General features: G+C 42.4%; 1 protein-coding gene and 1 non-coding gene across 3 annotated transcripts; both read left to right on the top strand.

Annotated features, from left to right (window-relative positions):
* The first annotated feature begins 12,774 nt into the window (after positions 1-12,774).
* Positions 12,775-12,846, top strand: trnae-uuc (transfer RNA glutamic acid (anticodon UUC)). The gene has a single exon. It is a non-coding gene; the product is annotated as a tRNA-Glu (tRNA).
* Positions 12,847-30,660: 17,814 nt separating this feature from the next.
* Positions 30,661-71,114, top strand: wnt7bb (wingless-type MMTV integration site family, member 7Bb). Of its 2 annotated transcripts, none has more exons than XM_050073956.1 (4): positions 30,661-31,175; positions 38,568-38,794; positions 61,841-62,112; positions 69,782-71,114. In XM_050073956.1, the coding sequence occupies exons 1-4, from the start codon at positions 31,105-31,107 to the stop codon at positions 70,259-70,261; spliced, it is 1,050 nt and encodes a 349-aa protein (XP_049929913.1). In that variant the 5' UTR covers positions 30,661-31,104; the 3' UTR covers positions 70,262-71,114. The 2 variants fall into 2 exon arrangements, with proteins under 2 accessions (XP_049929913.1, XP_049929912.1); XM_050073955.1 differs by lacking the exon at positions 30,661-31,175 and adding an exon at positions 33,197-33,612.
* Positions 71,115-72,089: the final 975 nt, after the last annotated feature.

The raw sequence follows: 72,089 nt of genomic DNA, 5'->3' as shown, positions 1-72,089 counted from the left end.
TAAGTATAACAGCATTTTATATTGTGTTATCTGTGTATAGTTAATACTAACGCTTAGCAAGCTAACAAATCATCAACACTACTGTGTGGATGTAATGACAGTTTAAGCCAATACGACTAAAAGTTATTTAGTTATGCTAAAAGTTAACAATAGAAGCAGTCAACCCAACTCTTTGTCTCTCTCCCACTGCGATTCCCTACATCAGAGACAAAAATATCAGTTACATAAAATTATCTCAAGAGTAATTCCTAAGCATGACACCAAATGTTGTGCTTTGACGGTGCTAACAAACACTCTGTCACCATGCAAGCTAAGCAACACTGCTACCTTCCCTCAGGCACTTAAATTAAAACAGGTGCAATCAATGTTTGATGTTACTGTGGCTAGCTAGCAACATTAGCTAACCGCTATGGAACAATTTAGACCCAGTTTAGAAAGGAGCCCTGTGGCAGAGTGTAAGAAGAAATTTTGGGCATTTTGGGTGTTGGGGTAGTAGTACCCCTAATACTTTCTCAAAATGTGTTTTATTGGAAATACTGACCCCCAAAATGTTAGAAAAAACATCACATATGTTGGATAAGTGTTCGTAAACCCTCCAGTAATAATCCCATTTTACCCAGACTGTGTCGCACTGAAACGTTAAAACTTTGCTTTTGACTTGGCTGAAAAAAATATGTTCCACTAAATCCATGATACATGATACATATATACTTTTAATATGTCATACAGGAGGGACCAATAAGAACTATAAAACATTACTATTGCAATTTCTCCTAGGCTGAGCCCTTTTGTGAGCTAGATTGACTGGACTAATAGAACAACTTTGTTGCATCCTGAAGAAGGCCACAAGCCAAAACGCCTTGATCTTGCAATGAAGTTGCTTTGTATACAACAAGTGTCGCTTGAGTTTTGATCTCTTAAGTTTTTTAAGCTTTGCCTCTTATACTGTATAATTGATTTCACCATGTGAATGGTAGCAATAGAAAATAGCAGGTTATGAAAGAAGCACTTCTTTAATTTAGCAAGAACTAATGTCAAGTGTTGTTTTCAATAGTCAAAAACTCAGGTATTCAACTTTAGTATTTTACAAAGCATTCAAGGATGTGTGTTTGAAATCAGTGGCACGCGCACGGGGGGGGACCATGCCCTCCCAATACAATTACTGGGAGTTATAGTGAAATAATCAGAGGGTGATATATCACTGTCTCTTAAAGGGCTGTGGAGCCTCATTATTGAAGCTAAGGTAGCAAAGATAGTGGTATCTTGTGAAACTACACAAGTCAGTAGTTCCCAACTGGTCCGGCCACAGGGTCCGCATTTCTTCTTAGTCATGAGTTCAAAGTCCACACAGTTTAATCTATTCAGCATCCTACTTGTGTTTGGCTATGTTGTCGAGCTGTTTTGCTGTCTCTGTTAAGAAGCTGTCCATGAGTCACTCACTCTACAGAAGGAAACTGCACTTTAACATAAAAACTCTGTACCACACATTCACTGTACTTCAAAATAAAGCGTTTTTTTTTTTTAACAAACTTGACATGTTCGCGAGTCATTTGCAGTTCATTCAGAATGGACTCGCAACCCACTTTTGGACCGTGACCCACCACCTGGGAACCGCTGACCTAAGGCATCCATTAGTACCATCCATGTTGGCATAGCTTGCCAGTGAGGGGACTAAATAACGCTTCAAATTTAGGCTAAATTTTAGCAAGGGAAGAACTGGCATGGCCATTTTCAAAGGGGTCCCTCAAACTCTCACCTCAAGATATCTCAATGAAAATGGGTTCTATGGGTACCTACGAGTCTCCCCTAATCTTGAGAAGGCTTTTTTTCCTGTAAATGTTTGGTTCCTTACAATCAATGTGCTCCTTCAAATTAAAGCTGTATATCTGTGTTTATAAGGAAAAGCACAGCCGGTCTATTTGAAGAACGATGAATCGTCTAAGACAGATATATAACACATCAAGTGTAAAATATGAAACCAAAGTATTTCAGTATGCAGTTCCTTAGCTCTTTATATTGATATAGTTTTCAACCAGCCTACTGTATGTACTACAATAGCATGAGCAAATCCCTGAAATTCAGTCATGGCATTCCCTTCTGGTGTGCCACCCCAAGATTTTCAGTGTCCCCATCTGCCCCCCCCCTTTGAAAAAATTCTGGTGGCGCCACTGCTCAGAGCATGCGTTGGCTAAGATACAAGCACGGACAACAGACACTGGCTCCACACGGAAAACTCTCTGGAAGCACCACAAGGTTTCGCCCTCAACACCCACCCGTCTGGCTCCTCCAGACACAGACGCGAGGACAAGGACACAACTATGATTCTGCTTGTCAAATCAAATCACTTCTGTTGTCTTGACGTTAAACTGTTCAGAAGAAACTTCTGCTCAGCCTCAACGCTTTGATTAATTACACGTTGACAACTGGATCAGAGCAGTTGTATCTAGCTTTGTTTCATCAGTGGGCATGATTGTTCGGGCCTTTCATACTGCATCATATGGGCATTTCCTGAGGGGGTATAGGGAGAGATGACATTGTGTTTGCACAAGACAGACCTCATGCCCGTTATGATCCATTTGAGTGCTCAAGAAATGCACACTCTTTGGTTTTGGTTATGTCATGTTCTAGTTTTCAGCAGTTGCACAAATAAGTTACTGAAACAAGCTACATTGTAATGTTGGCGATGTTGGGGAAGCTGCTCTGAAATCAGCTTTTTAAGCTACCAAACACTTCTCAGTGGAAGAAGTTAAACAACAAAGCTACAACAAAGCTATCCTGGAAAGAAATCTAGTTTGGTCAACTAAAGTTACTCAGAAAAAGTTGTTCAGAGTAAAACTGTCAAATTGACAATGTGATATGAAATTACAAGTGCTGGTCAATTGAGTTTATTGAAAAAAAGTGCCCACTTCAAGGACCCCCAAACCCCCCATTTTATGTATGCCCCCCTCCAATATGGAATAAAACCTATGCCCTTGCAGGTGGGGGGTATTGCACCAAGCAGGATTACTCAGTTAGCCAGATAACTTTTCTTAAACAGCATGCAAAAACTTCTCTGAATATTTATCAGAAAATAGCCATAATCAATACTTCTGACTAAATGACACCTAACAAGTTTAGTTTGACAAATTCTGCCTGACTAATGCACTTCCTGGGCACGACTTTACAGTGGTCAGAAGGAAAGAAAAGTGGGTGGGGCTGATCCAAGGGAGTTCAATTAGGCTAAAAAAACAATTGTAATTGCTCCTGGATCAACGTCCAACATGGCGTTCCTGGACCAACCTTGCAATCAACCAATCAGAATTCTCTGGCATCATCAGTGTGCTACTCCAGGGTTGGTACGTTTGCTAACTAGGAAGGCTATGCAAACGAGTGAACTTGCCAATTGACGACAATATTAGTGAGTTAGCTTGCACAATAGGTGGGCTATGCTAATGAGTAAGCTCACAAATAGTCTAGAATATTGTTCACTAACATTAAAAGTAAGAATAATGTCATTTTGCAGTTGCAAAGACTTGCAATGGACACATTTACTGGATAACTTTTTTATGCTGATCTTGGGCCATCATTGCCATATTGATCCTGAATAGAATTGCTAATGTTGCTTAAATTTCTAATGGACTATAAAAACGAGTGAAATGTGTTAATCGCAGGAATTTACAACTGAAAAATGATATTATCCTTAATCCTTGTCAGTGAACAATATTCTAGCCTGTTGGCAAGCAGGCTAACTCACTTATATTGTGGCCTATTGACAAGCTTACAGTACGTAGTTGCATAGCCTACTTAGATAGCAAGCTAACGTGCCTATATTCTAGCCTACTGGCAAGCTTACTTGTTAGCATAGCCTACCCACTTAGCAAGCTAACTCAATAGTAGCTCATAAGGATTTTTTTCAGTGTTATTGAGGATTTTATACAACTTCACCAACATCAGTTTGAAGAACTAGCTTAGCAGAAGAAGCACCAACCAATTTTGAAAGAAGTGCAGGAGCAGTACGCTGATGATTTCAGAGGGCTGTGATTGGTTGACTGCAATGTTGGTCCAAAAACGCAATGTGAGATGTTGATCCAGGAGCATTGCCTACTTGAGCTCCCCTTGATGTCCCCCCTACCCATCCCCTCAAAAATGTATTTATATGCATATATTATTATTAAATGTATATATTATTATTATTAATTATAGTATTGATTTATACAACAAGAGGTATTTTAATATTTAATATTATTTATTTAATTTATTTTACATATTTCCACGTATATATTGTGCACACAATATTGTGCCACATGCACTAATCAATACTGACTTTGAATGGCACATTTGTTTTTCTCCCCAGCACAGCTGCTCTGGGTCTCCACCCACTCCAGCACCACACGAGTTAAAAAGCTAAATTCTGATTTTTGATTCAAAGTCACTCCAACAATTGTGCGGCGGACCCTGAATACACACATATGCACCCTGTTTCTATACTTTGCTTCAGACAATGAATCTCTTATGCTGCTTGATCAAGAGTCCAGACACAACATGCTTGCAAATGCAAAAACCACTTGATATTTAGATTAAGGATTACGACTTACTTGTCTCATTGCTTCTTCTAGAATTCAATAGAGTTCGCCGTCATCCATAAGCATGCGAATTCCAGCTTTGGGGTAAAGCGATGAGGTCGCCTGTGACTGTGCTGAGATGTTTTGCTTGAATGCTCCTTGACCTCGGACTGTCTGGAGACTCTTTGCACACTAAGCCATGCTTATTTGTAAACAGAATGCTTTGCTGAAGTTCTCCACGCTCACCCTTCAGCCTCTGAATAAGGCCACTTTGCACAAAGAGACCATTCTCACTGGTGTTTGGACGCCATTTCTGCTTTCTATACTTTATATTTGTAGTAGAGGACCTCATTTGCTTTGGATTGAGAAAATAGGACTATTTTTTGCATTAATTAGTAAATTAAGCACTAAACATTGTGACTGAATGACTTGAAGTTAATGCTTAGTAGTTTTTCAGACCACCAACCTCACTGACAATACACCCCCTAAAATGCTGCATGAAATCAAACAAGATTGTAAACCAAAACTGGCACCGGACCTCAAACTCTTGGCTGTCACTAACTTTCTCACATTCTCCCTTGTGCTAGTCTGTTAACTTTCAGAGCTACTTCCTTAGGAAAACATGTTCATTAAATTCCCAGCAGGAGTCCCCTACGTGGGCTTCACCCTGTCATTGACAGATGCATGAATGACTCAATATGCGTCTGGATTTGTAACCTGCGAGGGCTTAAGAAAAAGCCTGGGAGACAATGGCAACTGAGGCAAAGCTGGAGAGCCTTCAGTCTAAACAAAATCTCATTGTTCCTGTTTTCCACAGTTAGGGGGTTAGGCATACCCCTGCCCACCCCCCACCCCACAACACTCCCAGAACCTCAGTCCGCTGTCCCACCCCAGTCTCTGTATTGCACCAGCTCTGAGTGTTGTTAGCGGGGCCAGTAATTAAACAGGGCTGCCTCTCAGTTTCTGCAGCTCCATGGGGGGAGTCCCTCCATGAAATGCACTCCTCATTCTGAGTCCAGACGGCAGCTGATGAGGGATTATCTGCTGGCAGAGGCATGGCATACTCCCCACCATAATCTTCAATTAGTTCAGTTCACGGTGATGTGTTGGGTGGACCTGCCACTACCTTTCCCACGGCTTCTTCATAAACACTGATCCAATGTATTGAAAAATATACAATATAATGCTTTTGGGATTTTCTACAAAGGATGTCAGATCGGAAGGACAACCTATACTCTGTTACACGGGCCAGAATTTGGAGGCAAATCTTGAGCTGGTGTTGGGGTGGAAAGAGTGTTTTACACCAGTTGCCTTTGGCAGAGACTAAAGAACCCCTAACTAGATATCTAATCAAGAACAAAAAGAAAAAGCACATGGAAAAGACATCACCGGCCTCCCAATCTCAGCTAATATGGCTCAAGTTACGTTGCAGCAGCTACCTTAGACTCTCTGAGGTAAAGCCTTATAACAGGCATGCCTCTCTGTTCCTTTAAGTCTTGGTCCATTTACAGTTTGAACAACTGAGAATACAGAAGACGTGTCTCATATTACAAAAAAAAAAGAAAACCCGTTAATTACTTTGACTGAAAGATTTTTCCAAAAGCTCAGGTTGGAGTTTTAGAACGCACTCCAGCGACTTGATGAAATACAATACTTAACGCACACACACAGTTCAAGAGCACCACCTTTAGATGCTTAAATACACTGTTAATACATTAGATTATAAGGGAATACAACTAGGATCACATCTAATGTATACATTTGAAACTCATTTGTAGCAATTTAGGATATGTATTTATATTTAAATTATATTCAAGATGAAAATATGAAATTATGGTGCTACTTTCCCACTTAATCAGCAGTCATCATGGCAAAATTTGGCCCTGGAGACACCTACTGCAGTGGGAACTACCACTGAAGAGGTTTTAAGTACTTTGCCAGGTGTCTGTCTGTCTGGGGACAGGTTTTGTTTATGTGACAGCATCACAACCGTGCAAGATACATTCACGAAACTTTACAAGTATGTAGTTGGGATCACATCGAAGGCTAAGTTTGAAGTTGGGTGTGGTCTGAGCAAGGGTGCAGGGGTGGACACACACAAAACCTGTACGCCCCTGGCCCGCATTTGTTTTAAAGAATCAGTGTGCAGGATTTAGGGGGATTTAGTGGCATCTAGTGGTAAGGATTGCAAATTGCAACCGGCTGAAACTTCTCCCAGTTAGAATTCCTTCAGTGTTTATTGTTCAGTTCTCCTCTTTTCCAAAACAAACGGACCAAGCGATAAAAAACGGTAAAAACAATGTGGCTCAGAGGTAGAGCGGGTCGTCCACCATTTAAAAGATCAGCGGTTCGATGCCCGGTTCGAAGTATCCTTGAGCAAGATACTGAACCCCAAATTGCTCCCGATGGCTGTTCCATCAGTGTGCAAGTGTGTTAAAAAAAAAATTGAGTAGCAGGTGGCACCTTGTATGGTTGCCTCGGCCACCAGTGTATGAATGTGTGTGAACGGGTGAATATAACTCGTAGTGTAAAAAGCGCTTTGAGTGGTCAGATGACTAGAAAGGTGCTATACAAATGCAGGTCCATCTTATGCTGTTCAGCATGTCACAGACAGGCCGCTAGCCCAGCACCTACTGATGGGTGCTCACTTTAATGTCTGATAACTTAAGAGCCATAAACGGCTTATTCTAAAGTAACAAAAACCCAATGATTCTTATATTCATTTGATTATACACCAAAGAAAACATACTTATGATATTATATTCCATTTCTGCCATTTTATCCCTCTAAAATCTGCACACTGGACCTTTAAATCGCAGATCGGCGTCACAGCTGCTGTGATCCCATTGCAAGATGGTCTCTCTAGTTGTTAATATCTTTGTACTACAAGTATTTTGCAAGACTCAGAGCTCCAAAAACATTTCCATTTTAATAATTTATCTTTCATCAGGCATCTCAGGTTCCGGGTGCGTGCATGTTAAAGTGAAACTGGGTCTGTATTAAATGAACAGCAGTGTTTGGAGAGAAACACAATATTTTGTTAAACTGGTTCTCACTGCTTTAACATTGCTTGAGAATATGTTGGAAAGCACTGGCTCATATACTTAATGTCACTCATAACGCTCTATTGCCAAGAGGGTGTTAAACTGTGAGGCAATATAGTGCCTTTTGGTACATAAAAATAATATGATAGGGATCAATAGCTCCATCATGTCAGTGCGAAGGTTATCGGATCCACTCATCAGACGGCTGAGTGACAGCCAAAGAGGTTGGACACGGAGATTGTGAAATAAACCCCTCAGCCACTTCTCCCTCTCCTGGTGATCAGCTTGTTTTCCATGGGAAGTCACCAAAAAAACCAAAAAACGTATAAAAAGGGCAAATCCCAAGTCCTTTGAAAATAGAGGCTCCGAGGAAACCAGCATTGTCTCAAAAACAAATCAAAGCACCGACTTGTTGTTTACTCCAGCCTTGTATAAACTTTATATTATTCTTATATTATTCTAACTTATCACATACTGTGTCATACTTGCAAAAATTTTTACACAAACTACAACTTAAATGACATTTATTTTTCATAATATTTAATAGTTCCTCCATGCTACAGTGGTATGTTTCTGGAGTGGATCAATAAGCTTCAATACAGACATTAATGGAGCCAGTCGGTAAAGTCTTAACTATCTGTTGGTTTTATTATTACGCTATGACTATGCTAACAAAACCACTGCATCACATTTCTACCTGACGGACCTCAGGCTGCATATTTATATTTATATTGAGTCACATCAAAAGTTGGCTTTAATATTAGCTGGTCAGCAGGGGCGTAGCACCAAATTCTGGGCCCTGTGCATAAGTAGTCCTGTGGGCCCCTACCCCTTCCCCTCTCAATCTATTCTCGCATTTATTTTTCTCTTTCTTCCTTTTGTTTCTGGAACACCTATTTCCCTTTCTTGGATAACAATATGAGTAGCAAGCAGTCACCTACTCGGCTCTAGCTGAGGTTAGAGATGAATCCAAGTGCAGGTGTGGACTAAATCATTTTGTGCCTTTAAGGGGCACAAAATTCTTATTCTTATACAAAGTTCAGTCTTTCAACTGACCTCTCTGACCTTCTTCAGGAGTACACCCCCCCTACTCTCTGCGCTCTTCCTTTGCTGGTCTCCTGACCATCATCGCCTCACGCCTCACCACCATGGGTGCCAGGGCTTTCAGCTGCACTGCCTTCAGGCTCTGGAGCTCTCTACCTCCACACATCCGACAGTTTGACAGCATAACATCCTTCAGAATTGCATCTCAAAAGCATCCTGTTCAAGCTGGCTTATGCACTTTAACACTGACTGTACCCTCTGCCCCCACAGCATCATCTCTGTTGATCTACAGCAGCCCTGATGGTTGACAATATATGTTTGCTGTAGTTCATAGTATCAGGACAAAATAAGGCACTCTAATATTTCTATTACTACCATAAAAAAGTGTGGCCTAGTGTTCCTAGTAGTCAACAGTATAATACATTGTGTCCTCAGGGTATGCCTGTTCATGTCTGCTGATTATAGATGATGACTCAGAATCTTTCATATGTTTTTATCTTTAATCACGGGGTGCAATTTAATTAATACCAACTTTGGGATCATTCCAGTGGATATATGGTGCTTATGCAAACTAATTTAGTCTCTATCTTGTTCATCTTCACTTGCAGAGGCAAATAATTTCAAAATATTTACTAGATATCACCGTCATGCACGAAGAAGCAAAAGACATTACAAACCCTAGTTGCTATGTTCCCACTTTACCAATGTAGATTGCAGCTTGTGAAGTGTATCCACATATAGGAGTATTTTTAAATTAAATTTGCACTTTTCTTTTTTTTTTTTTTTGGACAGAAATGACTCAGATATCTGCAGCAAAGATCCCATACACAGGGCCAGATTCTGTCACGACAACTTAAAAAAAAAACAGAGCACACCTAATAACCATCTTTACAAGCTCCACTGCAGACCATTCAACTGGTGGTTTAGTCTAAGGTGCATGGCAGGTCATGTTACATTATAATAGGAGGCGTAAAAACCGCAGCAACACCCGTAGGGTGAATCACAATCACGTAGAGAAGGGTCATCTCAGGTGAAGTTGATCACGTGTTTTCCCCTGGCACTTCAGGTCTGGCACTTCATCCTATTATTGTTAAGAAAAGCTAGCCCATATGCTGCAAGAAAGTCAGCTTGACGCTGACACAAGGCCAGCAATGCTGTTGCACAAACAAGCCATGGTACTCCCCTCAATTTACCTGTGACCTGCTTTTTAAGGACAAGTCTGAAAGGATGAGCGCACACGCTGCCAAGTGTTTTTGTAGATGTCGTATGTGGCTCTTGTTTGTTTTCCCTGGGAGCGCAGTGATAGGCTCAGATAGGCTGGCAGACATGCCTTAACAAGATGTGGGGCAGGCCTTGATAACACTCAGATGAGCTGCCTATCTTCAGTCATGGGACTCCATGAACCCGTTCACCCCAGCCAGTGCAAATGAAAAACAGTTGGCTGCAGATTCTAGTATCAAAATATAGCAGGGATCCTGTTTTGTTTCTACAAATACATGCAGCATGAATAAAACTGTGGGTCATGTACATGTACATTTGTGTTTTGAATTCACCGTTGCATTCATTATGTGCATATATTTCTTGGTGTGTCTGCATGTGTCAGCGCACAAGTGATCTTTGCATGTGGCATCTAATGTTTACCTCATGTGGCCTGGCCCTGTCGTTTGTCTGGGCATTACCGCATCTGATCCCTGTCAGTGCTCTTGGATCATCTCCATTCGAGGGTTTTATCCCTCCAGCTGACCCAGAGGATCTCTGCCGTTTCAGACTGTCTGTCGGGCCATCCCCACAGCCCTGCTGCGGTTCTCTTACTCAACGCGGCATGTGTTATTCATCACATGTTGTCATGAGCTGTCAAAAGCAGCCATGACAAATGCTGCTTTTCTGTTTATGAAACGATCATGTTGGCCTCACACTTCAAACCGCCATTATCATCCACGGCTGACTGCTCTGCACTTGCAAAATCTCTTTTGTGGGCATGCGGTGCCATAACTCAAAGGCAGGAGGACGTTTCATTTGCAAAGTCAATGAAATACAACATTCTTCACTACATGCCAGCGCTGTAGGAAAAAAAGCTGAGAAAACAACAGTAAAGACATTAATATAATTAATGGTCGGACTAGTGGATTTATCATGGACCTACATACTCTTTTCCCTTACAGTAAGTGACCTCAATGAACTTACAGCATGAAGCAATCAACGCTGGTGACTGCACAATACGATTACTGTATATCTCTTACACCCCCCCACTGCTCCCAGAGATGACAAACATGCATTGTCCTTGTCCAGAACAATCACTTCCCTTGTGGTGGAACGCTCAAGGGCCAGGCAAGGTCAAGGATCTTTAAGGACCGAAGTACTGTTAAAAATGCACATATGCGTGGAAAGAGAAAAATGGGTCTCAATCCCAAGAAGGCTATTTATAGAAGCATTTGCAGTGTATTTTACAGTAAACCCAGTTAAAATCAAGTCTCCTACTTGTGTACCTCTATTTTGTTTTTGCGTCTCCCAAATCTTTGCAAACCTGTTCAGACAAAGCCCTCCCTCTGTCACAGAGCTGTGCTGAAGATATTTCGGCTGCTGCATGGAGACAGTTTTGTCCCTCCCTGCGTCACTCCTTCTTCCCCTTCACCCCTCCTTCTCCACACAGGCTGAATCAGCACACTACCCCCCCTCCCCCCCCGCCCGGTGTCGCTTCGCAATGGCATCACCACAAATTTGCTTTGGTGAGCCGGCCCATGCATCACTGAGACAGAGGGCCGTCTCCCCCAATGACAGAGCCAGAAGGGCCCGGGTGGGCGGGAGGTGAATTTGAAACAGCCGAGATGGCTCAAGTGAAAGAATCACCAACAAGAAAAAAAAAAAAAGTTTTGCTCAACTGAGATTTAAGGGGAAACAGGCATTATAAATCAAAAAGAGCTCACGGAGCTTCTCTGTAATGTTGTTTTGGATCTTGTTCTCATTTTAACATTTAAAAGACATCTGTATTCACTTTTGCTGCGTAAAGACCACAGAGTATTTGTCATGATGAAGTACATGGCCAAGAAATAAGTTCTAATCCTGCGTGATAACTAAACATGAAGCAAAGGAAGGAGATCAGTGTAAATTGGCACACATGCGAATATTACTCGCTAAACTTGTATCTGACCCGTGTGATTAGAAGGGAGCTCGAGCAGCAGAGTTTACATGTGCAGTGAGTGGCAGAGTCGAGCAGTTTATGGCTCTGGGGTCTGCTCTGTTCAAATGTGCGAATTGGTCTGGACACAGCAAAGATTGATTGTATACGGGTAGGAAATCTGGTGCGCACTCAGTCTGTATAATTTACTGGGTCACTGGAACCTGATTTCCATCTTTCTCAAAATCTTTGAAGCATTTGGGGAAATGATAATCTCATTAGTAGCAGTATATTTTCTGGTAGTCTGCATGGGGATGCCTGCTGACACATGCAGAAATACCAGATGGAGAAATCTTGAGTAACTTTTTACAACACGAGAGAAGCAAATACAACCAGTGAAAGCAAATATCGTCTCGTTTTCTACCATATTGAAGGATAATTCCAGTTGACGGCAACATGGGTTGTATTTTTTTTTATAGATTTGGCAATCATTTCAATCAGCTTTGATAACTTGGTACTTATCAACATATTTGCTGAGATCTTGGAAAGTGGCGACATTGCTACTGTAAAGTGTCCACTGAGGCAAAAAAAGAGTGGTGCAAACATGCCACCAGCATAATAATTAAACGTACTTGAAATGTTTACCACTACTTGCTATGTAAAGATATAGTGGAGTAAAGGAGTTCCGAGCAAAGAATGAAGTCACACTACCTTTGTGTTCGTTGTAATCCAAGCTTCTCTGTGCTTTGTTGTGGTGAGCCAGTGCAGCTGTGTGCATGTTAGGGCATGGGTGTATCGAACTGGCTAGCTCATAGCCACAGTTCTGCACTGTGCTCATACAGCAGTTACAGCTGATATTGGGACGGCGGCTTCCTGGCTGAGTAGTACCTTCCCTCCAGTTCCTCCCTGGTTAACATCATTAGCTTTGTCAGCACTGTTGTCATTGTTTAGCACTGTTTACGGAGGTAGCATTGTTAGCCGCGAGCTGCCAGCTCAGCCACCTCAATGTTGAAAGTCCAGGAAGCCAGTGTCCCATATGGTCTAGCGGTTAGGATTCCTGGTTTTCACCCAGGCGGCCCGGGTTCAACTCCCGGTATGGGAACATCTGCTTATGGGGCTTCAGTAGCCAGTTGAGGACTGGAGAGTCACTGGTTTAAGTCCCCATCTGGACCAAAGATGGAGTGTAGACTGTAGACTGGTAGTTGCAGCCATGTGACCTCCTGGACACTGCCAATGTATCCTTGAGCAAGGCATCAAACCCCCAACTAACTAACCACACCAACACGCCCCTACAACCTGCACAAGACAATCCCACCTACGTGACGGATATTTGAACCCTGCTACAATGTGACACAGAAGTGAATAAATATGTAGCAACTGATCAGAATCTGAATACCTTTATTGTCGTTGTATCATTAAAAGACACAACGAAATTAGGAGTGCTATTCCTGTAAGGTGCTGCCAGCTAAAAACCACATCCTCCATACATTTAACCATCCAATCAACACAATAATACATACACACAAAAAGGCACCAAACTGGAGAGCGGAGAGCTGCTGCGCAAACACGCGCCACCATCACACAAACGGCCACCGCACAAATGAACATAGCTAGCTGAATGCTAACTTAGCATTTCCTTCAGGGCTTATGTTTCCGGACCAAGAGGCAAAGGGGGCTGATCATGGACTGGACAGAGCTCATACACTCTGAATTTCACACAGAGCCCCTTTAAACAGCAAGAAGGTTACTGGGTTTAACCCTTCATGAGTAAGGCTGGTGATATATTCTATATTTGTCAACAAATCTGATGAAAAGACCAAAACCAGCAATGTGGTTCGTCAAACAGGATAGTAGGAGATATAAAGTGTATTTGTTGAGGACTCTTTTATTCTGCAGATTCAGTGCACCAGTGAGTGTTTAGGGCAGCAGGATGGTGTATGTGGGATATACTCAAAATAAACTACAATGCCCATGTTTATCATAATGAAGCCATGATGTCATGCAGTGCAACAGTGAGGCTCATTGATGTGCTCTGAATCGTGTAACAAAGGATGTCCGTAGCACAGAGGGATAAAATATATCAGACTACACAGGTAATACTTAGTGGGATCAATTCATTGTGAGTGTTGGTCTTTTCATGGGAATCGTTAACAATAAGAAAGATACTGAATATAGTATAGAGTCACCACACTTATCCATTAACAGTGGTCGGAGAAATCTGACCGGGGAAAGAAAACACTCTTTGTCTCCAAAGACTGAAGTGCTCTTAAGGCAAAAGTCCTGACAGCTAATGTTCCTAAGGAGTGTGGTGACCAGCAGACTGTGGTTGTGCTAAAGGTCCCTGAAGTAATGCAGGGTACTAACAAAAAACTACGCTGCTCTGCAAGGTTTAAAAAGTTTCCTCCACGCAATCATGGACTTGAATGACATTTCCTCACAGGGGAATAATCAGATCGCTCAGTGCATTTGTGATTATTATTCAGTTTGTCTAAGTAGCGCACACCACTATATATTCCAGATTTTAAACGTCAAGCTGTGCACTATGAGAGGAGACAGCTTTGACGATTCATTCCAGCCGCGATCGGCCTGCGATTGTACAATTAAACAGAGTATTTACATATGTTTGATGTTTAAGTGCTTTGTGTAACATGCTAAAACACAGCCCGGCGCTATAATGCACTTTGACTCGAGGCAGTGGGCACAATGTCTATCTTTGATCAAGCTCTTTTTGAATCTTAATAGGGGTACTGTTACTGTACAGTGATACGCCTGGTGGGACCGGGAGCGTGGGGTGTCCGAGCCAGACACTGTTTCAATCACACGGCAGGGCTGGAATTGGAGGAGATGTGTTCCTCTGAATCTAAAAAGTGGTGTGCAATCAAGAGTCAAGAGCCCCCCCCCACCTTTTGTGCTCCTTACACACTCACTTGCACACACACACACACACACACACACACACACACACACACACACACACACATACACACAATCCAGTTGGCAATCCAATCCACTGTAGTGTTGGCTGTAGTCAGGAAGTGCTAATGAAGTTATTAATGATATTCATGTGTGCGGTGGCGTGCGAGCAGGGACTGGGCCTCCATTGGCCAGCTGGTAGATCTGTCTCAACTTTGGTTGATGGTGATAAATAAAGTGGGGGAGAAAAGAGAGAAAGAGACTTTCACTCTTGTCAAGTAAAAACCAGCAGAAAGATGCTGCAGGCAAAGAGAGTGAAATAAAATTTTAACAATAAGGAAAATGCTCATGAGATTAGGGGTCCTGCCCCACACTTGGACTACACTCGATGGCTGTTTGGACCGTTACCACTTTTAACTGTTTCCTTTTGTTTAAATGAGTGAAGCCATGATCCGTGTGAACAAAAACTATCAGACACACTCTGCTGTAATACAGGATGACTAACAGATACACAAATAAACTGTTTCACCACCTTTCACATCATAACAGACTGGTTTTTGTCCACAGTGCTAAAACGTTCCGTTATCACAGCGGTAATTTTCAGCCGCGAGTCACTCCTGCAAAGATGGCAGCAATTAAGATGGCGGAGGGACTGGGGGGGACAGTCAGACCCCGGCTCCATGCGGGCCGGATCCACTGGCTCCACTACTGTAGAAAGTAAGTACCTCCTTGCTGTGCTGCCTCAATGCTTGTCCAACGACTCCCTCTGCTGGGTGTCCACACTACTCAGAATCGAGGACCAGCTCGGTTTAATCAGACTTCTACAAGGTTTCATGCATAGAAAGAGTGCAAGTCTAAGATCGGCGCCGCTTTGTTGCATACTTTTCCAGTCTTTTTCTGTTTTAGTCTTGAATCGTTTGTCTTGTAAAGATTAAGAATCACTTAAAAATCAATAGAAAATCAACTTCATGCTTTTTCCCCTCGCATGTTTTATTGTGATAGTCGACTGAGGGAGACAGAAAATAGACAAAATGGCACAAGCTCATTGTGGAGCATTTTGTGCTGCATACTTTGTCTCCATCTACTGGGAAGACTCAGCTGTCACTTTGCATTGCAAGTTAATTCCAGTGTCTTTCAGTGGCAGCTCATACTTCAACTCACTGTGGCGTCATAATGTGAATATTTTACTGCAACGAGACACCAGAAAATGAAAATTTGGGTCACTTTAGGTTTTGCTGATGATGTTGGCAATATTTGGGAAGATTACACTTGGCAGTATATTCTTGTGTCAAAACAGGGAAGTGATACTGTGCAGATCCCCTCACAAGAAACACTTTCTTGAACAGTGTTTCAGACACATCACAAATATTATACATCTAGAGTGGGGGACACATTAGATTATAATGTACTGAGCTGATTCTTTGACATATTGCTCAGATTTATTACACCACACACAGATGGGCAGTGATTCCCAAAGACATCATCATTCGGATGGCTTCCTGATGACAGCGGTCAAGTCTGAATTTCATACAGGAGTGCCAGGATCCAACCACCCATTAACCACCAATATATCCCTCAATATATTTAATCGCTTGGTTATGACTGATTTATCTGTCCGACAGCATGCGGCGCCAGCACTGTGCACGTTTGGGAGCCATTATTCTGTTCAAGCTAAATGAAGATAAAGGAAAGACAAATTTATTGCCCTAGTGCACCATCGGTCGAGAAAAAGAGGAACTGCATCGTCCACGTTTGCTATCTGCCACTTTCTGTGAGCTCTCTGTGCGTCTGCGTCTCTGCCAAGCGAGCGTTCGCTACAAATTCCACTAGATTCCAGTAAGTGGTGTCAGACAGCTTTCCTGGGCTTAACGGGAAATCTGTCTTTGGGGTGCAAGATTATAACCTCTGCAAACCGCTGGTCAATGGAAAAGTCCTAATCCACTCATAGGCCAACCACTCCCGAGTGTAATATTGGCTCCAGGAGATATGGAGGTGGCCGATTTGACCAAAGACAAATAAATTCTGTGAAGAATAAAATAAATACTCAGAAGAACAGCATGTGGGGAACGGAAGAACATTTCAGTCTCTGTTTTCTTACAGTCACTTTTGGTTATGTTACGACTGAATTCGTAGACCAGAGAATGCTGCTGTGAAGATGTGATGTGGGCCCACTCTGTCCCCTCTGATTAGCCTGAAATCACTCCAAACTCCTAAACACTGAAGCATTTACTTCTGCTCATTATCTAATTACAAATTACAGTGTGATCTGGTAATTCTTTAGAGTCACTGTAACATCTTCCACGTAAATAGCTTTTACAGGAGCATGACACTGCCATTCCACTCTGACAACAGCCTCTCATCAGAAGCTGATAATGACTTTTACTCTCGCGCTTGGCCTAATTGTTATAGTCAAAACAAAGGAGACGTTCTTTGAATTCTCAAGGGAACGCATGTAGTAAAAAAAGTGTTGCACCGCAGCAAAATAAAACCAAATGGGAAGCCTTTCATGTCTCTGCAGCCTTAGTTTACAACGGGGTTTACGCTGTGACTGAAAATATCATTGTCATGCTGGTGGCGGCTGAGGTAATGGCTCCGGCCTCAGTGTGGAGGATGGCTCCCCTTCTGTGTCCGCCAGCCGTTGTTGTCATCTTCGCCCAAAACTCTGTCACCAGACAAAAGGAACCGAAGACGATGCGAAGGAGACGTGCAGAGGCAGAAAGTAGGATCCCTTCAGAGCGACCACAGTCCAAGCCCAATGGAACATTAAAGTGCCCTTTGACCTCTGCTGTCAAACAACCCAGAATGCTCTCTGTTTGCAGTTTCAGTGGAGTCGAGCCTGCCAGCAGGGAGCTCACAGTTTGGCAACACTGCCTGTCACTCTTCTGTCTCCACGGAAATGTCTTCTTCCTCTACGCGCCGAGGGGAAGCTTGAGGGCAGACACCCAGACCGACAGACAGACAAACCGCAGGCAGCCCAGCGCTGTGGAGTTGAAATAGCAGTCACTTCTCACAGGAAGTCATTGCTCACTGGGATGCTTCGCTGCTCAGACACAACAAAGTGGGCTTTTACAGACCAAAACACACAGGAAGAAAAGTGTGGGGTTAACCGGAGGCCAGGAGCAGGATGAGAGTTGAAATAGAGTTTGTGTTGACTGTGCATGCAAATTGTGTGGGATTCATGTCCTTAGAGCAGCTTGGAAAGAGATGAAGCTGAAGTAAACAATCTTAATAGACAAATAGCCTCAGATAGTGTAGTCATACGGAGTTCATTTCTATTTTGGAAAGAAAATAGCTCATACAAGTCTTTGTGCGGTTTGGTTGCCCTTTGCAACATATGAGCTTGCAAACTGATAGCCGGTACGCTGTCAGTATCTTTACACCGATGTCACCAAGATGACGTCAAGTACGTTTATTGTTCTTGACAATTTAAGCGATTCTGACTGCGACCCTCCTGACCCAGGACAATTTAACTGTCTTTCTAGCATTTCCTCTCCTCTGGCTGCCTCCTTATCCACTGTCCGGCCTCTAAGCACTACAAGAACCTCCCTGACCCAATTTAGATGTCAGATTACTGTTGTGGAGTCAAACAGGCAAACAAGCAGTGTGTGTGGCTGTGTAACGGATCCATCCAAACATTCCACTGTGTAAGTGAGGCCCAGCGAGGCTAAGTGCGTAGCTGACACAACAAAGGGAACCTGTGTTTGTCAAGCAGCCTGAAGCCAGGCCCAACCCGAGGCTGCCGGGGAAGCCAGGGACACTCTGAACCCACCTGAGGCAGGACGTCCAGCTCTGAGACATGACGCTGACATACACACAGATAACAAATCCAGAACGTATTCACATGTTAGGGAGGGATTACTGGCTTTGACTTGCTTTTATGTCTTTTATGTTGTAACTCCTTGTCACTAAGGGAAATCCAGTTGGGATTAATAAATGATGTGCTCAGTGACGTATTCTCGAATAATGAAAAGAGGCTAAGAAAAGTATCTTTTGCTGAGAGTAGAGAGAAGGGGGCTAATGACATCTGAGGTAAAACAAAACTGCATTGCGGATAATAAAATATGAGTATAACGAGAATTACGTTCTGTATAATGTATCTAAAAAGCTTTAATCTTCATGTGCCCAGTTGAGATCTGGCGTTTAACCATTTGATGCTGAAACTGGACAATATGTCAGCCTGGAAGCAGAACACTGGACTTGTCCAATGTGTCATCATATAGAATATAAGCTCCTTTTTTGCTATTGATCTTTTAGCTTGGATACACTGCATCACTGTATTTTGCTTGGTGACACCACAACAGAAGAAGACTGAGATGGCCATTAACATTTAAAGGAATACTTCACCCCCCAACTGACCATTTGCACATGTTGAATTTGTAAGGAAAACTGTTTTTCTCACACGCCTCCAGTGAACAGAGAATAAAAAAGCCAAGATAATTCTTGATCACTTTAAGTAGAAGGGGGTTGCGTTTAACAACAGCAAAACCATATTAAAATATCTTCCCAAACAGACAGCCCTTTCCTTCAGGGAACTGGAGTAAAAATGAAACTTATGTATGCTCTGTTCAAAGCCAGACTCCATTGACAAAAACAGTCATTTTACTTACTGAACATGGGAGCTGTTGGTCTACTGCTGCCTCAATTAGTAGTCCATTTGTGTTACTATGTGACTTTAGTGAGTCTGAAGCAGCCCTTTAAAATACCAGTAGTCACACACAGTGTTGGGTAAGGGTTACTTTAAAAGTAATCAAAGTACGTTACTGCGTTACATTTTTAAAAAAAGTAACCAGTTACTTTACTGCGTTACTCCCTGAGTAAAGTAACTCAATTACTTTAAAAGTACTTCCAACATTACTCCCTGAGAAAAGTAACTCAAGCACTTTTAAAGTACTTTTGAGTATTCTACATTTCCTATTGGGCAATGGACCACAAGGCGCTAAGCCTACATTATTTTGTCTCCAAAATTGAAGTTATGGACCACTTGCCCTTCACGATCTGCTGCCGTAGACAACTGTATGACAACAACACCCCAGTGTTTTTAATATTTCCTCTAGGGATGTTACCACACAGAGTAAAAGGGGGAAATGATGGTGTGAAACAGCAGAGGCACTTTGTCAACCCACTGAGTTAACGTTACTGTCATTAGCATCAAGCTAGCAAACAATGGTACATCCTCACGGTCGGACATAAAGTAATAACATTAACAAATAGCGGCGGGGCTTTTACTCACCACAACTGCAGAGGCTCCCAGCTTCATTTGAAACAAACTACATTATAGACGGTCCGTTATTTATTAATCCCTCTGTGTGTTTATATATTTACTTTTTATCCGTTGTCTTTGTAAAGTTAACATATCGCACCGTCATTTCAAACTCAACACTTGAAATTAAAAGCCCCTTATAACCTCGGCTGAGAGAATCCCTCCATTTTCTAAATAGGCTTTTATTCTGAAACATTTGTCAGAACTTCCTGTGGAAGATACAGTAGCTTGATAGTTTACGTATGGCGCTTCAAATGTAGCTCCTGCCATCTGCTGACGCTTTTAATGGCAGCATTTCTCCGACCACGTAGCGAGCCACAAGCTCCATGGCTTCTTTCAGACTGATAGGTTTAACGTTATCTCCGTTATTAGAACCAAACGACAGCCGTTGCTGTTTCGGAGCTGAAGGACCAGCGTTCTAAAAGTAACGGAAGTAACTGATGTCTTGTTTGAAAATGTACTTAAGTATTTGATTACTCAAACAGCGAACTAACACGTTAGGTTACTCATTACTGCAAAAAGTAATCAAAGTACTCTGACACGTTACTTTGTAACGCGTTATACCCAACTCTGGTCACACAATAACACAATCTAACAAACTGATCGAGGCAGCAGTAGACCAGCAGCTCCCATGTTCAGCAAAGTAAAATTACTGTTTTTGTCAATAATAATAATGCATGAGTTATACGACTTTGTAAATGGATGCTTTGATATAGTTTTATAGACTACTTTTACTTAAGTTTTTGGATTCTTCGTTCACCATGAAGGCATACGAGAAAAAAAAACTGTTCACAAATTCGGAGTACCAGGTTGTGAGTAAGTGATACAAATAGTCATTTGGTTGGCTGATAGCAAAGGCGGTTTCTCTCTTTCGTCTTTTGCTACTAGGTCATTTGCAAGGTTGGCTGTTGGAATACCATATTAACTGAAATGTAGATGTGAATATAATTTCGAAACTGATCAGTAGGACAATTCCTTTCTAGGGCATCAAATACCGCTGCTTTATCACGGACCCTTTAGCGTCTTTATGAGACACACCTCACCGTCAAGTAACTCCAATGTAAACCCAAATAACGTAGTATAAAAAGCAAGAAAGTATGCATAAGGTGGGAGGAGGGGGTGGTGACTAGGTCAAAGAAAACCATGCATTCATCAAGGAGACTGCAATTCATGTCCCGTGTGAAATTACATAATTTACGTACAGTCGGGCACTGACATCATATTTGTCACGTTAGGTTACGTAACAACATTCTTGTTTGAAGTCCAAAACATTATCTTTGTTCTAAACTTAACCAGGTAATTTAGTTGCCTTAATCTCACCATGATTATTTCACAACATTAACCGCCTGTTACAATGTGTTTCAGCTGTGCGTCACATCGAGACGCTAAAGGGTGCCTCGTGTGTTGCTACCAGACGCAAAGGGGTGTGACAAAGCATTTGACAACTTGGGAATAAAAGTGCTTGGTTCTTTCTTGACCAAAAAAAAATCTTACCCAAGGTTCACTTACTGTTATGTTTCATAACTCTACATACTACCACTTCTAACACAACAGCAACCTAGTTAATAGCAGACAGTTGCAAACACTGTGCTCACCACAGCAGCTATGGCCACGACTAACATCAAACACAACACTTACCAGCTTACTCTAGTGCTTTTAACTGCATCTCATGGTCTTCCTTAGTGGGCAGAAAGTAGGTCAGGGGTTTCAGGGATTCAATCTCAGTCACATATCACCTGTAAACAGATGATTGCTTGTCAATAACTGGTGGTATTGGCCGATGCATTATTGCAATAATAGAATACGATGTAAAGAAGAGACAAAAATCTTCAGCTATTTTGTGTAACTGGTGAAAGGTACAACAACATAACAAAATGTACCAGCTATTTCATGTGCTTCAAACCTGCAGGGAGAAATATAACCATTGCATAACAGGAAATCTTGGCATGCGCCACGATGCGATTTGAAGGATGATTGGTCGAGCTAATTGCTCCCTTATATCAACAGCAAATCTAGCTTGAATATCATTTCACATCAGCCTTCCTGAAAAAGGCAGTACTGTAAGGAAACATTTTTGTGCCATTTCTTTATACCGCAGTCTATCAGGCCGGTATTATTAGGCCTCACTATTCAGCTGCCAAGCCATCAGTGAGCAGGAGTGAACGCCACAGATGGCCTTTACATATTACATACCCAGTGTTTGATGTCAGGATGGTATATGAAAAGACACACTGACAGTGCCAAAACAGGAAAACCGCGTTCTTATATCCAAACATATCAGGCCATTGGTATAGAAACCTCAATCTGCCAAACGCAATGCTGAAGATAAACAGCATGGATGGATTGAGGGGAATGGCATATGCAGAGACGGATCGGATTGAAAATAGCCAAATACTTAAAAAAAAAAAAAAGTTTGACATTTAGCTGATGCACTTATCCAGCGTGATTTATGTTGGGTTCATCAGCAGAATAATGAAATTCTGAGAGAATTAAAAGCAAGCAGCAGCAGAGGCTGCTCTTTCTGAACCTGATCTGACTTTAAAAAAATAAATAATTGCACATGTAATGTGTGATGTGATTTAAGACAATAAAAGATATTGCTCTTTTGAAAATGCCTTTTGTTCATTTCATAAAGACAGTCTGGAGCTCATTGTTTATCCGCGTTTTTTTATTAACCTCTCTGTGACTGAGCAACTGAGAGAAAGTGAGGACAACAATCTTCCACTGGCTTCGTGAACTTGGCGCACCAGCTTCTTCCCCGACAGCAGGTTTGTCTTTGTGACTGCCATTGTTAAGGAAATGAAATATTGCACGCCTAGTATCTCTGTGACCCTGACAGGAATGCCAAAACATTATCACATGCCGGAGGAGAAAACACGAGGCGAAATCTATCAGGTGCATTTCTGAAATTCTAGTTGATTTCTCAATGAACTTGGCCCCTGTTTTCCGAGTGCGACCTGAGGCCAAGCCTTCCCTGGTTTGTGTGCGTCTTCACAAAAGCGAGCAGAGTGTGCTTGAATGGCAAGGGGACGGAAACGAATGCTGTTTGAGCTAGGTGCAGTGCAAACACAGACAGTGCATGGGTCATTGTGTGAGACAGAGCGGAGAACCAACGACCCGCTCGCACTGCAAACACTCCCAGCTGTTCAGAGTGAGGCTTGCATGCGTGTGTGTGCGCGTGTGCACGTTTCCATGCACTTGTGCCCGTCCATAGCTGCGGTCAGATACAAATATGGAGCCACACCTTATGTCAATGCTCTCTGTTTGACTTTCACAGGTATGTAAACTCCAACGCCAAAGCATGCATTTGATGTATCCGCAAAGTTTACCCAAAAGGGGAGGAAAGTTAATACCTAATTCAGTTTTGCAATGTTATCTCATCCATATTCCTGCCTATTGAGGCAAAACATGCTCAGAACATTCACTAATAGCTCTCAGCCAATGAGACCAATATGCGCTGGAATCAATGATGCAAGATGGTTATTTAAAGAACTATAGGCCATGCTGGAGTGCTAAGAGCCCTCTAAATGTCGTAAAACGAACCTCAAACTTACTGTTTTATGTCGTTTATGCTTTATTAATGCCTTTTTTTTCATAGCCGAGCTGCCATTTTGAAAACAAAACAGCAATTATCCAGTTGAATTGTTGCTTCTGGACTTAGGGAACATGTCATGATATCAATATTTCAGATGAAACCCCCGTCCAAAGTGCCAAATTGACGAGGACTCTGCCTGTTCTCAGACCTTTTCTCATATCCTCGGGCTTATTAGAGGCCAACAGAGAGTATTGCTTGTGTTCGCTCCACTGCACACAAGGTCTGGGGCCTTTGCTACAGACACAAGCCATATGTCTGTCAGATTTTATTGTGAATGTAAATGCCTGGGTTCCATTCTCTGACCAAGGAGACCGAATGTGGTCTATGCTTTTTTTATTGTAACATCAGTCTTTTTTTTTTTTTTTTTTGGTTGTTGTTGTTTTGTAGTGATAAAATACATTGTTCCTATATTTAGTGATCGCTGCCCTCAGCTTTGCTTCCCATCTTCTAATAATATGGGCTGTAACAGCAACGTACACTATATGTACTCCACTCTTTACTACATGTCCCTTAAACACAATATGCAGGCCCCTTGGTGGACGCCCATTTCTACAGTAGCCCGGATCAGACAAACAAAACACTACCTGCTTTATTTGGTGTTTTTACTGATTAAAATCACCAGGTCCATTTGTTTCGGGGAGGAAGAGATCTCTGTGGATAATTTGGCTCCTGCTAAAAACCTCCAGAACAATGCACACTGAAGGAATCCTAACTGGGAGAAGTTTCAGCTGGTTGCAATCTGCAGTCCTCACCACTAGATGCCACTAAATCCCCCTAAATAGTACACACTGGTAATTTAACTTTCAAAGACAAAAAAAAAAAAAAAAAATCTTCCTATTATAGAAGCAATTTCTTAACTCATGACTCATGACAAGGCAAAGGCCGGAAGGTGAAGCTTTCGATTTATCAGTCCATCTACGTCCCAACCCTCACCTATGGTCATGAGCTCTGGGTAGTGACCGAAAGAATGAGACTGTGGATATAAGCAGTCGAAATGAGTTTCCTCTGTGGGGTGGCTGGGCTCAGCCTCAGAGATAGGGTAAAGGCCCATTTATGCTCCCTTTACGTACGAAAATGTATACATCTGTTTCAAACGATGTTACCGTCACTGCCCACATACTTCCACGCGCCCTTTACGTTGGCATGGATGTTAACCAATATATCCACCAGGGGGCAGCCCAGAGTCAAAAGTTTATGACAACAAACTCAAAAACAAACATGGCGGCTGTGGAGGAGATATTGATAATGTACCTCTTGCATAAAAGACAAAAACAGAGGCAGCGTTGTAGGAGGCGGTGGTCGATGAGGCCGTTAAATACATTGCAACTGGAGGACGGAGAATTCTTTTCTCTAGTACTGCCGATGAGAAATATTGAATTGTTATTTCTTCTTTGTGTCTCACTAGAGCTACGTATCGGGTAGTGACAGCAACACTGCCCCCACGGTTCCCGGTGGTACTGCTCCATTTGGCTCGTATCCGTAAGCTTTATGGAAACGTGCAGAAATACAGACGAAATGAACGCGGAGCACGGACAGAAGGCTCCGTCCGTATCCGGGTCCGTATTTAACGTTGAGCATAAATGGGCCTTAAGGAGTTCGGAGTAGAGCCACTGTTCTTTCATGTCGAAAGGGGTCAGTTGAGGTGGCCTGCTGCCCCCGTGATCCCTGCCGGATAAGCAGATGAAAATGGATGGATGTCTGTGTCCTATCTTATCTCAGACCTCATATCTTATCTTGTCTTAAGAAATCCTCAGTATAACTGTAAAATCAATTCTGCAATCCTCACTCGTCCTGCCATGCCTATATCTTTGACGAGATTGTACCGGTAGGCTACACGAGATGGACAAGCCATGATATCAGCGACAGAAAAAGACAGAAAAAGACGGCTGCTCAAGAGTTAAAAGCACTATGAAAATTTACAACAAATACATTTTTGCCATAAACTCATAATTAATCATCTTGGCAGTCAATATTTACCCATTGATAGATGGTCCCGGTAATCTAAAGTGCCATCAAAGCCTTTTAATCATTATATTTCGGTGTTCAATTTCCCCCATCTTTGTTTTCATTGCCATACAGCCCAAACAATAGTGCTGCTGCCATTTTTTTTGCAGTTATTTGTCTGCTGTTTGAATTTATGCCATCCTAATTTAGGAGTCCTAACTTGTGAAATCAGGACGGTTCTGTAATACTTAAACTCCCATCCTAAGATAAGATAGGATATTGCCCTTAAATGCAGTTTGGAAACATGTTTCTGTGATATCAAAAATCCTAAACGTAATCTTACACTGACATAAAATAGGATTTCAGAGTTAGGAAGTTTCTGCAATGAGACACCTTGAGAATAAGATGGCAGCACTGATGCTATATGATGCTATATTCTCACAGGGATTTAGAGGATGTGCGGTATGTGGCTGTTTATATTATGGTGTGTATCAAACTATAAGTAATCTTGTGTTTTACATATCAAAGTCCGGACGTGGGTATAGCCACTGATGATACTGGGATCTCTGGAAATAATATAACTTCAGCTCAGTCCCCCCAGACAGCGACGACTCTCTATTCTGGTTTTTCAGTCTATTGTTTCAGACATTTGGGAAGGAAAGGCTAAAAAGATTAATCAAACATCTTACATATATATTACGTACAAAATCATAAATTCAACAATGGATTACAGATGATGGATGAACTGGCATGAGTTGAAGTACGTGGACATGTTTTTCTGATTGTACTTTATTTTGCTTCCGGCTCATTAACAAATACTAGCTTGTAAATCTAACGCGTTTGAGCAGAAGATGTAAAGTCAGAAAAACAAACCATAAATTATTTTGTCTCTTGAACTGTCAAATCCAGTAAATATTATGTATATTATATTAGGTCTGTGAAAAATACATACCCAACTACAGTCACATTCATATTCTCAGGAGCCAGGTCTAGACACATGGCACAGTAGCAACAAATCCTAATCTCAGTCCTTCTCAGGCCTCTCCAACTTGAAACTGGACTCTTTTCTTTCCTCTAAGCCATTTCATTCATTTTACTGAGTGTGCTCTTGAATAGAGGCTACAGCTTTGGCGTGGTGTCCCAGACTGTCAGATTTGGGTAAATTGATCCTGCCTCCCTGTTCTGTCTCGCAGCCCTGGTCCGATCAGGAAAACACCCATGACAGTTTGGCTAGCGGCCTCGCTATGAAGTGAGCCCTATTTAAAATAGCAACATTGCAAATTAGCGTTTGAAGGTTTTAACATGAGAAAAAACACTGCTCTCCCTTTGAGCTTTGCTTCAAACTTTATACAAGCTCCCCAAGTGGTATCGGACACTAGCGAGGCCAACCCTCAGAGAAACCTGCTTTCCATCGGGAGGGCATGGCGCAGCATTTCAGTCCGGGCTAATCAGCCAGTAAGAAGCAGGCTGGGACACATGCAGCCTGGCAGATCTGCTCGAATGCGTGTGCACACACACATGCACACAAATGAGCCACCAAAGCCCTGATATATCAGCAAGCATGGCGAGGAATTAATCAGACCACACCCTGTTTCCCTATCCACAGCTGTGACTGAGCAGGGGAGAGGAAAAGGTCAAACCCATTGGTCAGGACGGGAGCACTGGTGGAGTTGGTTTAACCTCTGACCTCGCAGATCTACAATGACACATCTGACATCCAGGTCGAAAAGGTCACTTTCTCTCAGTGCACCTCTGTGAATCGTCTTCCTCTGTGGCTGCTTCATTAAGTGTTGCATGTCCTCTGATGAAATCTGAGCTCGGTTAATTGACGGAAACGTTACGATCAAGAAGAATTGAGAGTTAGAGGGAGATGGCCAATGGAGGTGGAGAGGGGGACTTTGCGAGTGCATAGCCGTTTCCCCCCTCTTGCCTGGGGCCCAGTGTAGATGTGGTGGACCCAGCCCCAGACGCCACTCCATGGTTTGGCACGCTCTGCATTTCAGCCCTCTCACTGTTTCCAGCTGAACCAGCTCCCATGCAAACACATGGGCAACCGGTGGGTTTTCTTATTTAGTTGTCGGTCAAGAGTACTTAATAATATTCAAAAAGACAGTGCGACATATCATCCCACGCTTGCCAAAATATGATCCCCTTCTTTTTTCTCTCCCCCTCTTTCTTCCCAACATTTTCCCCTCTACAGTTTGGGAAGAGTGCATTCAGATGAAAAGGAACAGATACACAATGGTGCAATCTTGAAAAAAAAAAAGTTTGGCTGACGGTTATTAAAGTAATAGAGCAGACTGGGAAGAGGGTAAGTACGGAGCAAGGAGGACAGCGACCGCTTTTCAGGAGACTGTACGAGGAAATATTTCAAATACAATGGCCTGTAATGCAGCATAAAGCACGAGCGGTGATGTGGCGTATGACTTACTCAGATTGATATGTCCTCGCTGACCCAAATGCTCTCATCCCTGCCTCAGCTTTTTGAAGTTAAATAAACAGTGTGTCACAAGATCTTCCACATACCACCCAAGTGCTACAGTGTGTGTGAGAGCCTCTGTGTGTGTCCGCAGCGCTTGTGTCTACGGGCGTGATTTGTGAGTCTGAATGCAGCACACTTACTGTATGTGTGGACACAGAGAGAGACAGATAATGTGTGTTAGCGTGCACAGGAATGTGTGCGCCGTCAACGAGCGAGCGTGGATGTGTGGGACACGTCTGTAATGACAATGGCGGGTGACAAATAACGCTGACGCACACTGTCCCCGGTCTCGATCCTGCTTTAATAAAACAGCGTTGGCTCTTTGAACATTTTAATTAAACTAAACGGGACCATCCCCACCCAGGCCTCAACGATGAGCTATGTACATTTGAAGACAAACAAGACCATCTGTTACGGGGTAGACATCAAATACATGTCTTTTTTATGTCACCCTGGGCCCGCATGTTGACTTTCATTATTTCTAAAATCCATCTGGAATTTTGATGGGCATGTTTTGAAGGAAAAGGCCTTGAAACCACAATGCAGGGATGTCTTGAAACAAAGGTCTCTGCGGTTTTGTCTGTTTCTCGTGGTCAACAACAGCCCGGCAGTCTCTGTGCTCAGATAGCTCATGTCTGTAATTTTAGTTTATGCCATCATTATTACAACACGTTAGCCGTTTTTCATGCAGTTTCTTGGAAATATACTGAATTGATGGTTTATGTGCTCTTTTAAGAAATTGAACTAAGACTATAAAATTTAGAGAGAAGAGAGCTGGGTTCCTTAGATTTTTGATGAGCGGGGCAGAGGAGAAAAGCATCCTGATGAGTGCTGTTTGCTGCAGGAAAAAAATGTCATTTTTCTAGATTACCTGGTGTTGATGAAGAGGAGGTAAAGTGAAAATCTAAGACCAGAGTGGCCGTGTCAAAATGACATTACTTTAATTATATTCTTCACATATCTTTATAGATTTTCACCCTGTTTACTACAAATTTAGTGGAATTTTAATTAAAAAACAGTAGTAGATAATGGTAGTATTATAGTAAACTTTCTGCAGGAGTCCCACAACTAAATTCAAGGGAGCAGCACTAAGTTCTTGGCCCTAAGCATAAGCAGTCTCCGCCCCTCCCCAAACATTTTTTTTCTTCAGTCTCTCAACTGATCCACTTGATTAAGTCAATCTTTATTTGGTTATGGCAGTAATTACTTGGAAATAAAAAACTGCAAACAAAACCAAACCTTCCCCCCACTACAACACCCCTGCTTATATCTTAAGCCCTTGCATAGTGCTAGACTGAGACATTTAGCACCCCACTGCCCCCCCCCCCCCCAAAATATGATTTAAACAATAAAATAAAAAAATATATATTATTATTATTATTGATATGATTAAAATTAAATTAAGTTATTTTATAATTATGATTATTCTTTATTTAGATTTACTGTATTTATTTGGCTACAGACAAGAACAACAGCTCAAGAGCAGTCAACACAAATAAACACCTCAGCTAACAAACAATAAAAAATAAACAACAATCAATAAAAGAATATTGTATGGGCAAATTTGCAAACTTCGTCTTCTTCTTGTTTTGTACTGTGCCTTGGATGGCTTTTGCCTTTTTATTTTCTCTTACTCTCTCCACACGCATTGTTGTGTACATAATGTGTGTTTTTTTAGTGTAAAACAACAACAGCAAATTGTTTCTTTTTGGGGTGGGGCAGGGGGGGTGGGCTATGGGAAGCTTGCCTAGGGCACCAAATTAGGGAGGTCCGGCACTGTGCAAGGGCCTAATTTTAAGTGAAGTTGTGGGACCTGCAGAAATTCATTTTTGGCCCCCCATCTGGGTGTCAAAGTCACCTATAGGAAGATCCGCCACTGCCCTTGCAGGAAGTAAGTGATTTCAATTCAAAGTGTCAGGATGAAAATAAATAGGAAATAGTTCGAAAGCTGCCTTTTAGTTTAATTTCTCTGTAACGCACATATAAATACATTTTTTAAATCTTCATTCAGATTAAAAGTCAGAGCTGCTCTGCAGGGCGCCCACTGTATTTCATTCTTGATTTACAAAGCTCTGTCATGCAGGCGTCCCTTTGCAGAGGAATTTTTCACTGTGTTTAACCAGATCCGTTCAGCAGTGTCTTGTTGCCACCAGAGGGAGTCTTCTTAGTCAAATCATAGCTCCCAGAGGAGTTGACTGTATTCTGAACATCTGCTCAAAATTCTCATCAGTCTGACTCAAGCCCAACTAATGGGAATATTGCTGTTTTGTTTATGTTGTTTTGTTCATGCATTGCACTGTTAATCAAAGTGACTGACAGAACCTCACTGCAACATATTTATCATGACGCCAGTTCATTATTATTAGTCATTATTAGTCATGCAATAGGACTTTTTATTCATGCAGCTGGAAAGCCATTTCTCGTCTGTTTGACTTTATGGGGCTTACTGTTGTGGTGGAGCCCATCCGGGGAGCCCGCGCTGGTGGGGCATTGCCCAGTGTTGCAAGCGACAAGCACCAGCCTTGCCTGGGCCACAGGCCTATAAAAGGCCATTTCACTTCGTCCCTTTTAGTTTTCTGTACAACAACTACACGTGTTGAGCTCGGACTGGAAGCCCGTCCCATTCCCTGCATATCCATGCTGGAGGAGGAGGAGGCGTGGAGCCCTTTTGTTACCTGTATTAGAATACCTGGCTGTTGCAAGTTAGGAACGTGGGCTGAGTTTAAGATGTCTGCAGAGAATAGAAACAGCGAGCGATGTGCAAACAAAACACAATCCACAGGGTTGGCAGGGCAGTAAGTGCACCTATTTTTTTTTCTACCTGCATGGCGCAGCAAATGGGAATCGTTAATTAGACTGTACGGTGAATGTAAGGACGAATAGGAGGCACTTCCTCCAAGAACTCATTCACCTTTCAAGTCCGACCCTCTCTCAAGTTTCATTTTGGAGTTCTTAGCCACCTTTCAGGTCGTCATCAGCATCTCACCTGTACTGCAGGACCATGGATTTCACACGGTCGAAGATTTCAAAGGCGCTTCAGCTTCACGTCGCGGAAAAGAGGCGGTATACGTGCATCTGGAAGGGTTAGGAAACCTGCCAATGTGAACGGAAAAGCCTGACCACTTTATGTTACAGTGCATGGCCTCTGGACAAAGTGGCAACGATCATGCACAAACCCCTCCGAAAGCGGAGTCTCTACGTGTTCCTGTGTTTTGGCATCATATACCTCAGACTTGGGTGAGTTTTCATTACCTGTGGTTACATGCGTAGACTCTTTCCTTCACATGCGCAAACGTGAAAATCAAATTGCGACACTCTTGACTATTAAACTCTTTACAGGAAAGCTGCCCTCTGACCTCACACTCACGTTAAAAAAATATGTTTAGAGCAGTTGTGTTTGAAAAAAAAAAACATTTTAAGCATTACATCCAAACGGCTGCACCTGGGGAATGTGTCGTGCGTAAAAGTGGCAGATCAGGTCTCATGCCAACAGGCAATACGATCGATTCGTATTCACTATCAAAGAGCTGTTTACTTCGCCTCGTGAGACTCCTGCTCCATTTGTCGCACAAGATAATTTGAGCCGCTGTCATTGCTCCAGATCCAGCTCACCCCTGCATACCTTCATTAATAGCGGCAGGCTGAGTTGTATTTCCACATTCCATCGGCCAGACGGAGTTTTTACCTGTTTTGCAATACCTCACCTTGATGCATAAACACAGAGGGACTTATCCATTCTTACTCTGCGGCCCTATAACACAGCAGCATGATCACATTAGCACACACACATTATGACGAATTAACTCATGTGGCGGTTAATGTTTCTCTACTTATGGAATGCTGAAATAAAAACAGCTCTTATTTTGACGGTGGCCTCCCTGAAACGCAAACTAACTTGCCTCAGGGGCCTAAAGTTAAACAGGTAGGTATGCAACAATGCATAACTTAGATGCAGTGGAGGTAAACCTACTAAATTAATATAACTTCCTCCTAATTTCTCCAACACTATTACAGATTATTCTTTAATAGGCTATATGTAGGCGACGCTTTGTGCGCAATCATATTGGATTTGTGGAGTGACTGTGACCAACTGCGCATGACATAATTAGAAGTTATTAAGTGCATGCAGCGTTAATGCTCATGTACTTATTTTATAGTGTTTTCTGCAGCTACACCGAGCCAAACAAGAAAAGTGTCAGCCCTCCCTGTGAGAACCTCCTGTGGAGTGAAGCGTGTAAATGACTTCAAGTTCCACAGATGCTCATATCACATGACAGTAGCTCCACTCTGTGTGGAGGGAAAGTCACCCATCTCCGTGTTTACTGAGCCCGAGCAGTTAGCTCATTCCTTCCATCCTTTTCTTTTTTCTACTCCGGCTAAATCTTTCATGGTACCCTCTTCATTTACAATAGCCGGAGCCTGCAGGTGTTGAGTGAGAGTCACAACGCTGAGGCGATAAAAGCCTCTCCGCTCACTCAGCTCTGCGTCCAAATCTCTACCAGTATTTTATTTCTCTGCTCAGATCCAATCTGAGCAAGAGGAGTGCTGTTTTTTATACTTCCACCTTTACAATCTGATGAGAGGATTATACAAATAAAAGCGGCAGAATATTAAGGGCCATCAAAGACCATCAGAGCGCACCAGACAGGCAGACAGAGACGAATATTATAGACGCCTATAGGAATATTATAGTGTTACCACAGGAAATAATAAGGTCCCTGAAACTCATATTCGAGCACCGCAAATATGCTTTATTTTATGTTTCTAAGGAAATATTGTAGGAAAAGTTGTTACAAGAGGACATGACGCTGTGTAGGTCCCAAGAATATTATAACTCTGTTATAGGAATGTCATAGGAGGTGAGGAAATGTCTTTTCAGCAGGATCACGAGCTCACATTCAAGCTCACGCTCATACAGGAGTTTTGAGATTATATTATAAGGACTTTATTGTTAATGTGACACCAACTTGTTGATTCGGAGTGACACATCCTGCCAAAGAAATGTGCTGATTTTTTTTGGAGCTGTGATGATGGTGTGAGGCTCAAGCAGCCAGCCTCTATGTTTGTTTATTTTTTTGGCTGGATGGTGGGGTGGGATGGTGGAGAGTGTGTGTGTGTGTGTGTGTTTGTGTGTGTGTGTGGGGTGGGGGTGTGATGATGAATGAAACCTCCTGAACGTCCAACGGGGATCGGATCAGTGTCACCCTATTGTCCCGTTGTGGCAAAGTGGGCGGATAGCAGTGTCTCTTCCTGCCCAATGGCAGGCACGACTCTCATGAGAGTGGAGAGAGGCACTTTTCTGCCATGCAAAATCCCTAAAACCATCATCATTCCGGCTCGGGAACCCACAGTACTGTGTAACAGCCTCCGCCGCTGAGAGATGACAGAGCCAATCTCAGCGCACACACGGCCCTGGGAGCTTGGAGCTGCGTAGAGCCACCGCACCAAAGACAAGGAGACGCACAGCACCTCTCTTCTTTTTTGATTTTGTGCGAAAGGGACTTAAAACCGGGAATTAAGGGAGTTCTTTTTTTTCATCCTCTCCGCGTCGTCTCACTCAGTCCGAACGTGGCCATTTGCTCAATGTCATCATGATCATCTTCTCGTCGCGCAGTGTACTGCTGTCAGTCTATTATCCACAGATCTTCCTGATCCTGACGAGTGGCAGCTACCTGTAAGTTTGAGCCAATTAACGGGGTCCTTAATTAACTTGAGAGAGAGCGCGCGCTCATCCTCAGCAACACAAAGACGCACGGGTTTGCTTTTCCTACCGGACAGCGGGCTATATTTCCTTTTTCCTAATCATTAAATGCCGGTTCTGACATGAATTTCTTTACTTGCCCGCGTCTGCAGAGTGAAGATTCATTTTAACTTGTTTATACAGTGTCATCAAAGTGTAACGGCGCAGGGAGCAGGCGTAGCAAAAGTGCAACTTAAGCAGTAAATGTGATTTAATTCTTGGATATTTTCACACACTTCCTAATGTTACACACGCGTAAATTCCCCGTAGAGAATATTCAGCAGTGGGGAAACATCGCCGGGAAAATGATCCACGTGGGAATAAACTAATTAGGTGAAAACCTGAACGCGCTAATGTGCCGTGTGCAGGCGGACGAGTAAGTCTTGTTGAGTAAGCAGTCACGGTTTGTATGTTGCAAATATTTAGCAAGATCAGAAAACATTTTTTGGTACAACTGCTACATGGATTCATTTTGGCCACAGAGTGGCAGAGATGTTCAAGACAATTGGATGCTGAGATTCTGTCTTTTCTTTCCCCCCGTGAGGAGGTTTTAACACAATATGGACACTTTTTACGCACGCAGGCACCGTTAACCTGTCAGAGCGTGTGAAAGATCATCTCCGAGCATGACCTCATCTCTGGTTAATTCTCAGTATTTCGATGTTATCGTTTTGAAGCCACATCTGAGAGTATGTGCCTGCAACATGCATGTGATTGACACTGTAATGCGCTGCGGCTTTGAATTAAACGAGAATTACTCTTGCAGGAGAACACTGGCTTTCTTAAAGCTTCCAAAATAATTACTCACCCATGCTGCCTCGCTCCTTCCTCTGCTGCCCGGAGACCCCAAACCTGATGCTGAAATAGATGTGGTTTTTGGTTTTCTGTTAAAAGTGGGCTACACTACTAAGTATAGGAATGGCTTGCGCATTAAAACTACATACCATTGTTTGTTTGGATTATTGAAGTATGTTTTCTGTTGAGCATTAACCACAAAATAGGTTTTGGAGGGGAAACATTTCTATATGGAGTCAGAGTAATGCAGTGCACCTTCCTCAGAGCTACACAGCTAATGTTATGGCTTGTTAAACTGTAAAATTTGTAGAGCTGTGGGTGGCAAATGAGCCTTCAGCGGGAGGATCTGAGCATGTAGAGCGTTTGGGCTGTTGCACACCTCACACTCTGATATCAGGAATTTCACACTCAGTGTTCCAATGACAATAATCTGACCGTTTTCACCCTGTTGTGTTAATAGCACACCGGCCTAACCAGTGTGTGACTGCGGGTATAGTTTAAAACAGACGTAAACAGGATTTTATTACGAATTCATCTCAAGCTCTTTTATTTGTAGACAAGGATGTTGATTTTATTTCAACATGGGGTTGACACATATGAAACAAGGGGTTGTGGGTAGTCCACCAGAAAATTCTGAGCATCAAACACTTAATATCCTGCATTCTGGTGAATTTTAATGCACTACTTTGTCACTTTTTCTGCATCAATTTACAGTGTAAATGTCTTTAATTTTGTCAAAATAATAGCCCTCTGCTACTTGTATGTTTTTATAGGAGTGGACAAATGCACATGTTCCTCTAAATATTGAGGGGAACATGTCCCCTGCGTCCCCCCTGAAATTTACACCTATGTTTGTGCATGAGCAGCAAAATATAAAAATCATATTCAGCACTAAAATAAGTTTAATTCCCCTCTCTTGGAAAAAGAACAACATTTATTCACTTGACTTAGTTAAGTTGTGTCTCAGGCATTTTTGTGAGTGCATTCCTCGGTGGAAGATGCATGCCTGGGAGCTTAATAGTGTGTCAGTAAGGTTCAAAGTGTTCCATTTGATGAAGTAGGTGGCTGTGAGCACGCTGTATGCAGTGACGTAGACTCTCTTTAGACTCTCTTAAGGCCAAACTACCCTGTGATGGAGTCTGTGAGCTTTTTTCAGTCATGTTTCTACCAAAGAAATTCATTTATTGTCTGGTCCAATTGGCCGGGGCCTCTGTTTCTCTGACATTTAGATGTTGGATGTTTTGTGTGATGTGTTTTTCTTTCAGTCGCATCACAGATTTTGTGTTTAATGTCACACAGACAGTCAAAAACAAGGTAGAATTATTAGGGATAAGGATATGTGTCAGAGCCTGTGTGCACAACCACTTTATTGATGTTGAATCAATCCAACAGTATCAAATTTTGAAAGAACATACTGTAGGCGTAGATTTCAGGGGGTGGGAGGGATGCCGGGGACATGTCCCCCTCCATATTAAGAGCATGTGCATTTGTCCCTCTCAATAAAAATATAAAAGTACCAGAGGACTTTTATTTTGACAAATTAAAGACATTTCCACTGTAAATTGGCGCAGAACAATTCACCAGAAGGCAGGAAATTAAGTGTTTGATGCTCAAAAATTCCTAACCCCAAACCACCTGTTTCATATGTGTCCCTCTGAGTCTTGGAACAAAACTTACACCCTTGGATGTAACGCTAATATGGCCTCTAAATATCAGAGCTTTATTTAAAGATTCATGCCACCTGTTGCTTCGTAATTAACAAAAACTTCTCTCTCTCAAAGCTGGGCGAATGACACCAGTGATCGATCAAACACAACACACTTCTCATTGATTAATACATTAGATACATGACTTTCTGCTGGCCTATCTGACGGTGGATCTGTGACCGTGGGTGAGCTGTCCCCAAGCCGCTGGCGTACACACACAGAGTATACGCTAAGCAAACAGAATCGCATTTGTGCACTTTGATGATTTCAGGGATTTAAAAGCTTAGCTGTGGAATTCTCTGTTTGGTGTTGTCTGATGGTTTTGGGTTGCCCGTGGTAGACTGTGATTCTGTGAATTAGCAGGTGAATGACATGAGAAACAGCCGAGAGGGGGGGGTAGTTAATAGGAGTTTCTGTTTGCCAGACTTGAAAACATCAACATGTTGTTGTGTTAGCCTGAAAAATCAGAGATATAAAAGACTCAGATGTATTTTACTGCCTTTGGATTTACATAAACAAACCAGCTGCATTCACCCGCAACGTTCATTATGCAGGACAGTGAATTTCTCCAGTTGCACATTACTTGTCTTAATGAGCCTGACCTTTTGGTTTGTATGGACGACATGTCATTGTTGCCATGAACGACCGCATATACAGCAGAGGGTCACAGAGGGTCAGAGGAGTTCAAGCTTGTTTAACAGCAGAGAGAGAGGGGGTTTGAAAGCAGCAGCAGGCCCGAGTGTTTACTGCGGACACTGAATGCACCTGATGAACTTCTGGTTTTCATTTTGAGTTTCAGATTTTGGAAGTGACGGTTTCAGTTGACTCTGTAGTGATGCTCTTTGTCTCGTTAACATCTTGCTTCTGGAGCTATCCATTTTTTTTTTTTTTTCCCAGAAACACATATCTTGGCATGTTCAACTGAACTAAAACAATCTTAGTTCAGTTAGCTTTGTGGTAACTTTTAGAGCATGGGTTGGAAAATCAAAAGTATACACAATGGCACCCTTCCCCTTTTATATACTGCTGTGCGTTCCCCTGACTGCACTGAGAGGACCAGGAGAATGTGCACAGTGCTCAGTCTGGTAACAGATACTCGCCTCGCTGCACTTAGGATTTATTTTAACTTTATGTGTTTGAAATTGAGATTTGTGTTTTTCTGCCTTTGTGGACAACCAGCGGAAAGGGAGCATGATTGTCCCAGGGCGATTTCTCATCAACGCTCATATCTTCGTTCTTAGTCAGGGGGTCTCCTACCAAGATCACTGTGAACTAGACTCAACAGAAATCACTGTCTGTCCTCACTGTCCCCCCCCACCCCAATCCGTTCCTCCTTTTTGCTCCTCTCACGCTGCCGTCGCTTTTTCGCTGACACACAACTTGCCTGCGTTAGTTTGCCCCGTTTGTGGTGAAGCCCTCGGAGGTCGACGTCATACTTCAAAGCCGGCGTTTGCCTCCGCGCTCGTTTATGGCTCCCTGTCGCTGACATGTTTGAAAAGTATGTATCTACATGGTTTCGAGGGCTATAAACAGAGTCGGCGCTTTGTTTAGCTGTAATCTGTTTTGGCTTTCTCAGTGGTTGCAAAGCCATCTTTAACACATGTTCCGATATTATCACACCGAGTGATCAGATAATGACGTTTCCCTGAGGAGAGAGCTACGAGAGACATGTGTCGTCTGCTATACAGCACATTGATACACTGCAAATTAGAGCAACTCGTGTTGAAAACCTTACATATTTTCCATGCAAACCAATCTTAGGATGTGGCTAAAGCTGAAGGACTCGCTCATGAAATTTAGAGGCGACACTTTACACTCTGAATAACTTTCAAACATAATCACACAAATCATAAAGAATAATATTTTGCATGACATTTGTTTAAAATTTGAACCCCACATCTCCATCACAAGACCCTGAGCAAGTGTATACGCTGTATTTGCGTAAGTCTGGCACCTATTCACGCCACTATGTTACCTTACAATTAGTACAGAAACCTCAACTCATTACTCAAACTACCACCATCCAAACCAATGTGGAATGGCGTTGTCAGTAGTCAAATAAGCATCTTGTTTTCTGTCTCTGTGCTGTTTTAGCAAGTTTCCCTGTCTGCTTTTTTTATGTTTTATGTTGGATTAAGTTTTCAGGTTTTTGATTTACCTCTAATCCATTAAAGAGCAATACTTTCATGCAGTGCAGCTTTCACTTCACTACGGAACGTGCATCAATCACTGGTTGAATTGAATCCTGTCCTGGGCAGTCTCACATAAATGAGTCAGTCTGACCAAGTTCTAACTGAGTCTGTGTGTGCGCGTGTCTGTGTGTGCATTGATGGGTGCGTATGGATGCGTGTGTGCGCGCGTGGTGGTGTGTTTCTCTTACCTTGGCAGGGCCCTGTCCTCGGTGGTGGCTCTGGGTGCCAACATCATCTGCAACAAGATTCCCGGGCTGGCACCTCGCCAGCGGGCCATCTGCCAGAGCCGCCCGGACGCCATCATTGTTGTGGGCGAAGGCGCCCAGATGGGCATCAATGAGTGTCAGTACCAGTTCCGATATGGACGCTGGAACTGTTCGGCGCTGGGAGAAAGGACAGTCTTCGGTCAGGAGCTGCGAGTAGGTCAGTCTGGGTTCTATCACGAAAGGGAAAGGGCACAGTGTGTGCTTGTGAGCATATGTGTGTGTGTGTGTTCCTATATGGCTGACCTTGTGAGAACCTTTTGGAGCTTTGGTGGTTGGTGTGAGGATATTTTGTTTTGCAAAATTGCAAGTTTTGTGTGTCAAAGTGTCAAACTGTTTTTTTTTTTTCATCGGAACGGATTGAATTTAGGTTTATGTACACTCTACAGGTGGTTTTGAGTTTATTCTTTGATTTAGAGTTAAGTTCTTTGACCCTGCAGGACTCTCTAGATCATGGCATATTATGAAGCAGAGCTTTGCTTCAAACTCTTGGACATGGCTGGGTTTATCCGCCAGGAGTGCAAACGTCGAGGCCCTGTTTCTGTGTGTTAATCAAGTTGTGACAATTTAATTAAACACACCTCTATTGAGGAATAGCACAAAATAAACTGAAAGATCTACAGATTTTGTCACAAGAAATTGTCACAAAAGTAGGCATTTAAGCTGCTGTATATGTCATTCAGAACAAACAGCTATTTGCTACGTAAAGATATGGTGGAGTAAAGGCATCCTGAGCCAAGAATGAAGTCATGTTTCCTCTGTGTGTGTGTTAAAATACGAGCTTCTCTGTTCTTTGTTGTGGTAGCCGGTCTGGCAGCGTGTGCATGTTAGCGCTTATGAGTCCCTGAGTGTGTATCCCACTGGTTAGCTTATTGCTGTCGCTCTGCACTGCACTCCTACGGTGGTTACTAGTGGAATGGTGGTGGAATGGTGTTGTTGTGGAAGCGTAACACCGACTGTCTGGGTCCCCGCAGGCTAACACCGTTAGCTCTGTCAGCACTGCTGCTGTTATTAGCTAAGGTATCCTCGTACAATGGTTTGCACGATATCCTACAAATTAGTGCCCCAAGAATTAAGCTACATTCTTAATGTAAACTTGGAGAGGTTGGGTTAAGGCATGTAAAGTTACTTTGGTTAGGTTTAGGAAGAGAAACATGGTGACGACGTATCTCAAAGTTCACTAAAAGTTCACATGGTTCTGAACACCTGTCTCCTGGAAGTCCTGTGTTTTGTGACCCATCCACCACCCCAACCTGCCTCCTGACTGGATCTCTCCCTTCTTTATTCTTTACTACTGTCAGCTCATTGGTCATGTGATCAAAGCCTTATAAATACATGGATTATACACGAATAACTGGCTCATGATTATGTAGAATATGAAGAATTTTGGTGCATTACTTTTCTTAGGAAAAAGTATGAACCATGCCTGAGTTAGAACTGTTCATGCTGTTAGCAGTTAGCTGCTAGCTGCCAGCTTTGCCATAGGCAGTCCCCCCTCAGACTCTGAATCACAGATATGCTCTGAATGTCGCATACAGCTCCTTTAATACAGGACCCATCTTGATTGATATTCTGTCACACTGACTCAGACAAATTGCAGTCAACCAAAATGCCAAAAAACAATCAACATGCAATGAACTCTGAACTGTGTCCTACATTTTTCCAGGACTCCTGAAAATGTCACCCTGCGTTACAGTTACATTCATCTAAAATGAAGTACAAGATTTTAGATTAAATGCTGCAGCTATGAAAAAGACACCTTGGATTTTATTTGAGCAAAAATACTGCTTTAGTGGAATAATCCCACACCAGCATATGACGCTATATGAGACACTGTTGTGCAGCACAGAATCATGTTTTTGTCATTTTGAAGCTGATTAATTCTGTGTGAAGGAAAAGGCGTTTGCTTGAGAATAAGGAATATTATTAATGATAGATGTACACATGTGCGTGTTGTTCACAGCGGATCATTAAATGAATAATTGAACACTGCAACGTCAAAATGGATTTAGCTGCCTGTGATCGCTCATTGTCATTTGGTAATGATAATGAAGTCGGCTGTGATAAAACCAGTGACTTTCCTCTTGAGGAGGGAACAGAAGTTACGTAATGCATGTTTCAAGCCATCCTATTGTCTCAGTTTTAAGCAACAGTACAAGAGGAGTATCAAAAATGTGGTACCAGCCCCCGACCCTCTGAGCCCCATGAAATATGGCTCTTCACAAGCCAAACCCAAGCTGCACACATCACACAGTCAAAACTCAAACCAGCAACACACAGCCTCTTTGACTCTCTATTGTATAACCATTGGCGTTGGCATTGCTCAAGAGGACTTCATATACTGCTGATTCCAGCCCATCTTAGTTGTCCTCCTCTCAATTGACAATGTTGTATTTCTCCAGCGCACTCTGGTTTCTGTTGATGTAAGTTCTGCAATGAGACTGTTGGTTAGCAGCATGCCGACTGTTGCTGGCTATGCCAGAGTTATGGAAAAGCTACCGAAAGGCACTGAAGCCCTAATGGGGAAAACGTATGGTTGAAAAATGATATCGCAAATGAGGAGACAACTAATGGTGTTATTGCAGAGAGCGCTTGTCGAACCAAAATAGATGGACACATCTGTTGTTAATCGGGCTAAATTGGTTGTGTCCATGCCTGGCTGTGCACATACATGCAGAAAAAGACCTTAAGCAGACAAACATTTACATTTACGATGCTTTTGTTTGAGAGACTTGGCTCTCCGCAGACTTCTTTTGCATCGCTTTTGTTTTACAGGGACTTTTATATATTTCCTTTCATTTAGAAGATGCTTTGTTGCCATTACGTTGCGGTTGGGCTGTGCATTTAATCCAGTGGCTCTGTTAACAATCACTCCTCTTAAGGAGTAGCTGAATTAGCTCCAGCTCCCTCTCCAAAAGCATTTTTTCTTTGTTGTGAATGTGGCGCTTTCTTTTGTAATGGAGCTCATGTTGTTTTCCTCAACACTCAACATCCCCTTTCCTCCTCCTTTTGCTCTGTTGCTCTCTTCTTTTATGCCCCTTTGAAGGGCGTAGAGATGTAAGAATGATATTAGGCACTGGTTCATCAGAAGCATCTGTGTGTCTACTCTGTATTTTTATGAGACTCATGTTCGTGTTTTTACGTATTATAATGTTTACCTAAAGCACTCCATAGGATAAAAATCTACATTTAGCAATTCTAGTTCTTGTTCTTTAATGGGAATGTGTAAGCACTGTCTCTGTGTATTTGATGCAAAGTTACATGTGTGTGCTCAATCAGGTTGAGCCCATTCAGCTCCACAGTACAAGGGCTCTTTCACTTTTCATCAGTGATGCACCATGGTGGCGTCATCTGAATTTAATGCTCGCTTTGACTCTTCATGTTTGGTTTCCATAGTGGATCTGCACAAATAAATGCTTAATGCGCCCGCGCTGAGCACATGACTGTTGGTGTCCAGTTCTGGTGGGAAAGTGATGACTACTGGGCCTGCCATGATTGTCCAATAATGATGGGACTTGGTGGCCTTCTCTATAAAGTATTCCAACGATGACGTCTTCTTAAAGGCCGGTGTGGAACTTGATTTCGCTCGGGGTTGGTTCCCATGACAGATTTACAAAAATATTGATGTGGGGGTTTTGTGAACAAAAGACTATTTTTCTCGTACTTGATCACCACCGCGAACGCAGGTTTTTACAGCATCATCCATGTGTCATCGGCACACTGTAATATCACACAGTAGCTCTGTTGTTAATAGTTTGTAAAAACTGGGGTTCTTCTTCTCCTTCAAGTGAATATATTCATTACTCTACTCCACGGGGGTGAAAACGAGGATAAGTCACATTGTTTGTGCCTCTTGACAGTGTTGGCATATTATGTCGAACCCATGGCTGCACTGAGGTGCACAAAGCAGCTCTTTGTCCGTAAACTGTCCAAACAGAGGCTTGTGCGCTGGCTCTGTGATGGTGATGTGACAGTCCTACAGAGGTTCAAGTTTTGTTGCAAAATCAAAAAAATCTGTTGTGATAAAAGCATCAGTAACTGTAAAAATCAAGAGTTCAAGTACATGTTTTACATTTTGATGAATTATTCCTGTCCATAAATGCACTGGCAAGTGACAGCTCGAAACAAGAACACACACCCATTCACACACAAATATTATTGTTTAAAAAATGTGTTTTTGATGAAGTGCGGTCAAAACAGCAAGCCAAAGGTTCAGAGATGAACAATAAATTCACTCACTGACTGGAACATTAGCTGCACAGAAAATAAAGTTGTACTGAATTGAGCTGAAGTGAGTTGAGAAATTGTCTCACCACTGGACATTGTGTCATTCTGGAAGCATGAAATATGACAATTGTCTTCATGGCTTCTTTTCAGCTTGCACAGGTATCTTAATGCTACCTGATCCATGAGCTGTGTTGATGGATGTTACACATTTAAAGGTCCCGTGTGGAGGATTTAGGGGCATGTATTGGCAGAACTGGTATATAATATTTATAACTTTCATTAATTTATAATCACCTAAAATTAAGAATCATTGTGTTTTTGTTACCTTAGAATGAGCTCTTTATACAGATTGAGTCCTTTTTAACAGAGTGGCCATGTTGTTTTACAGTAGCCCAGAGCAAACAAATCAAACACTGGCTCTAGATAGGGCCATCTGCATTTTTGCATCAGTCACCGTACATGCTTGGCACACAGGAAAAGTTTATTCTGCAAGCTCACTGCTAGATGCCACCAAACCCTACACACTGGACCTTTAAAGTAGTGAAAACTGATCACTGATCTGATGATTGACTACAACCACCATATGCTGTAGGATTTGACAGCATATTTTGAGGGAGCTAATCACAAAACTCTTGATCACTACATCATTACCATATATTTTTATACTACTGTAAAACTGCAATTAATAGCCCGGGCTATTATTTCCTTAAAACACTGAAATCAATAGGCCTATATTTGGGACAGGCCTTTAATTCCTGTGACTCAAAACTGTTGCTCGGCAAAGATGGGAAGTACAATCAGATTGTTTACGTAAACAAGTATGAATATTACTTGTATAAAAATTAGTCTTCAGATAACAAATCAATTATGAATCAGAGTCATTTGATCTAGCTCTGATAGACGGCATCAGAAAGAGAGAGTTACGTTGCTTCTCTTACGCTCAGCACTTAGAGGAGCGCTGTGGGTACAAGACATATGTTGCACTTCTGTCTTACAGACTTGTTACACTAATAAAACCAGCTTTGTATCAGCCGTCATCCTCTTTGCTTACCAGAAATGATAGGTGAAGTGTGGCAGCTATTCCAGTTGACTTTCTACAATGATCTACCGTGAATCCAGCTTGTTTTAAAGCATTCCCCGAAAGCAGTCTAGTTGTCTGAAGAGTGGCAGTGTCCACTGATGTGCCCAGTTAATAATATTAACTATGTTTCTTTTGTATGTGTCACAGCAGTGGTAAATGATTGAGTATTAATAGAACAATGGTGACATATTGCGACCTTAGTTTTGATTGATTTGTATCATCGTGCAGTAACATACTGATTTTTTATGTGCAGTGCCTTAAAGGGGAGCTACGCCCATTTTCAAAATTCATATATGTTATTCATATGGCCTAAGACAGTCCAAAAATAATAGTTAAAATGAACAACTCCCTCACAAATCCAAAAACTAGAGTGCTAAAACTCAAATTTGTGATGTCATAGGGTGTAAAATCTGGAGCTGCTCCATAGACAATGAATTGGGAAATATGTTATAGATGACACTGAGAGCACCCTGGGGAATGTTCTGAGTACATGGGTACATTTTCTGTTTCAGAACTGAGAACTCTACAATAGAAAACAGCTTATTTGGGTATAAAAAAAAAGAAAACAAACATTCTGTGGGTCCATAAAATCAGGTTCCCATTCATTGTCTGTAGAGCATTACAGACTTTGAACCCTATGACATCACAAGATTGAGACTTCTCTGGTTTCTAGCTTTGAGAGAGAGACAAATATTGATTGAACTATCCAAGGCCATGGAAATAACATATTGGAATTCTCGATTTAGGTGGTGTTCCCCTTTAAATGATGGATCTAGTAGCCTTTAAAGCATATTTAGAGCGTTCCAATAATTTAGTCTACCATTACTTGATGTTGATGCCTTTTTCTCTCAGTATATTCAAAAATTATTCATGTTGTTAGCATGGAGATACAAAATTGTCAAAGTTAAACTCTGTGGCTGTTTTCTCTGAAGTTCAACCAAGCTATAACACTGCTGGATACAGGTGTGTAATTGGGTATTGCATCTTTAGGCAGTAGGATGAGGCTCTCCAGTGCTGTAGCTGGGAAGGCTGTTGGTTGGGATCGTTCAGTTTAGCAGTGTCCCACTAGGTCATCGTGGGAGACCACAGAAGCCACAGCTACTGCAGAGCTCCACTGCCAAAAGTGGGCGATTTAGCGTTTTCTCCCAACACCTTATTGACAAACTGCCATCGGCTCGCACACGACATTCCCGGTGGTGACGAGTTTCCAGTGTTTGTTGCTGACGATTGAAGATGTTACCATGTTTTCTGACCGTGTCTGTATGTATTATGGAATTCTTTAGCATGGCATATGAAATCATGGAATACACCCCTTCAACAAAATGTTCCAATCCCTTCTCCGAATCTGCAAATTCCCACATCATCATAATCAAGTACAGGGGAAAAGCTATTCCCGTTCTGCTCCCATTTAAGTTTTTCATTCAAATCCCCCAAATTATGAACACTAAACCTTTCCCCCCGCTCTGTGATCCAGTCTTAGTTTTGGACTGGAGGGAGGAGATGTCGGCATTTTTTCAAGAACTAAAGATCAGCCGACCGCAAGTCTAATGCATTCTCTCTGTGCTGCCTGCTCTTGGAGGCAGTCTTTCTGTTCTGGAGCTTCTCCATGGTATTACATTCGCTTTCCAAGAGAACGCACATTAATAGTTGGGTTATTGAGCATTACAGAGTCTGAGATATCTCCATTCAGCAGAGGTGATTCCGTTTCAAAGACCAGTCATATGATATTTATTTCTCTCTCCTACTGTAAACAGAAAAAGTGTATTCAGTTCAGAAGATGGCTTCTGCTGGCACCTTCCCTGTTGCCTGACACTCTGCTGAACACAAGACTTGAGGGTAGATGGATTGATGGAAAAATGAAAGCATCCCCAATCTTGTTGCAGCTCTATCCCTCAACAGTTTCTCTGTTTCGCAAAGAGCGTTGGCTCCCTTATTATGCTCTAACTGACAAATTGGAGAACAACACCATAAACTCGCAGTGAGATTTGAAACTGGCAATTTAAGCCCGTCTCTGTTTCCTCTGCAAAAGCAGATGTAGCAGTCCTCTCCCTGTGCCCTGCTATGGTGCTGGCATGAGTTGGTACTTTGAGTCTGTAAAAAATGTGGAATGAATTATCCTGTGCTAACAGAAATGGGTGTTATTGAGTGGCTTGTTGCAGTCTATTAAGAAGTAATAATGAAATTAGAGACAAATCCATCAGCGAGTCAGGAGGAAAGGAGGGGGGGTTCAGGATGAGAATGGCAAACGTGGTCAAGCCTCCAATCATAATCCTTGGCCTGGTTTCTGGATGAATCATTCTATTTTAAATATTTCTGTCAAGACTGATCCCCGGGCTGTGATTTGTTGATGCCGTTTTATTATGCGTATTTAAGTGTGTTCACCCACGCGTGAAGTGCATCGAAAGCCCCATGTGGTTTCTGTTACACATCTCATATAATAAGTTGACGTGTCTTAGATCCAGCCAGTGATCTTTGCCCCATACCTCAACTTTTACACACAAACAGTACAATATGAGCACACTTTATTTTCCTGTTTCATTTATTGTATTGCACTGTGGTGATTCAGATTTTAATAATCAATTCCACTATTACTATATATTTGTTTTTTCCTCCCTTAAAGCTGTAGTTAGTAACTTTAATGAAAATAACTTTGTGTCATATTTGCTGAAACTGTCACTGTGTTCATGAGACAGATAGTGCCTCCTCCCTCCTCTTCCTCCTGCTTTTAACGGCATTTGCAAGACATCAACCGAGGTGCAGTGACAGCAACCAATCACAGCTGAGGAGTCTCTAACGCAGCTGTAGGGCTGGGTATTGTTACTCACTACCTTTAAGGTATCAACCAAAATAACCCAGTACCAAGTAGTAACAAAACATCTCCAGGTGAACGATACCTGCATTTGATCCTTTGTTGCGCTGTGGGTCTAATCCCGGACCATCTCGACTCCTTGGCGGATCAGCAAACTTTCTGTTGCTAAAGTCTCCGGAGCCTCTATCCTTAGCGAATGGTTAGTTCATCGTCTGTCCAGTTAGCATAAGCTAACACAGCAGCTGTGGCTAACATCCAACACCGAGCCATTTAACAGTCCCAACAAGCTTTTGGTTGTAAACACTTTGAGTCCTGGAAGCACTCTACAGACAGTTTGTGAAACTGACACTGAACGGCTCGACTTATTAAACCCATTTATAACCATTGTGTAAAATTTGCCATGTGATACTAATAGTAAGTCCTTTGACTGTGTTTGTACAGCCAAGCACACAACTATTCCCGTGCCGAGCTCACACTCCCGCAGCAGCAACTACAACCCATACCGTCTGTGGTGTGGTGAAGTCGAGTGCGGCATATTTGACAGAGATGGAGGTTCAGTGTGCTGATTCGCCACCAAAATGTTTTTAGTATGGCTATACTAAACGCTACTCCATTGACTCCACATGATGGATATCGAATAAGGTACTCTATTGGTATCAGTTTCACATCAAGGGTACTGGTGTTATATTTTTTTTAAGATTACTTTTTTGGCTTTTTGCCTTTATTAGATAGGACACACTAGGTGTGAAGAGGGGGAGAGAGAGGGGGGATGGCATGCAGCAAGAGGCCGCAGGCTGGAATCAACCCCGCGGCCACTGTGGCAAGAATATTGCCTTCGTATATGGTAAATAGACCTGCACTTGTATAGCACCTTTCTAGTGTTCTGACCACTCAAAGTGCTTTTAGACTACATGTCACATTCACCCATTCACACACACATTCACATTGGCTGAGGCTACCATTCAAGGTGCTACCTGCTACTCAGTTTTTAACACAGCACTAAGCCACCGGGCACCCCAATATTGTAATTTTCTTAAACGATACCCAGCCCTGCGCAGCTGTCAGTCATGTTAGCAAGTGTTTGTGTATGGTCAAACTAGGCCGCGCTGATCAAATATGAATCAAGACTCTGTTACTGAATTGTCAGATGTTGTCAGAAACATATTTTAGTGTACTGTTTAACTGTAAAATAAGAGTCTGAGTCCACCAAACACTTCCCACTGGTGGTGCTTTCACACATTATCTGCCTCATTTAGTGTTGTGTGAATATAGTGACACTTTAAGAAAATATGAAAAAAGTTATTTTACATGAAACTACAGCTTTAATGTTATGTTTTGACCTGACTGAAAAAAAGGCTCATCTTCCATCAGACATTCCTTTGGTTGACCGCCTGTAATAGAGATGCCCTTCACTTAAAAGACCTGCTTATGAACACCTTACAGCGCCGTTCAAATTGCAATGCACTTGATGTCGGCGATTAGAGCTTGAAAATGGACACCTTTCAACGGCTACACTCAGCATCAAAGGCCAACACTGGCCCCCTTGTCATAAAACGGCCTGCTCTGGTTACTCTCTGTTTGACTTTCCAGCCAGTTTGTCACCGTCCTGATTCATGCTTTTCATCTGAAAGAGGTTTCTTGTTGTTGCCGGCAGTGAAATATTACAAAAGTTCAATCATTCTGCCTCTGGCCTATTGCACAAGAATAGATGCAACACTTGAGAAGGTGAGCCTTTTGCTGCAGAGGGAATACTGCTGTGTATTTTTATTTAGCAGTGTTCATATTTAGCTGTTGTTTAAAGAAGACATGCTTAGTTAGAGCTGCAGTCAAGATGTGGTGTCATTAATGTTACTTGAAACAAAAGGTGCAGTTCTGCTCTGTGACCTACATCATACCTCTCTACCCACTGCTTTCTCTTCAGTGTACTCTCTTTTTCTGTTTCGCTCTCTGTCATTTACCTCAGACATGCACTGAGTTGTTGCCGTGAGCTGTACGTCATGACTAGAAACTCTCAGTATGAGAATAGGGGAACCGGATAAGAAATGTCTGTCTGAGTAGTTCCCAAAACAAATGCAAGTATGATCAAATGCCGAGGCTTAGGCTGAAAAGAGGTGTGTTCATGTCTGTATTTTCCCACCCTTCTTTATAGTATCACCTCCCAGCCAATCGGTCCCTCCCTCCTCCCTCATTCACCCATCTCCCCTTGGAAGTTTAGAGTGTGGTGAAGGCAGCGGCCGATCCACCTGCCAGGACTGCAGGGCTGCAGGGGCCAAACCAGCGTCTAGTCAGATAAAGGATGTCTAAGTCAGCAGGTTCATTGAAAACCACTTGTGTGGAAAGAACTCCCGGACAGGCACGTACTTGATCGGGAGCTGGAGATGCAGGACTTCTCCGAGCAGAGCTCCCTCTCAGAGGAGGGGAAAGGTCACTTACAGACAGATAGAGCCAGACATAACTCAGGGCTGAGGTTGGTTTTTGTATCCTCAGCTTAAACAGTGGAGGAGGATAAGTGCAAAGAGGATGTGGTTGATACAAGTTTTTGGATTTGGTTTAGTGTTTTACATTCCATGTCCCTTAAAAAAGCTAAATTTGTTGAAGATTGAAGGTTTCGGAGTCTTTTTTATGTTTGGATGCAGCGTGTCGGAGACAATAGATACACAGGATTTGGGTTTTTACAACAGAACATGTTTTTTTTTACATTGTTATAGTTGATATAACCCTGCATTCTTACATTTAAAAGATCGATGGTGGCTTTGGCTCTTATTTGAGAATCATTGTGGTGTCAATCAAATTTTCCTTAACAGTTCTCTTACTGAAGACAGTTCTTTGGATCACTTTAACTAATGTTATAACAGAAGACAGTGGCCACACAGCAGCTTTAGGCAAAAATGAGTCACAATGATTTTTCACATAGAATCAAGTGGAAGAATTTTATGAAGACTGTAACAACTTCCGAAGCTGTAAGCACAGTAAAGCTTTGCTTATTCTCGCACAGCCTGTTCTCGTGCACTGTTTGAATGTTTACTTTCAATACGATACTTTGAGCCTGTAATTCGTGTATAACCCAAGTGATCTGGAAGGCTGCAATCACATGACCAATGTGGTGACAGGAGTAAAGAAGGAAGTAGTATTAAGACCTACAGTCCATGTAAGGAGGCAGGTTGGGGTTGTGGATGGGTCCAAGAATGCAGAAATTTGCAGGAGACCGGAACTGTGTGAAACCAAGTGAGCTTTGAGTTACTTAAAGGCCCGTCATCGCCATGTTTCTTTTCCTAAACCTAACCTACGTAGCTTTACGTTATGTACTTAATGTAAAATTACATACTTAACGTCATTCGTGTAATCAGGGCGGTAATTCCTTAGATATTATACTGCTGAATGAGAATACGTTGACTTGCATTAAACACTGTGGCACTGGCCTCAGCAGATGGCATGCAGGCTAAGAGTATGCACAGAGGCATGATCAATGTGTTGCTCGTTGCGATATACTCCAAAACACGAGGGAGTGTGCAAACAGAATATCCTGTGGATTAGCAAGAAGTCCACGAGTGTTACCAGAAGAATGTTACCTGAAAAGTAGGCTGCCCGGAGACAGTAGTAAATGCAGACATACCTCCAAACATTGCATTTGTGCACTGTAATTATTACTTTTGCTTACCGTAAAACTTAGTGTATAAGTCGCACTTTTTTTCCCTTTTTTTTCATCTAAAAAGCTGGGTGCGGGTTATAGACCGGTGCAACCTATAGACTAATTTGACCCACAAGATGGCGCTACGTTAGGCTGACCAAACGTTCTCTTTTGCCCGGACATGTCCACTTTTCACATCCCGTCCAGGGCGTCCGGGGCGTCCGGGGGTCTTTTATAAACTGATGATAATGTCCGGTTTTCCGTGTGTTTGTGTGTGTGTGTGTGTGTTAGAGTGCGGCACGGGCAGCATATTTCTGTCCGAACCTGAACCGAGCCCGACATTATTTAATGACCAAAGCACTGACTTTGTGTCACACAGTGGTTACAGGCTATTTAACAGGTCGGCGTGCGCTGTGGGAGCTCAGCTGCGGAGACAGGAGCGGGAGGCGGGAGGTCCGACGCTTCTAGCGAGAGGAGAGGGAGAAATAAAACAAAATAAGATAAAATAGGAAAAACCTGGCTCCCTCTTTTATTTTATTTTCAGCGTTTAATCAAGGCGGAGGCGGGCGGCTGGAGGTCCGAGACTTCCAGCGAGGAGAGAGGTAGAAACAAACAGCCAGTGTGTGTGTGTTATGTTCAGGTGTTGTCACGTAAATAACAGTGCCCAAGCAATAAACAGGACAGACAATAGGATTTTATTTATTTTTACACTACATTTTCACTGAAAGCTGACCAATGTTGTTATACCGTAATTTTATTTCCTGAAGAGGTTGTTTGGAAAATTGCAATCTGAAAAGTAACCAAAGCTGCTTAAGAGGTTATTGTGTTTTGAATGTGTTTCAAATTAAAAATAAAGGGAAACAGTGTAGGAATAACTTGTATAACGTTTTTATTAACAAATAGTAATATAAAACCTTGTTTTCCCTGTTTGAGACCTTAAAAAATAGACTGCGACTTATATGCCAGTGCGACTTATATTCTGAGTTTTACGGTACTTCCATGTCAAAATTATTTTATACCACAGTTTTCTGTTGGTCACCACTCTTTCCATGAGACCATTTTTTAGCTCCAGCAGCATCTCTCATGTTCTTTCACACCCTGCGGCAAAAAGCCTCTTCTTTCCCCAGTGTGGTGGGCTATTTCTCTCCAAGTATTTAAGGCCATTTGATTCTTCCTGTGGTCTCTCAATGAAGAGTTATAGAGATGTATTGACAGGCGAACTTGTTTTGCCAGTTTTCCCTTTGACGCAACCAGGTTGAACTGAAATGCGCAGCACACTAGGTGGCCTCTGCGTGCATCTGTGAAACTCGGAGGTGCATGACCAAGCGCTGTGACTTTCAGAGCCTTTGCACTGGGCGTGAAAGACAAGATGAAGTTAATGGTGGGGACGCCACGGTGAGAGTAAACCTAGCTCAAGAATTACAGCATGATACTAAAGGTTCACCAGTCTCACCTAGCATGTTTCCTATAATCTGTACACTATTGGAAACTCTACCTCTTAACGGTGGGTGGACTGGACATGTGTTGACCTATTGTGATCTGGAACCAAGCGATGCAATTTAACACTGCAGAAGTTGGGTAACCTGGGTAGTCATGTACACCTGAAGACCTTGCAGAACAAGATGACACAACAAAAGACTGCCCAGCTCTGGCTGAACAAGATAAAGTTTATGTGTGGACACGCTAAGAAGAAGAAGGTAGAATATAAAAAAATGACAGAGGCAGCCGTAGTTAATCATTACGATTCTCACAAGGCTTAAAATAGCTATTCATTTGCTTTTCCCCCCACATATCTCAGCATTTCTCCTCTCATACGCTGCACTACAAGCTCCTGGTTTGAGGACAACAAAATACTTGCAGATTATAAATGCATTGGCGGAGCTCCTTCCCCTTCTCGGAATCAGTTGATGGTCATTTGTGGTGAAATCATATCCCCGCAGAATGCAAGTACAACATCACAGTCCAACCTAAGGCTAATAATGAACGGACGAGAAAATCTATTCAAATGACCATGTGGTTCCATTCCTGCTTTGTTTCCTCGTTTTGACAAAGTAAAAGGAAATGCAAGTTGAAATATTAATTTCGACCAGCTGAACTCTTTCAACAAACTCCTTTTAAATCATGTGACGCCATCTTAAAAACAGACGTTCAAGTTAAATATCAACTACAGGATAAACATTCTTTCCTTGAAAGCATATGAGTCAGTCGTATACAGTAACTGTAGCCACCTACATTGTCAACCCAATGCTTCCTCCTGATTTAAAAATAAAAATAAAAGTAAACTCGACAGATTTTTTCTTGTATTTTGAAGGCGATCATCGTTAAAGAGAGAGGCTCCACAGTTAAATTCTTCCTTGAAAAAACTACAACGTTGCCCTGGTTGACATATGAGCTTAGTGCACTTTGGCTACGAGTGTTATACCCAGGACTAGTGTAATAAAGACAGTCAAAAACTCATTCTTCATAACTGGGGGTTTTTCAAGAGCACACAATTGGGTACTTTGACACTGGTGAACTCTCCCAAAATACCATCAATCATCTCACTGCGGCCGAGCTTTTTCCCTTTGTGGGATTAGTTTCTTGTCGGTTGTGCACCCTTCAGACAAATTGTGGTTATCGACTCAGATCTGAAATCATTCGGCTAATTCTGTTATCCCGTACAGATAAAGAATATTTGTCATCATCATAAAAGGATCGGAGCTGCTATCGCACAAAGATCAAATATCTCTGCTGTACCAGCAAAACTGCACATTCACTCCCAGGCAGCCGAGTACTTGATGCTATGCGGATAACAGCGTGGAAATGATGCGTGCATTGTGTTATGGTGGAACGGTGGTGGATAAAAGGCCTATTTTTCAGCCCATCATCATGTGGGTAGCCGTAATCCTCTCAGCCCCTCTCTACGTGAGTCCAGAGAAAACAGAGCAGTCATATATATATACTGTACGTGTGTGTGTGTGTCCGAATGTGTAGGATGTTTCCCTTGACTTTTATCAGATAGGGGAGTCTGATGTGGTGTTGTTCTACAGTGTGTGGGCCGTGGTCATCAGGCTCGGTAAAGGTCATCTCTTACTCTTTTTCTCCCAATTTCTCGCCTCACATCCCCTGCCCACAACATGTGTCTGTATCTAGGGTGGGGCCTCTCATCCTACGCGACCAAACAGCGCTATCATCGCCAGGCCCCTTGTTCATTCATCAGCTCTGTCTCTGTCTCAGACTGTGTGGGTGTGTCGGGAGCTGGGGTCCCTCTCCTCTCCTTTCCCTCACCCCTCTCTCTCTCCTGCCCACCCACTGTCTGTCTGCTGACGTGGCCTGGGGTCGTTCTGGGCCCTGGCCCTCGGGCCCCTGTGTGTGTGTGTGCATGTGTGTGTCATTCGCCCCTCCCCTCCCCGCGGCGCTGTGTTATCGGTGGGATCTGCGTCTGTCTGTGTCTGCCAGTGCCGCTAGACGCAGGAGGAAACAGGATGCGAGAGGATCAACTGTAATCTCACAGTGCGCTTTGTTCCACACAATCCCAGGCCGATCACTGTATTCTCTACACGCAGGGCCGCCACTGGACATTTACATGTGCCAACAATCACACCGCTACTGGCCCACTAAGGTGAGAGCTCAGACTGAGCGAGAGTTAGTGGGTTTGAGGCAGAGAGACACTGGTAGGTGGAAGAGGATGTGAAGAGACCTGGAGCTTTATTTTGAGGGTTTGATGGATATCAACGAATATGGAAATGTTAGGTCTGGAGGTTTCTTTTGTAATGAGAAAGGAAACATGTCATCAGTGGCATATTTGACTCGCTGATTATAGTGATGATGATAATGATATCTTCAACGATATGATGTGGGATTGATATATATCTCAGTAAATATGTTTCCGTTGAAGATGAAACGAAGTCAAATGGGATCGAAATTGAGGAAAATCCTCAACGTTGTCCTCAAATGAACTCGATGATTACCGTGCACAGCACATAAGAGGCCTACATTTCCAGATCTGAGCAGGTGAGGTCCTGATTCGGCCTCATTATTAGGATGAAAGGGTGGGAAGAAGGATTTGTGCCTGTTTTAGCAAGTCTCGGTATTCAGTCAAAAAGCTTTATCTCCACCTCAGGGAGATCAGGGAAGAAAAAGGATGCTTTTGAGATGTTTTCTGCCAGCCCAATTTTCTATGCCTGGGAGGCAGCTTACTTAGATTCTTAGCATTTAATACCGGCAACGTTAAATACCCTCATAATTGTTTTAGCTTTACTGCTCAAAGCCCTCCTTATTATATGAATCAAACTCGGGACCCTACAGTAAGCGGCTGTGCCAAAGCGTGTCACTTCCCCAGCTCCATGATGTGAGTACACTGAGAATGTGGAGCCTAGTTCTGGTAAAACAATATTATTTTATTGTACAGGAACACGGCTGTGCTAATTCCTCAAGCTGCAAACCTCACGGACCACAACTTTGTCTATAATTTGCTGGGAGCATATGTTCATAGCAACGGTACATAAAGCGGAACGGAAAACAGTAGTAGAGAGCGCATTAGTCAGTTCAGTGATTGGTATACAAAGCAAAGGGGTTTTCCTCCAACTTTCTTCCCCTTCCATGGGGCCCTGGAGACACAGTTCCAGTGCCGGCAAGGCATCGGTTAGAGCTTGCTTTCAGTGTTTTGGGTGTCATAACTTTATTATATAGGTACAGTGTGGAAAATAACTTTTTAACAGAGTGTGTTTAAACTTATACGTACAATTGGTGCTCGAAAATTGCCTTTAAGTATCTCAGATTTCCATTTGATTCCCTCTTTTGCTGCATTTTTTGTGGTGTGTTTCATATTTTGCATTTATCTTGGTGTATAAAGTTTTGTTTTTGCCTTTTAAGATGAAGCATAGGGACTTTCTTGGCTTTTCACTTTGGAGAGTGGAAGTGCGGCAAGGCAGAAAGAGTAGGAGGACCATGTAGAAAATCTTTAACAGGCTTTAGTTCAAAGTTAGAATCGACATGCGGCTCCACAAACAGTAATCTGAACTACCTCGTTTATCTCCATGTCCACCTCAAAAATACAGTTGACGAGTAATTGAGGCAAAGTGGTGGTGTTTTTTGGAATTTTTCAACTGCCACGTCTTTTAGATGGAAAAAAAAGCTTCCTTTCCTGTTTGTAACACTTTGTCAGTCAACATCACCGCAAGTGTAAAGACCCCTGGCCACCAGCAGGTGACACTTTTCCCTTTGTTCACTAGTGCCATTTGTCCGTGACAACATGTCCTTGTGCTTAATGGGTATGAAGCTCTAAAACTCCGGTGTAACGTCGTGTTGTTGAGATGTAATTTCTTATGCAATCCAATCCTCCTCTGTCCCCAGGGTGTGAGTGCATGTCCGGGGATGAGGGGGCCTTTAAAAAGCTTTCCCCTTCACTGCTCCACCAACAGGCTTGGCTTGTGCGGAGAGGGCCATTCAACTGCACTGCTGGGCTCTGCCGGTCTGTGTGTGTGTCTGTGTTTGTGCATGTGTGTGTTTTCCTGTTCCTTCGCCAGACCCCGACCAGTATTCCAGCCTAAACTACTTCTCTCCAGCTCTTTTCATCTGCTGAATCTCTCCTCCTATCTTCTTACAATATCATGTCCTTCTCACCTTTGCAGTGATTAAGTTGTATCTGTGCTCCAGTGCTCTTACAGCATGCTTCGCTGCAGCTCGCATGGACCGCAGACCTTCTTATGTGCGTGTGCAAACTTAATTGTCGAAATCAGAATCAATCAGTTTTGTGGCCAAGAATGCTGACACAAACAAGGAATTTGACTCTGGTTGTCAGAAGCTTTCTCAGTTCCAGAAACTAAACATGAACATAGATTTGCTGCCCATTTGGTGTCTCACCAGCTAGAAAACAGATCCCTTCAGTTTAGATTTCAGCCTTTCATCCTGTGATGGAGTAGACACACAACAAAAATGACCCCGGGTTGGTTTTTGTACAAAGCAGTGGCCTCCACATCCCCTTCCAAGTCCCTTCAGTATATCTTGTCAGCAGCATAGCCTAACCATGGCCTGTGAGCGGCGAAGAAAGCGAGGCCCGTTGAGGTCAGCTGTAGTGTTACTACATCAGCTAGCCTATACTACACCAGCGCTGCCTGTATAGTGTCGTCGGTTGTAAATCTCCGGTGCTGTGTCATGTGAAATTTGTCTAGCGGTGTGCCTGCCTCCGGCTCTAAACACAGATTGCCGTTTTAGCGGCAAGCCACTACATCCAGAGATTTCTTTTTGTGTCCCAGTTTCAGCAGATGGTCAAAAGACACGACAGGCGCTGCAGCAGGGGCCGCTGTCCAAAGTGGTGTGGTCAGTTAATGTGAAGGCCAAGGCGTACTGAGTCAGTAGCCTTCCCTACATCTCTGGTTTTAGTCCCTGACGCATGGATATAAGAGGATACTTTGTTTATGAACGCTTGTACCTGCTCTGAGTCAAGCACGGCTGATCGTCTTCTTCCCTACTTTCTTGGATAGTGTAGCAGACACTTGCCACTAAACTCCATTAGACATCTGGTTTAATATTCCCCCATTCTTCTCTCCTGGATGTTTCCAAGTTCATTGAGGTTTTTCTGGTCACTCCAATTTTCCACTGGCAGCTAGCGAGGCTATCCCAGGGTGGTTCCTCCTGGAGGGCTGTCAGGACTCTGGGGCCAGCCTCTGTAGGGCTTTCAGCTGCTGTTATGGGTGCTTTTTCTCCTTCGCATTTCATCAACCGCATGGCTGTTCAGCAAAGCGGGGCCTTCCTTTCCTGAGGGCACGGGAGTAAATGATGTTGCACACACAACATCCAACACAAGACAACAGAGCACTGTTGCTGAAATATGGAGTTTCCTGGTTGTGGTTGAATAATTGTATTTGTTTTGTTGAGTGCATTCAGAACCTTTGGGTGTTTGATTTCAGTCACCAAAGTGCGGGGTCTATTCATCATAAGTTTTTACTTAAAATTCTGACCTGAAAATAAGGTTAACCACACTCCAAGCATTACACAGTGCTCTTATTTTTATGAAGTGAATAGTTAGTTTGTATGCTTTTGATTGAAAGAGTTGTCACACTTAATATGACTGAATAGGCATGGGGGAGATTGAAGGCTCCATACACATGGATATTTATACCCAGCGGACATCATATTTTAAAAATCTGATTTCCGATGTCTTCTTTGGTTCATTGCACAAGGAAAAAAGAGGGTCTTGATCGCCACAGTTCCATGGCTTGTGTAATTGGCTTTCATTATGGCCAGGCAGAGCCTTGGCAGTGCCAGACCCACCAGGGGGTGACAACCAGTACAAGCCCCATCATCATCATTTTCCCCATGAGCAGCACAACTCAATGGGCCCAGAAATGGGCATGCATCTATGGCTGAGGGAACCACCCTTTCTCTGGAAACTGCCTTTATCCTGTTTTAAACATTACACTGACGCTCTGTTTGTGCGTCTATGTGCAAATGTGTTTTTAACGGTGTATGTGTGTGAGGGTGGAGGGCAGTGTGAGTGTGTTGTGTATTTTTATTATGCGGCCAGCAGCTGAGTATGTGCGTGCATACGTATGCGTGTGAATGCACGTACATTATGGCTGTGCGCCTCCGTGCGTGCATGTGTGTGAGGTGGGGGCAGCACCGCAAGCTGGTGGGGCACAGCTCTGCTGCTAACCAAAGAAGCAAGTGGTTGTGAGTCAGTCCCCACCGGGCAAACCTGTGGCCGTGGTATTAGCGCTGCAGCACCAGTGCCAAGATAGGAAATTAACAGTGGCTTTGGGTGAAAACGTCTGCGAGAGTTCAGAAAATGCCCCTGAGACCAGAATAAGAGGTGCAAAAAATCCCTCTGAAGAAAGAAGAGGAAATGAAATAAAAAACAGCTGCGTATAAGCTGTTTATTTAGTAGTACCTAATGCAAAAAAGCTCCATAAAATTAGGCAGAGGCGAATATAAACCCCAAAAGATAAGTACATTTGACTATTCTGCTTTATGCAAAGCTGTCATGCCAAGGCTAGACTCCAGCTAGCAGCCTTGGCTCTATCTGACCGCACTGTCTGGGCCCATTAAATTAGGTAAAATAAGCAAAGATTTTACGTCTAGTAACTTTTAAAATTGTTAAAAGTTTATTTGGTCAGGCAAAATGACACAGGCCATGCTGGGGCATTTTTGTGTTTTATTTCCTTATAATTTCCACTTTATTGTTGTACTTTGCTGCTGCAGATGTAAACATTTCCTCCATTTGCTCATTTTAGGATATTATTTCTGTTTTTGGTGGACACGGCTGTGGGTGCGTCTGCAGTATCAGTTTATTTATTGAAGGTACTGAATGTTTACAAAGTTTATTTCTGCCTTTAGTGTTTCACCAGATTCCAAACTGTTGCAGCTATTTTTTTGCACTTAGAAAGTTTTGCGTATTTGTTTAAACTCCATTCATTTGACAACGTTTTATAAATCTGTCACATCTGACATGTTTCAACATGTAACAGCCACACAGTCTAATCCAGTGCACTGTGATTTCACTGGTTAATATTTCCCAATAACTCGTCATAATTCATCATATATGATCACAGCTCTTTCTAGATGTTACAAGACTTATTTAAATCAGTCTCTGAGAAATCTCGGACCACAGGAAGTCTGCTATGTTGTTTGATTTCACACCCAAATCCTCTGCAGTCACATCAAGTCACAATGTCCAGAACACTGGAGTTGCTGTTAAGATGTGACGTAATACAGTGAAGTTTGTTGCCAAACTGATCTGACAAGCTTCTTGGCTGTTCCTCTGAAAGCCATTGAGGAAATGATAAATCATCAAGTAGCTTTTGGCTCTCTGAAGTGCAGAAAAAAATGCTTTTTACCTAGAGAGATTCAAATAATTGCAACTGAGTACATTACACAACATACATCAAAAGACTTACAAAACATTCCTCTCTGCTCTGCGGTTAGCCTTGTTTCTGCTGCTCAGCCCCTTCCAGATTACTGCCAGTTGAAGGGAGACCGGAGTTGTAATAGCCCACAGTCTGTTTTAGACCAGGGCAGGCCTTTTAAGCCAGCCCTCTGCAGCCATTAGGGGAGAAGTAGAGGACTTTGAGATATGTAGAAAGAGAAAGGAATAGTATGCCATGGTTACTGCCACCAACCTTTTGGCTACATGTGTACCAGAGTCCTTTGGCTTTCTTTTCATCTTAAATTCATCATTGATATCCCAAAGAACTGTCGTTTGATAACATGCTTTTATGATTAAAAACCTCATTTGTCTTAGTGCTGAGACGATCAATAGCAACTATCTTGATAACTAATTAATCTTTTAGGTTATATCAAGGAAAAATGTCAATCATTTGCTGTTTTCACCCGATATGGCCCTAAAATAATATCATGATATTTGAGGGGATTTTTGCGATAACAATATTCTTGATGATATAAAAAAGTAGTAAAAAAAAAAGAAGTATTATTCATTTAAGAAGTGATATAGTTTACAGTAACAGTTTCCCTTTAAATATTAATATAATAATATTTTTAATATATTTTTTGGGCGTTTTAGCCTTTAATTGATAGGACAGCTTAAGTGTGAAGGGGGGGAGAGAGAGGGGGAAGGACATGCAGCAAAGGGCCACAGGCTGGAGTCGAACCTGGGCCGCTGCGGCAAGAGCCTTGTACATGGGGCGTCTGCTCTACCACTAAGCCACCGACGCCCCCAGATTCTGTATACAATATTAATAGTTCAACAAAATAAAATCTAACACAAATTACACATTTAAACAGCTCGCAAATATAAAGAAATGTCCCCTGGGATCTATATATATCAACAGGTGATTTCCTTCTTTTAGTAAAATCCTAAACGATTGAGTTGGGTTTTTTCCACCTGGACCTTCATGCTCTGCCATTTCTCCTCTAATCATCACACTGTAACCTGTGACAGGCTGTCATGATACCAGAGCTATGGCACATTCACATATATGTAGTTTTTTATGGAGCCGCGAGCATCAAGTAGGTTTACATTACCAGAGGTCTATGACAAAATCACTTGACGACACCGACTCCCGTGTGCGCACAGTGAGAGAGAAGAGGGAGGGACGCTGTGCTGCTGCCAGAGGAGCCGCTGAATGAGTTCCCTCTGCAGGGACGGTAATTCGCGGTAACTCACTAAAAGAGTCTGTGAAGTCCGGGGCTGTTCATAAAACATTCAGGAGGCCACAGTTTATTCCACACTGCTGAAGCTGCTCCTCTTTTTGGAACCACCACGGAGTCATAGTAATTTTGCTTTCAGCCATGCTTGTTGGTTTATCGTGATGAGAGGATATGGCACACCCCTTGTTGCTGCACAAATTTGTTTCCACAAGAGTTAGTTATTGAAATGATCTTAATTTAACAAATTGTAGCCCCTCCAGGATTTCATTGGCAATTTCATGGAGTGCTAAAATGCTGGATTTCATGGCAGCTTTCTTAAAACATAGCAATAACTTACACTAACATTTCCACTAACGATGCATAATTCAATCTATCTCACCTTGATTCTTTCAGCACGTGCAATAGATCTGGATGCAACAGCCTCTCGTTGCATCTTCACAACCAGAAACAAGGAAGTGAGTTTGGTGATGATAAGCAGGGGACTGCTATGATTAGTGAAACTCACAGGGAACTACTACTATTGGTCAAATTCAGGAAAGTTGCGGTGATTAGACAAAATTGCTCGGTTGCACATAATTCAGGATCGGTTGATATTTCATTAACTGTTGCGATTGCGACATCGCAGCATGCTGCAGGGCTGATTCATTAGTATTAGAAATGGCGCCTCTTTTTGGCTTGATGACCGTGCCTTTTGCATTTTATCCAGAGGTACAAACCCAAAGCAGTTAGATAATTGTCTGAACTAGACAGTAATTCAGTTTGAATGTCACATGATCAGATGAAATAACATGAATTGGATTTACAATATTTCCACTCATCAGTACTCAAACAGAGCACGGGTAAAAAATATCTCCTGTTTAGGTTTAGCTGCTGATCTTATCTTGTGTAGTCTTGGTGCCACCTGGCTTTTGAACCCCGGAGGGTCTCCTTTCATGTCCGTGAGCAGTGTGAGCGAGGCAGCCAGACCTGCAGACCCCAGCTGTTTGCAGTGTGGGCAGCAGCACAAGGTGCTCCTGTAGAGGAATTCAGCACTTTGGACAGCACCTAGACCAGCTCTCCCCACACTGGAATTCCAACACTGCACTCTCGGAGGCTGGGCCCAAGGACTTTGCGGTCGGAAATGTGACCACATTTCTACCAAGGTGCAGGAGGGAAGCCGTTTAGGAGGGGGAAGGAAAAATTGGTAGCTTATCAAGACGATGGAGAAGACTTACATGGGTCTTTAATGGATGTGGTGGGTGATAAACATGAACTGTGTCCCTGGTTTTGTATTTAGCTATGGTAAAGGTGATAAATGTCAAAAAGCATCTAGAAATTGCTTATACCACATCTCATCCTTGGATTTCTAATAAATGACGTCTTTTCCCTCTTTCAGGCAGCCGGGAAGCAGCGTTTACCTACGCCATCACAGCGGCAGGGGTGGCCCACGCCATCACAGCAGCATGCAGCCAGGGCAACTTGAGCCAGTGTGGCTGCGACCGGGAGAAGCAGGGGTATTACAATCAGGAGGAGGGCTGGAAGTGGGGAGGCTGCTCGGCTGACATCAAATACGGAATCGAGTTCTCTCGCCGCTTCGTGGATGCCCGCGAGATTAAAAAGACCCCACGCCGTCTGATGAACTTGCATAACAATGAGGCAGGGAGAAAGGTAAAGAGTTTATTTTTCTTCCTATTCTCAGATGCTTTGTTACAAGTTTTGTTTTTTCCAAGAGTGTTTCAGAGAAAGCAACAGCCAAACTCTTCTGAAGTCTTTTTGAATGAACAGACAATATTACTAAATTAAGCAACTCATTCCACCTTTAAAAAATAATGACCCAATTTAAAGGGTAATTATATTTTATTACAACTTGAATCTAATTTTTGCAGTTCAGGCAATCAGTTCTATCAGTGATAATAACACTGTACTCACCAGTCAACTGCTGAGACCTAGGAATGTGGTGACAATGCTTAAAAGAAGTCAGACAGGGCAAGAAACAGACAAACTTCTATGGAAACCCAAACTGTCCCTTATTATTTAACTATAAAGGTTGCCATCATCTAACATTTTGGGTGCGTTCACTTATGTTTTCACCTCCAAATGAAGTGGTTTAGATAATCTGCCTTAACTCTTTAAGTTTGATTACAGTTTGGCAGATTGTTTTACTGCTCATGCTTCTTGCTGCCACATTATTGTAGCAGCACGGTTGTGCTCTGGTATCTCAGCAATTACTTTGTGGAGTGCAATGTTATTGTACGCAATAGAAATTACAGTTATCAGACCCAAGATGTAATGAAGTGGAATTATCCTTGAAAATGAATTACATGGAATAATCTTCCTTTAAAGCAGCAGTGTGGGGCGCCCACTAGTTTACATGGTAAAGCAGACACCCCATATACAAAGGCTGTGTCTGCGGGTTTGATCCCATCAATGAAGGCAAAAAGCCCCCAAAAATATCCTTTAAAAAAAGCAGCAGTGTGGAGGATTTAGTGGCATCTAGTGGCGAGGATTGAAGATTGCAACCAGCTGAAACTTCTCCCATATGCCAAGCACAAAGTCCTGTTTAGGACACCTTCAGTGTTCATTGTTTGGGAGGTTTTTACAGGAGCCGAATGATTCACAGAAGTTCTTCCTTGCCTAAATAAAGAGGACCAGGGGTCACATTTACAAAAATTGGGTGCGCCCAAAACGAGGCCTGAAAGAGGCGTATGCCACTTTAAACGAAACAGACTTGATGGGAGAAACTTTGACCCATGCTTGGAAACATTTTGAAGATGGGAAATTGGTGGAGGTGGAAGCCTGATAGTAGAAATTGTCGAATATTTTTTAGTGCACATCATTTTTGGCTTTTGTCTGTACGTACATTTTTAGTATGGATCCTATGCACTGTTTTATAAATGAGACCCCAGGTGATTTAAACCGGTAAAAACACTGAATAAAACAGTTTTTATGTTACAAATCAGCATTTCTCCAAAGCTGTTTGGCTTGTCGCAGACAACCTGCTAATGTGTGCTCACCTTTTTTCTCTGATAACTTACGATCCAGATGTTGGGAAGGTTTTTGTTGCAAGCTGAATTATTGGCAGAGGTCTCCCCCTCTCCAGAACAAACAGACCCGCTTTTATAAACTTGTAGAAACACGGAATAAAGCAGTTTGACTTTCAAATCTGAGTTTTCCTGACGCTGTCTGGCATGTTGCGCAGAGGCTGCTAACAATGGTGGCTGACGCGAAAGCGCAAAAACCAGAGCCAGTGTTTGGTTTGGCTGTTCTGGGCTACTGTACAAACATGGTGTTGTAACAAGGGCCCGCCCCCTATGTAGATATAAACGGCTCATTTAAAGGTAACGAAAACACAGCAGTTGTTACTGTCAGGTGATTGTACACCAAATAAGACATACTTATTATATTATTATATTATTTTCCATTTCTGCTAATATATTCCCCTGAATCCTACACACTGGACCTTTATAGACACAAAACACTTTATGACAAACTTGATGTATACATGTGTGTGTTAATGTGTTCTTTTGCACAAGAGCAAACAGTTCCAGTTAAGAGCTAAAAGTCACACTGTCATGTGACAAAACACTGTGTTTGATCCAGTTGCTGATTGATTGATCACCCAGTTAGCCTTTCAGCAGCTTGTTTTGCTCCAGCCAATTATTGACATGTCTTTCCATTCTAAGAGGGCGTCTTTTATTTCTAAGAGAGTGTTGGCAAACTTCAATATGGACATGTTTGTTTGCTATTAGTCATCTCAGAACAGCCATGGAGGAAAGACAAAAGAGAGAAAAAGAGTGTGAGAGGTAAATAAAAGAGAAGAGATGATGTTATGTTGACAAATGGATCTAATTAATAACTTGGGCTTTATCGTGTCCACTGGGAAAGTGGGGCCTGGCCAATGGTTGCCAGATGGAGGACTGCCATCCCCTCTTTCCAGCTCCTTTCATGGAATTATGAAGTGTAAAGTCAGGAACAGGATATTATTGCAGTTCTCTGCACAATACCAAAACATGTCACTGCCATTTGACTGCGTCTATTCAGGGTGTGAAAGCAGGCCGACAATGCCGGTGTTAACACAGCAGACTGATAGGGTCTGTGCTGGATGCCAGGGTGCTGGCATGTTGGACTGTCAGTTGGCACTGTTGCTGTTCTCACTCTGGGGCTCGGAAACTCGGATTCTAGGAGGATGTGCAAAAGTCAGATTTCCTCTCTGCTGAGACAGTAAGAAGCTGAAATCTCTCTTAGACTGGAAGAGGTTATTAAGGATACAGAAGTCTGAGCCTCTGAAACTTTAGTCTCGCTCATAGTCTGTAAATGGGATTCATCTATACATTTCTGTTGGTTCATGGATAGCTCTTAGTTAGCTCGCAATTATTGCTAACTGTTAATGAAACTGCTACTGTGTGCAAGTTAGTGTTTGTCTCGCGTTCTTGACAAGTTAACAAACAATTTCTATTCGATTCCCACCACCTTGTGGACTGAGGCGTAGATTGTGATTTGCATGTAGGCGGGGAAAACCTAGACAGATGGCCATCAGATCTGAGATCTAGCCGACAGAGACACATCCATGAAGTTAAGTGTAGATCAAAGTGTTGCATGTGGATTTTGTCTGGAAACGCAGCCCATTCTCATTCCCAGGTCATTAAATAGCAACACACTACCACCCCTAGGAATGTGATGTTAAAGCCGAAGGCACCCTTTGGCATGTTTGAGATGCTTTTAACTAACTCCAGTATAAGCCCATCCACTGCAACACTTTGAACACAAGAGATCACAGCTCATGTCCCGTTTGAAACCAAAAGCCAAGTTTGTTTTCACATAACGTTAGATATCGACAATGCGTAATTTACGTACAGTCTTCACACACTTCAGTCACTCACACGTCAGGTTATATAACAAACTTACTTATTTTAACCCAAAACCTGACCAAGTAGTTTTGTTGCCTAAACCTAACTGAGACTGTTTCACAACATTAACCACATGTTACGATGTGTTTTAGCTGTGCTTCGCACAGATCTGCCAAAGGATATAAATGGTAAATGGACTGCACTTATAAAGCACCATTCTAGTCTTCAGACCACTCACAGCACGTTTACACTACATATCACATTCACTCATTTACACAAACATTCACACACTGGTGGCCGAGGCTACCATACATGGTGCAACTCAGTTACCATTCACACACTCACACACCGACGGAATACGCTTGGAAGCAAATTGGGGCTCAGCACCTTGCCCAAGGATACTTCGACTGTAGCCAGGGATTGGTGGACGACCTGCTCTACCTGTGAGCCACAGCTACCCTGATGCCCTGTGTGTTGGTTTGAGACATTGAGGACCATGACAAAGGGGCGGTATTTGACAACCTGGAAATGAGAACCAGTTGCGATACGAGAGGCTTGAAATGACAAATATAAATTCAAAAACTGTTGTTTTTATGAACGAGATTATCGTCCCCTTTCTGCTAGGCTTACTTTATTGTGATTTGCAGGGTTGTGTAAGAACCCGGTAACTGAACGCATCAGTTTGAAATGGCACAACACAGCACTGGCAGTACTGACGGGAACCTTAGACAATGCAGGGGCCTCGCAGCTACTGGCACTGCTGCAGCCAGTTCATATGGGTATTTCAAGGATATTTATGAATAAATTAGCAGATACGAACAGGAAAAGTCTTAGATTTATATGCAAATTGTGCCCACCAGGTCTGAGAAAACAAGTCCGAACATCAGCCACATCTGCAATGAATTGGAAACGACAAATTGAATTAAAGCATCTGACCAGCCTTGGGATATGTCTGTGTGTGAACGATGATCACAAGATTTTATTTTATGAAAACTGATGAAATAAAGGGTTAAAAAGTTTGTTTTTTTTGGCATGATGGACTTAGTTCAAAATTCACGTTGTGCAGTATGAATTTGAGCTAATTCATTTTAATCTGTGTGAACTGAACTTTGAGCTAGCTCTTGTGAATGTGCACACCACTACTTATTTGTTTTCCTTGTCTGTTTCGTTCTTCTATCAATCTTTAATCACATGCAGTGAAGTTCAGTATATAAAAGGTCTTTACGCTGACATATTCAAGACAAATGAGGTGATGAAAATGATCCTGACTCTGATGAGGAAGGAAGTGGATTCTTCCAATGGGATCCAGCTGAGATTGTGTTTTCTAATCACTGATAAGAAGCATCATTGAAACAGAAAACTATAATTACAATAGTTTCCGTGACTAAACCGAATGTAAAAGAACACCCAGTGAATCCCCAGATCTCTTTCATCTTGCATCGGGGCTATGTGTTTGACAAGTGATCTTTAGATGGGAATCTGCTCATACTGGACTAATTAGTAACAGATCAGAGGCTTTGATGGACACAGTTTAAGTAAATGTTTCCATGCATCTGTCAGACTCCTTATGCCAGGAATTCCTTGTGGTTTCTGCGCTATACATTTTTGGAAATCCTCGTTCTAAATCAACATGCGAGGCGAGATTGACAGCTGACCCCGGCTTTTTATGAAGACGGTGGAGCTCATGTTTTTTCAATCAAATGTCCTCAAATCGGGAAACTGTGACCACATGAGTGCGTGGACAAGACAGACAGAGATATTGAACAACTCTTGTGTACATTTCGTAAGTGTCTGATAGAAATGATGACTTGTGCTTCTGGCGAGGCGAGGTGCCAGGAAAAAGCTGCACTGGAAAAATGCCCTGCCAACCAAACTTACATCTCATACAACAAAGACACACGCTTCGTTCGAGCAAGTCGGGGGTTCATAATTTGGGTAAAGGAGTCATGTCAGGACTATTACAGACGTGTTAATATGACCCATTCCAACTCCCCCCTCCCCCCTCCCCCCTTTCCTCTGTTCCTTTGAGTACAGTTCAGCAGAAAATGAAGAGGGTACAGTTTTTATTTTGAGGTTTTCTAGTTTCTTAGTCCCACAGGGCAAAGGATTGACACTTAAATACTGACGACAGCGCACAATATTTCCCATATGCCCCGGGATTAGGCCTCAAGGAGAAGACATTCTGCCCTGTGTACCATATGTTGGACATAACCTCAAAGAGAAATTAAGTCCAAGTCTGAGTAAGGGAATAACCTAAAAAATGTGACATTATTGCATTTAAAATTACTCTTTGACTAAAAGCATCTGAATCTATAACTGTGATGCGCTTTCATGCATGTGGCAACATTTCTTTCTTCTATTTATCACATTGTTTAAGCAGTCAAATAAACCCTGTGTCTCTTGTCCAGCTGTAAACAATTGATTAAGAGTGTCTTTGTTTTGTGCTGCATGTGCAACACGATTAATGACACACTGATCTGGATTCAAATGATCCAAGATGATTGATAGCTATATGAGAGCCATGTTTATTTTTCTCTGTCATTGATGTGGTTTAGGGAAGGTAGACGAAATTACAGGATGGAATATTACCAGTAAGTGCAATTTTCCCGCCCTCAGGACATGCAACTGCATGTCATTCATGACTGAACATTCAGATATGCTCCGATTTGTCTGCTTCAAAGAGATCTATCGCTCTGCACTCAAGCCAGGTCGGCAGTTTGAAGTACCTGCACTGAATTTACAGGAGAAGCTACCAGCACAATCATCGCTTACTGGAAGCACGGGTGCAAATAAGAAATGCCCCATTGCCATCACAGTTTACACACATACACACACGAATACACAAAATCAAATAAACATCTCACCGTCTAGTTGATCTGACATAGTTTGCATTTGTTTTCACTGCGTGGCACAACACAAAGCTAGCGTTCAGCCAGTCTCTGTTTAGTGTCCTCTTAACTCAAACAATTTATCCATCAATGATTATGAAATGCAGAAAAAAAGAATGGAGAGCTTTCGACGGCTCAAATACCATTACAAGCTTATAGAGTGCTGTTGATGTGTGTTTTATCTAAGATAATATCAGTGGCTTGGTGCATGGTCAAAAAATAACAGAAGTTAAATTTGGTTGGTTCACCATAGCAGTTTTACCTCTAGTAGCATGAGTACGAGTACGAGTACGAGCATGCTGCAAAGGCATGCACATTGTTTTGTAATTTAGGTGAACTGACCTTTTCAGAGAGACACAGAGTCCTCTGTCTTTATGGGTGTAAATCAGGAGTTTCATCATAATACCACATTGTGTCAATTCTTTGGACAATGATACAATATTTGCCGATATTACACAATCTGCCATGATACGATTTCAATTCCTGCATGCATGTTTTTTCAGCATTACTGAAACAGAGCAGCTGATGTTACTTTAGTGAGAAGTTAGCAGAGTGACATGCCAAGTCAGGCAGGTACGTCGTGTTTTATCTCTGAATGGCATTGTTTACACACGACGTGTTTTTTCTTGACCTGCATTTTCTCCGAAATCTAAAATATTTCCACATTGCTTATTTATTCCAGAGTGAATAACCTTATCCTTATCATCTCGTTGGTGACACAGACTTTCAAAATAAGGGCGCATATGGATCAATGTTTTGCATCATTGACATTGGATCGTTGATCATTGAACTGATAAATCGATCCAGATCGATGGATTGTTGCACCCCTACTTTGTATCGTAACAATGATCAACAACAATCAGCGCCCAGATCTCCCTGTTCATCTCTCAGCTCAAATGCATCACCTGGTGGATTTTCACTGGCTCGAGGGCTTTTGCTCGAACTACAGATTCAATTTTGAATTTTCTGTATGTTTGCCGCCACCACGCACACAAAGAGTATAGAAGCAGATCGCCCCCCTGTTTCTCTCTCAAACTCAGAAGAAGCTCATCAAACTGTAAAACTAGGCAGTGCTAATGAAATATAAACCAATGTTCTTTTACTATAGTGCCTTTTTTGCCTGAAATGTCTTGAGAAACATATTTTAGTGCTCTGTCTGGCTGTAATATGAAAATTCACGAACAGGAGGTGGGCACCATACTGTTTCCTGTGTTGTAAAGAAATGCAGGCTGAAAAAACTGAGCTCAAACTGTCAAACTGAGCAGTGCTGATCAAATATGTACCAAGATTCCATTACAGTGTTGCCTGTTTCTCACCAAAAATGTTTTTAGAAACATATTTTAGCTTACTGTTTAACTGTAATTTGATATTGTTTGTTGTCAGACAGCCGCCATATTGTTTCCTGTGTCAAAACAGACAAGCTGGTATGGCGCAGTAGCACAAATTTCCGGAAGATTTGCATCTTTCTATTGCATAGACAGCCCAGTTTTATTAAAAGACTATCTTTAGAGCAGTGAAATATAATTTGGGGTTTGGAGTCTAATTCCATGTCTATAGTTGCTGCAGTTCAACAACTGTTTTGTTTTTTCTATTACTCTCCAGGTACTAGAAGAAAGGATGAAGCTAGAGTGCAAGTGCCATGGCGTCTCGGGTTCCTGCACCACCAAGACCTGTTGGACTACACTTCCCAAGTTCCGAGAGATTGGCTACGTACTCAAGGACAAGTACAACGAAGCCGTGCATGTGGAGGTAGTCAGGGCGAGCCGACTGCGCCAGCCCACCCACCTCAAGGTGAAGCAGACTCAGGGCTACCGCAAGCCCATGGAGACAGACCTCGTCTACATCGAGAGGTCACCCAACTACTGCGAGGAGGACGCAGCCACGGGGAGCGTGGGTACCCAGGGACGCCTGTGCAACCGCACCTCGCAACACACAGACGGCTGCGACCTCATGTGCTGCGGGCGGGGCTACAATACACACCAGTACACCAAAGTGTGGCAGTGCAATTGTAAGTTCCAATGGTGCTGCTTCGTCAAGTGCAACACGTGCAGTGAGAGGACGGAGGTGTTTACCTGCAAATAAGGACATGAGGAACTCAGTGCCAGGAAGTGAGGCGCCAAGGACTAACTGAATGAGGAAGACTCGAGGGAGCGAGATAAAGCGTGACGTGGACCAGTGAGAGATTTCGAAATAAAGGAATGGAATTTACACTATCAGCTCTTCATGGCATCGTTTTGCACAGCAGAATCTATCTAATTTCTTTTCAGAAAGTAAATGCTAAATATCAGTAGGTAATACCCCAGAACTTTACTGTCACATAGAGATTGTGCTCATGTACTGATGTATCCGCAGTGAAGTTGGGACTACAGGTAATGAATGAGGCCCGCGGTGGGAACTGTGCTTTGCACTCTGGGATTTGTAATTGTTAAATTCACAAGAGACTCATGCATGGAGAGGACGCACAGTAACCTGGGAGTTGATCAAAATGACAGCAGCTGATGAGGGGTGACTGGGAGAGATATGTCAAGTCTTTGATTGAAAACTTTTAAGGGTTTTGTCGTATTTTCACTAAAGGGGAGCAAAAGTGAATCTTGACATGAATGACCCCCCAAATTGGCTGGGGCTTATGTTGGAGGTTTGTAGAAATGAAGAACATTTTGTAAGTATGGTGCGTTGGGGTGCGCCAAAATCTGAGTGGAGAACTCTGTTAAACCCTCTGCTGCCAACTGGAATATGGTGGAGTATGTTAGTTTTCCAGTCACACTGGAACTGTCTGTTCTGAACACTGAAAATAAATTGTTTATTTATGTTATAGTATCTTAAAACGAAGCACTAACGGGTAGAGATGTCTTTTTTGTACTAAGTGTAAAGAAAAATACTTTTTAGAAACTCTGACTGAAAATGTGTGTCTATTAGCAAATCCCCCCCCCCCCCCAAACCCTAAAACACCTCATCTTTTCTTAAAAAAGAAAAAAGAAAGAAAAAAAAGGTTTCATTGCTACTGGTGTGTTGACAACAAAAACATCATTACAGTGTGTTTCACATTCAAACACCTTGGTTCTATTTTACTGTAGCATAGATTGTTTGCAGTCCTTTCCTCCCCCAAGCAGTAACATCTATTTTCAGTTAACAGACAGTAGCAAGAAAACTCATTTAACTGCAGAGATCCTTCCTCAATTCATTGAACATGAAGCTGATATGTTGCTGGATGTGTTGTCGAGTGCTGCACTGATATTTTCTATTCAGATACGACTCATGAGAACTAAATAAACTCCCATTTGACTCAGTTTGGCAGTTCATTGCTACAGTAAAATATCAGTTGGAGTTGAACTTGCAGTCTAACTTAAAGAGAGATTCTGATTAGATCATTGCTAAATAGATGTAAACTGTGTTCAGTGGAGTGATGATTAGTTAAACCTACGCACCCATGCATGTAAAAGCAGAGAAATAAAACATATAGCTGAGATTATTATTATAATTAGCCTGACATGCTGCCGGACAAGCAATTACAGTTCAGAGTATACATTTTTTTCACTTAACGCAAGGCTAACTTGGGTCTGATGATTTACACTCGCTTGTTCTCATTAGGGCTATAGGGGAATGTTGGTCCTGGCTAGATTAGCTCTGTTCCGCTGCAACGTTAATTCGATTTTATTACAATCTGGATGTTATTTTAGCAGTTTTGGATGTAATTTCTATCAATTATAATAACATTGTACCCACCAACATAATTGCTGAGATCTGGGATACAACAAAGTTGGACTAGGCAAAAACACAAGACGTAAGATTATGAGAAAGTTGAGAAAGGCTGTAAAACAAGACAGTGACAGCGACAGTTTACCTACTGAAGTTGTTTAAACCACTTTGTTGGTAAAGACAAACTAGGTTATAATGAGTGCACATCTGCAGG

Source organism: Epinephelus moara, chromosome 20 (genome assembly GCF_006386435.1).
Source record: "Epinephelus moara isolate mb chromosome 20, YSFRI_EMoa_1.0, whole genome shotgun sequence".
NCBI lineage: Eukaryota > Metazoa > Chordata > Actinopteri > Perciformes > Serranidae > Epinephelus > Epinephelus moara.
Note: the sequence above shows the minus strand (reverse complement) of the source record. Positions and strands in the feature narration are given on the sequence as shown.

Bases quoted from the DNA above. Each gene is read 5' to 3' on its own strand.
- wnt7bb (XM_050073955.1), top strand. From the start codon at position 33,530: ATGATCATCTTCTCGTCGCGCAGTGTACTGCTGTCAGTCTATTATCCA. The intron at 33,613-38,567 runs GTAAGTTTGAGC...TTACCTTGGCAG, and splicing joins CTGACGAGTGGCAGCTACCT to GGCCCTGTCCTCGGTGGTGG. The intron at 38,795-61,840 runs GTCAGTCTGGGT...TCCCTCTTTCAG, and splicing joins CGGTCAGGAGCTGCGAGTAG to GCAGCCGGGAAGCAGCGTTT.